Below are 66,920 nucleotides of genomic sequence, written 5' to 3'. Positions count from 1 at the left end.
TGCTATAGTAACAGAGCCACAGACAGGGGTGCCCCCATCCCTTGCCACCACCAGTGCCGCTGTGAGCAAGAGGGGTGCTACGCACACCGTGGGGGACCTACACCCTCCCCCAAGCAGCAGGGAGATGACCACGTACCCGTTGCACGTGTGAGTAATCTAGGATCTGATAAGGGGAGGGACTGTTTCTTGAGCCTCTCTTGTCCGGATGACAAGGTCGCAGCAGGAAGGAGCACACCCAGGTGAGGGCAGTTTGGAAGGAACTGTTTACAAAGATGAGGGAAACCTCACAAGACAGGTCAGCCTGAGGGCAGAGAGGTGACTGGAAGGCATCCAGCTCGGCCACCGCATATATAGCCCTTGGCACAGAGCCTGGCACAGTGTAGACGCTCCACAACTACAGCTAAAGGAACGTTTCTGGGAGGTAGAGTCTGGGGGGCGCCTGCCAGGTTCGTGAGCCCACCCTGTGCCCGCTGCATCGCTCAGGCCCAGCCCGAGCCGCGCTGTGCGTGCACCCTTGGGGCGCCTCTCTGCTGCCTGAGCCCTGTCGCTGGATGCACGTCCGTCCAGCGGTCCTCTTCCCCGGCCGTCGGGAGGATGGAATGACCACCAGGTGAAACCGTATCCACGCCCCTAGCTTCCCTGTACTTGGGATTTTACTGAGTAACAAACTGAAGGGAGGTAAGCGGTTTGCTTGGGATGCACCCAGGCAGCCCCACTTGCCAGGGCACCCCTGGGAGTCCCAGCCTGGACGCCTACCGCCAGGACCTTGGCCCACCCCGTCCCAGTCCTGTGAGAGCGGAGGAGGCCGCCACGGGCAGAGGCGCACCCCCCCACACCGCCTGCGGGGAAATGATGTGGTTTTTCCCCCACATCTGGATTGGGGCAGCAAGAGCTTGGGCTCAGAGCTCACGGTGCTAGAATGCAGCCTCTGGTCCAGCGGGCTGGTGAGAGGCCTGGGCCTCTGCATTCCTAACAAGCTCCCAGCTGATGCCCAACGGAGCACGAGTGTTTGAGAAGCAAGATAGTGAATGACTTATTTGGGGGTTTCCTCACCTTTCCCCAGGGCTGGTTATAGTTCCCCGGGTAAGGCGCCCTGGGGGCCCTGCTGCTGAACCAGGGCACATGCTCAGGCCTTGCTCGCCGTGCCCAGATCAAGGACAGCAAAGTGGTCCAAGGACCCCTGAACCCCTGAGGGCAAATAAAACGCACATGTTCCAAAATCCGTCACTAACCTGGACTGCGCTGCCCTTCTGGGAGGCGTTTGGGGGGGGGGGCGGCAGCTGGCCGGCTCACGGGCATTTCTCCTTTGGGGCTTATGTTGGTTTTGTGCAGTAGCTTCTTTGGAAACTACTTTGATTTATTGCACTGAGGAAGTTTTCACCTTGGGGATGGCACGCCGTGAAAGATCAATGAGTTCAGGCGAAGAAACACACTTTTGGGGAGAGAAGGAGAAATCAGGCACTTGGAGATCGTTCATTTTCCGAATGTCTTCCTAGAGAGCTTCTTTGTTTGCAGCCTTCGCTAAGAAGATGGTGTGTGTGTGCCTGTGTGTGTGTGTGTGTGTGTGTGTGTGTGTGATTCTTAGCTTATTCTGGGGAGCTTAAGTTTTAGGAGCAAATGGTTCTCAACAGCTGGAAGTGGCATTTGCTTGGAAGCAAACTGGGCTGAAATGTTCTGCAGCAACTTGTGAACACCACACCTCTTGACACCGCTGGATCCCGGTTACACGTGCGATGGAGCGTCTGTAAAATCCCCCAAGTCTCTCATAATTCAGCCGGACGCCCGCCTGCAAATTTGCCCCCAGCGTCCGGCGTGCTGGCTTCGTGGGGCTTCCTGGTGTGGCTGAGACAAGGGGGCTAGTAGAGGCAGAGGCATCCCGTTGAACAGAGAAGCTGGGGAGACGACGAGGGGTGGGTCCCTCCCAGGCATGGTCCAGGCGCGGGCCGGGCGGGGAGCTGGGAGGGACCCCAGGATCGAACTGTCTGTCCAGACCCCAGCCTTTCCCCTGTGACCCCCACCCCTGCCCCGGCTCTGCTTCCCTCCTGGCTCCAGTGTCCCCTGTCGCCCCTCTCCTGACCCTGCCCGGGGCCCACATCTCGCTCCTTCTTCCCCCCCTTCGCCGGGGAGACTGTGGTTTCCTTGGCAGGAGGCGAGCAGAGCCTGCAGTGCCCGTTGTGGGGGTCCCGGACCGGCCCGCCCCGGCGTCTCCTCCCCAAGGAACAACGCCCGTGCCTGCTGGCAGCTGTGGGCTCTGCTAGCAGCTCACCAAGGCTGATTTCCACATTTCCAAGCATTTTGGGAATCAGTTGTTAAAACGTCGGCGGCGGAGAATCAGCCCTGGAAAGCAGCACACCCCACAAACGCGCTCACTGCTCGCTGCTTGGGCCACAACCCTTCCTCGGCTGTCGCCAGGCCCGCAGAGGTCCTGCCTAAGGTCACGGCGGGCAAGAGAAAGAAAGGGGCCACACTCGGGGCTCCCGAGGCCCGACGCAGCTCCTTCGAACACTTCTCTTGTCGGAGTTCATATACGTTGACCGATGAATGTCTCCTTCGTTAGTGGAAACTACTTGTCGCGAGTCCACCACCCGCGTGCGTGCACCATGTGTGGGCCCGTGGGGCGCGTAGGGAGGCGCAGGATGGGGGCGCCTCTGCGTAGTGTTCAGCTGTGCTGGGATCAGGCCTCCGTCCGAGGACTCTGCAGCCTTCTGATGTTGGAGGCACACTTTCCAGATCTAGAAGCTGGGAGGTGGAGGTATGTGTGTGTGTGGGGGGGTGGGGGGTGGGTTGGTCACACGGACAAAAATGCCACCAATAAGGCTCGTCTGTCATTGGATGCCGCAGAATGGCAGGCCCCGCAGACTCTCGCTGGGCTTGGCACCCCAGCCCCCGTGCGTCCCCACCCAGGCTCGTGTCTGCACCAGCAGCTTCCGAAGGCCGGGTTTGTGTGCCTGGATGACCCGTGTCCTCATTTCACAGAGCCGTGCCCTTTGGAGCATCACGCGCTCAAGATCGGCATACAGCGCGCACACTCAGCAAGGGTGTGAAGGAGTTAGGCCAGCTCCCCCCGCACCCCTGTGCTGTCACGTGCGCCCAAGGGCTGGGACCAGGGCCCAGGGAACTCGTCAGGGGTTTTCGATGGGCACGATTTTGCTCCCCAGGGCGTGTTTGGCAAGATCTGGAGACATTTCTGGTTATTAGCGTTAACTGTCAAAGGGGCATCTTCCTGGGTCAAGGCCAGGGGTGCTGCTGAACACCCCACAGGGCACCCCCCTCCCCCCGCAGCACAGAATTACTGTCCCCAGACGTCCGCATTGCTGAGGTCTTGAGCCCCGGGACACACAGCTGTGCAACGAGTCACGGGCACCCAGGAGGCCTCGGTGAGCATTTTGTGGATTAATGTGGGGCCGTGTCCCCCTTACTGTGCTTGTCCAACCAGACCGGTCTCCCTCTGTGCCCCACGATGGCACGTTTCCGTTCTCAGGCGTCTTCCGTTCAAATGTCCTGGGCATTTCATGTCCTGATGTCGCTGCCGTGTACATGGGATGTCATCTGTCACCATGTCTCCTGATGATGTTGGTGTACATGAAACCCATCGACGTCTGAGCTTCATCTTGGAGCTCAGGCGCTTACTGGATGCTCTTCTTGTGGTCCTAGGATTTCGGTTGATTTTCTTGGGGCTCCAGGTCTGTGCTCCCGGCATCCGCGGGTACTGATGGCTTGCTGTCAGTGTCCAAGCTGCAGGGAGGGGGCTTTGCTCTCTGTACTCCCCACCTCTACCCTCTGTGGCTCCTTGGACTGAGCTGGGGGCCTGTAGGATGGAGGTGCCAGCTAGGGCCGTCTGTAGGGTTTTGTGAGCCCCTGAAACCAGGTGACAGAGTGGCTCAGGGTGGAGAAGAACCCCTGCCCCCGCTCCACCCAGCTTGGCCCTGCAGAGGAGACACAGCAGCTCTGGGAACACCGGGTGGTGACCCCAGGTGGGTACCTGGTCTTGCTCCCAATGGGCAGGTTGACAAAGCCCCTGTATTCAAGGGCTGAGAAGGGCAGTGGGCTCTCTTCCATGAGGAAGCTTGGGGACTGTGTGACCCCTGAGCACCTGCAAGCCCCTGAGGCTCCCAGGACACCCAGTGGGGGGGGCAGAGGAGCCCACAGAGTCCAGCAGTAAGGCTCCTCCCCAACGCCGGGAGCAGGAGGGCGCCCGGGGGACCCGCGTTCCTGCCTTTACTCCTCACACCGACCTAACTTGCCCACGGGAGGTCAGACCTTTATGTTTAATGCTTAAAAATAAGTCCAAAAAGGAAGAAAAAAAAAAAGGTCAGGAGAGGAAGCGCATGGAGGTGGGTATCTAACCTGTTGGGTGATGGAGCCGTTTGCCGCACACCTTAGAGGCTTGTATTTTGTGCTGTTTATACCAAGTGTTTAATGCACTGTGTTGTCCTAGGGCTGCTGTGACGAAGGAGCACGACAGGAACGCGTCATCTCACAGTCCGGAGGCTGGAGGTCCGAGACCCAGGCGTGGGCTCCACCCGAGGCCTCTCTCCCGGGCATGTGACGCCGTCTTCCCTGTGTCCTCACTGGTTGTCCCATGCGTGTGTCCTGATCTCTTCTCATAGGGACACCGGTCAGATTGCATCTGGCCACCCCCGCTTCCCCTTACTCACCTCTTAAGAGACCCAGCCTCCAAATAAGGCTACATTCTGAGGAGCTGGGGGTCTGGACTTCAACTTCGGGATTCTGGGGACACACAATTTAACCCATGAAAGTCACCAACGTGACCAGACCCCCCCCCCCCCGCCCTGAAAAAAACCCAAATCTCAAATTTGGTTCTAAAGACTTGCTTCAGTGGGAAATTACGATGGCTGTTTCTCAGCGCAGAGAGAGGGTGTTTCCAGGCGACGGTGGCCCCAGACCTGCGACCACAGACGTGTCCCCTGGAGGCTCCAGATTCCCCATCAGCCCCGGGGGGAAGGCTCCTGAATCCTTGGCTGCCTGGCCCCAAGGGCATCCCCCATCCCTTCCATCTTCTGAAAGAGCAGGTGGGGAGTCCGGGAGAGGCTTCCCTCCCTGTGCCACAGGCTCGGGGACACAAATGAGGGGAGGCAAGCAGGCGCCAACCATGGACAGGTGCTTTCCAGGCCTGGTTTTCAGCCCCAGGGGAGGGAAGCAGAGATGCTGCGCGGCGGGGCGGCCCCAGGCGTGTCCAGGCCCGTCAGCAGGGGGCAGGGCAGCCTCACCAGTCACGGGCCCTGCACGCCAGAGCCGCCGACCTTTCTTTCCGGGCTTCCCACTTGCTGGAAAAATTGAAAACTTGCACCAACCAGAGATGAACCCCAACCCTCCCTTTCCCCAGCGCAGCTCTGATGCTCTGATCGCAGGGCCCCGTCCTTACAGGGAGGCCCATCCTGGGAGCTAAAAGGGACAGGACCGGGCTTTCCCGCCCTTGCGTCAGAATGGAGGGGCCGGTCAGACCCAGAATCATAGAATATAAAGAAAATGGAGCTTCTTGCTCTCCTGACCTTGGCATCTGAGATTCGAACCCATCTCGTTGACTCTTGCAAGACCCCATCAGCAGCCCAGCAAGGAGGGTGGGCCCCTTTCATTCCCCGGGGGGCATGTGACCTCTGCAGCCTCACCCCCCACGGGGTGAACCAGGCACCTGGGGACCACCCCCCACGAAGGGGCCACTATCTAAACTCCACTTGCTTGAAAAAGTGAAGTTTTTATTCATCGTTCTGATTAGTAATGTAGCCTTGCTCCAGACCTTGCACCTGCTGCAGAAAAGGGGCAGCTGTCCAGGTGCTTGGAGGCAGGTGTGGCCTCCGTGGGAGGGGTTGTCCTCCCCAGCCCCAGGGCCCGTTTGCTTCCTGGCAGCACCTGCTGGGAGGCAGGCAGGGTTATTTCCCTAAGCCTGCGACATGATGGGGACAAGATGTGGGAGCCTGTGAGTGGGCTGTCCCCTGCTCTCATTCTGTGTCACCTGCAGACTCCTTTACATTCAGAGCCAGAAACATGACATCACGAGTGAAATGAAATAAGGGACGGACACTCTGTCTTTCTCCCAGGGCGTGGGACTCCAAAGCCAAGAGCCCTTTGCGTGGCCTGTGTGTTCTTTGTAACGGGGCTGCTTCCCCGTCTGGATTCCGGGGTCCACCCTCTCCACTCCTCATGAGCTCCGTGGACCCCATGCCCCCAGCCTTGCCTGGGAGACTGCAGGGGGCAAGGCCCGCACTTCCCACCAGCCTCCATCCTTGCTCTGTGAGCGGCCAGGCACAGGTCAACCACGGTCCCAAACCACGAGAATGCAGCCATAGGCCTAGAGCACGGCGGGAGGGGAAGAAGGCCAGTCGGGGGTTCACTGGGCCGTGGTGGGATTTTGTCTGGGACGCATTGGTGGTCAGGACAGGTGTGACCAGTGGGGGGCCGTGGGGGAGGATGCCATGGGAGAGACTCCCCCATCACCCACCTGGACCAACTGTCTGAGAGTCAGAGGCACCACTGGATTGACGGTATCCAGGCAGATGTCCCCGTGCTGGTGGGTCTCTCCTGTGAGTCAGGGCAGGACATGCTCCCCTCGTTTGCAAAGCCACCTCCCCCTCCACTGTATCAAAATGGGGAAAGGGAGAAGCTGGGCAGGCCTGCACTGAGGGTGCGGGGGTGTCTCACATCCTTATACTGGGGCCCCGATATCCCAATGTGTGGGGCAAGGGGGATGGAGTTGGCCCCAAAGCCATATCCATCCTTATCCCAGACCTGTGATCGTGTCCCTTACAGGGCAAAGGGGGGGACCGTGCCAATGGGATTCAGCTGTGGATCTGGAGATGGAAGACTGGCCTCCTGTAATCCCAAGAGACCTTATAAAAGGGGGACGGGGTCAGAGGCAGAAGGTCATGTGGTGGTGGAAGCGAAGGGGGTTGGTGCTTGCAGGTGCTGCTGCTTTCGGAAGGAGGCAGGAGGGCAAGGGGTAAGGGGCCAGACGCCCCCACCTGCCAGGGCCTCTGGGAGGAAGGCAGCCCCCTGACCTATCTTTTCCTGCCCCCCCCCCCCCCGAGCTGTAAACTAAGCTGTGCACTTGTTTTTAAAACTGCATGTCGTCCCTAATGGCTGCTCCGTGGTGATTTGTCCCCGCAGCAGTGAGAACACTAGTACCAAGGAGCAGACACCGAGCAGCGGTTCCCCGATTTCCAGCAGGGGGGTGGTTTCCTGTTGCATTTTATTGACTTCTATACCCCCTTGGGCCCGTGTGGAGGGAGCCAGAAGGTGATGGGAACAGAACAAGGACATCGACAGGGAACTCGGCTCATCAGAACACGTGAAATAAAGTGGGCACCTCCATCCGGTCCCCCGTGGTGGGTCACGGTGGCTCCTTCCCTCCGGGCCACGCGGCAGGTCCCCAGGATACGAGGGCTGCGCTCACGGGGTGACAGTCCACCAGTGGCAGCTGCAACGGTGACCGCCGATGGCAAACATCCGGGGATCTAAAAGTGCATTTCGTGCATCAACAAATCACATCGAGGGAGCGTCGGACACCGTCGGATGCCGGCACCGCCTGGGCTCCGCCAAGAGCTTGGTGCGCTCACGGCGGCACCGAGCGGAGCGTGGACGCGGCGCCTAGCGGCCCACCAGCCAGTTCCGCCAGTTAAACGCCGAGTTCGAGCCGTGGGTCAGCGTCTTCACGGGAGGGTTCACCAATTCCCATTTGCCTTCCTCTTTATTTTCTTCACAGAAGCACATGCCCAGAGAAGGAATCTAGGACGGAGTTTTTAATCACTTGTTAATATTTCATGGCAGGTCAATCGATTTTACGGTCACTCTGAAGCCAAGCGGCAGGTCCTGCTGGGCCAGGAGGTGGGCGTGATGGGTCCACGCTGGCAGTGCTGCCTTAGCCACATGCCCGCGGCTCACGCAGCCGTCCTGGGGCGCCCCCCACCACGGACGGGGAAACGCCTGCGGACGTTATTGTTGGTCACACTGGGGTGCTGCTGGCAGGGGCAGAGGCCAGGGATCCCGCTAACAGCCTGCAGTGCTCAGGAAGGCCGTGCCGCCCCCCACCCCCCTACACGGAAGCACCTGCCGGAAGCTCAGCAGGGCCCAGGCTGAGAAGCCCAGGCCTGAGGACTGACTTGCTTTCTCAAATTTAGCATCACAGCAAGGTACCGGCATTATGTTCAGAGCCCGGAAAAAAACCAGTAAATGAAACTTCAGACCTCAACCTCTTCATCTGCAAAATGAAAGTGTTCGTGTAGATTTTTTTTCTAAGGCTTTTTGTTTGCAGTTTGCATGTTTTGCTTTCTTTTTTGTCTTCTCTCTTTTGATGCCTGGAAATTCCTTGGTGAGAGAAAGTTTGCAGAAATTCCAGCAAGCAGGGCCGTCCGTGGAGGCTGGTAGTGACCCAGGACGCTCTCTCCTGCTTAGAGAGACTGTGTGTGTGTGTGTGCACATGTGTATACGTGTATGTGTGTATGCACGCACATGTATGTGCGATTATGTGTGCATATGTGTATGTGCAAACACGGGACACCAAACCATCAGGACAAGAAAGTCGTGGGAATTTGGAAGTTCAAGGCTGGCATCTTGAGAAGCAGAGGCCAAGGATTGGGGGAGAAGGTGGAAATCTGGCCGCAAAGACAAATGGGGTTTTGCAATAGCACCAGATTTGCCATTCCGTCAGCAACTGGCACATGCAGGGTGGCCATCATGCGGGTGACCTGAAGTCCCAGGGGACCCTGGGGAGGGGTGCAGGATCAGAAGCGTGCAGCATGGGAACACACAGAGGGAGACAGGTAGCTCTGCAGGGGTGAGAGCAGCACTTGGGGAGCAGATGGTGCAGGGGCCACCAGGAGAACCCCCAGAAAAATCCATCGTCACCCAGCATGGCCTGGAGGCTCGAGCCCTATATTCAGTTGGTGGCCCAGGACCCCGAAGGGCTTGGGAATATCTGGGTCACAGTTGGGAAGGCCCACCTTGGAGATACTTTGGAGGGGACTCATGCTTCCACTCGGGGCCAGAGGAAGCTGAATGAGAAGAGGGAAGGTGCATGCAGGTAGGGTGCTCTGACTCACCCCCCACGTGAGGGGGGACCAGGCTTTCACCGGCAGGGAGAGCCGGACACCGAGAGCCAAGGACTTTGCACAGGCACAGAGCCGGTGTTGGCTGGCGGGGCCTGGGGTCTGTCCCTCTGCAAACAAGCGGTGGCCAGTCATGATCCTGTGACAATGTTGCCCAAGGAACCAGCTCAGGGACCCATGTCCCATCACAGCTGTTGTCTGTACCGCTGCACTCCCAGCCTCAAGATCATCAGTCAATTGATTTAAAAAGGACAAGGACAGTAGGCTCCGTCTGGCCCTGAGTAGATGCTCAGGGCAGGAGCAGGGGGTGAGGCTGAGCCACTCGTGTGTCTGCCTTAATTCATCTCACTGACCTCTGGGTGATGGTCATCCAGCTGGTGCAAAGTTCCCACTGTCCTCTACATGCGGGTCACCCGTAAGTATCTGCGTAGCCCTGCCCGGCCCGGGGAACGTGGGCTCCTGCAAGGCCTGTGTGTTCCATGGTGGCCTGACTCCGAAGGCAAGAGGCTATGGCTTCCTCTCTGTCCTCCAGCCCCCCGCCCTCGAGTCCCCAGAACAAGCCAGGCCAGCAGCTGTCCTTTCTCTTGGCGTCCACATGGCTTACTCCTCCCTGGACCATTTGTACAACTACTTCCAGGGATCACCAGGTCTATTTTATATATATATATATATATATATATATTTTTTTTTTTTTTTAGATTTTTTATATTATGTGGGCAGCAAATGGCCAAAGTTGCCATAATGATGTTAAAGATGATAAACTGCTCCCGTCAGCCCCCCCCCGCTCAGGGCTGCCCTTTGCAGAAGAGCAGGTGTGCACATTCTCAGGAGACGGGGTGGGTGGGGTGGTCCCTGCTGCCCTGGGTGGGCCCGACTCCTGTTTTCACTATGAGTAGGAAGCACGATGACCCTGTGTGCTCGGGGTGCCGGACTTCCTGGCCCAAAGAGGAAGGGGGCAGGCACGTACCTTTCTCACTAGCTGGGCGAAGTCTCCACTGTCCCGGGGCGGCAGCCCAAGGAGTGGGCGCGTGCAGGAGTCCAGTGCCGAGCCGTGGCTCACAATCAGGATGACGCCCACTGGAGAGAGAGAACACCTTGGGGTCACACGAGGCACGTGGAGTGCCTTTTTCTTTTTCTTTTTTCTTTCTTTAAAAAAAAAACGAGGGTCCCCAGAGTTGTTGGGGGAAACACCTTGTGACGCACAAAGCCTTGAGAGGCCCCGGGTAGGAGGCAGTGTAACTGCGTGTGCGTAGTCTGGGGCGCATCACATCCTCGGGCACGGTCTGGGGGTGTCGGCGCCTGCCGTGAGCTTCGGGGGTGGGACTGCACTGTGATCTAGGCCTCCGCCTCTTGCAGGACGCAGTGGTGGCTGCCGGCCGGGCCGGGTCCCTTAGCTAGAGAGTGGGCAGCCAGGTGGCCACCATGAGCCTGCTGATGCCTCGCGCTTGAGTCCACGGGTGGAGCGAGTCTCCGGCCGGGGGGACCCACTGGATCCACCTGGGGGACGGGGTCGGGGGCGGGCCTCCGCGGCAGGCTAGGGCGGATGCAGAACAATCCGTTCACGCTGCCTGCCTCCCAACTCGACTCCAAGTTCTCCAACGTGGCCGAAGCCCTGATGTGTTTTCCTGTTCATTCCTGTAGCCTCGGCCTCCGAAGTCACGGTGCGGCGGCCAGGATGCCGTCTGGGGCGGGGACGCGCAGCTTGGACCAGCTTGGACTCTCGGTGACTTGGGCAGGCGGGCTTCAGCCCTCCCGGCTTCCGAGTCACGAGGGTCACTGTCTGCTCAGGGCGGTGGGCAGTTAGCAGGTGACGCCTGGGAAGGGCCCCCTGCGCGGGGACCCGTAGGTGTTGGCTTTCACCCTCCAGCCCACCTGAGTTTTCCATTCCCCCTTCGCCACCTGCCACACCGGTCACCCTCCCACCTTGCTCACGCGCTCCCCTCTGGGTCGCCGTTTGCTTCCAAATCCTGCTCGTCCTCCGTGTCGGGCACGGGGGCCAGAAGGGCCGTGTTCCCCGTGCAGGTGAGGAGCACCCACATGGGGCCCCGCGGGCGCCGGAGCTGCTAGAGCAGATCCCAGGGCGTGTTCCGGAAGGCTCGCCCCTCTAGAGGGTCCTCAGGGGGGCAGAGCATCCCGGGGACACCAAATCTCAGCTCAGGACAGGCTTGGAGTCATCAGCTGGAGGGTGTTGGGCGGAGGCAGGGCCCCAGCCCGGTAGGGATGGCTCTGATGTCATCTTCGTCCTATGGTGCCTCGATGTGGTCTCGGGGACGAATGGGACTTCGGTAATCAACCAAATGCCACTGAGATGTGGTTTCCAATAGTAGGCTTCCCAGGGTGCCAGCCAGGCAAAATTGGGGGCACCGGCTACGGCGAGGTTCAGGTGCCTCCCCGCAGGGAGCCTGGGTGCGCGTCCCCCAGGGGCGCCAGCGGCTCTCCGGGGAGGCCACGTGCTCTGCTGTCCCTGAGAGCCCAGACGGTCGCCCCTTGCCAAAGACACCTACGCCCGCATCTTGGGGTGAGGGGTGGGCAGGACCCAGGGCAGGGGAGGCGGGCCTGGTGGCCTCTCACCGCCTACCAGACGCTTCTTCACGTTCTTCAAAATTCCTAATATTCCAGATGTTGTGCTCCTCCTTTCCACAACAATAAATATTCGGACTCCCCGAGGGGAGCGTGTGCGCCTCCTCCACGTAGGTTTGCCCCGCGGCATTGCATCTGCCGTCCGACTCAGCGCTGACCAACCAGACACGCTTGCCAACTTAACATTTTTTTAAGGGTTAGTTTTCAACTTTTTTTTTTTTTTTACTACGGACACTTTCGAAGATCCCCAGAGAGGCCCGAAGGTGGGCCCGAGGCATCCTGGAGCCGCATGTTGTGACATTCGCGCGTTGCCCACCGTCGGAGCGCGCCCCTGCCCTGGCCCTGCCATGTGAGGACTCTCCCCACCCACCTCCGTCACACCTAACAGGATCCACTCGGTTTCTTAGGTATTCCCACACTCAGATTCCACATTGCAATTTTTCTGATGGTCCCAACCATCTGCGCGTACGGACGCCCCGTGCCAAGCGGCATTCAAACGCGACCTGACACCTGGCTCTTCCATCCTTAGGCTCTCGTTCCCTAGGAAGCAGATGTGCGTGGTTTGTGCTGACCCGCTGTCCCGGGTCCCGTTGGCTCTCAGCCTTGGAATTGGGTCCCCGGGGTGGCAGGGGACATGTGTCTACGCGCCCCGCTCCTGCAGAGGCCGCCACGCAACACGGTTGGGGCCCCGCAACACGGTTGGGGCGGGGGGCGAGGAGGAGGTGGGGGGCATTCCTAGGTGCGTAAAATGGGCCAGTGCCTGGGGGGGGGTTGTTGGCCCTGCCGGGGACGGGGAGGCACTTACCGTCCTGTGGGCAGGTGCTGATGATGTGCTGTACGCTCACCGCACACCTGTCCACATACTCGTCGTAGCTCTCGGCTGGCAGGAGGGAGGCGAGAGGAAACGCAGGCCTGAGGAGGAGAGAGAGGAGCCTGCCACGCCGTGGCCCGCGAGCCGGCGGCCCCTGGAGAAGGAGAAGCCCAGCCCGGGGGCCCCTCCTCGAGCCAGGGCACGCAGCCGGGTGGCGTGCCCCCAAACCGCAAAGCGCCGGCGTCCGATCTCCAGCAGCGCCCTCCCCGAGTACCAGGAGGGTTTTGTGATGGCAAAGAGTTGGCCACGGGCAGAGGATGAGGGAAATTGGCTCCCCAACCGCACCCCAGCCAGGCTCCTGGAGCCCGAGTCTCCCAGGCCTGTGGCTGGGCTTCCGTGTCCAACCGTGTAGACTCAGTAGCAAGACTCCGGCGAATACCGTGAAACCGGAGCCCCCCTCCCCATGGTATGGGCTCCCCCTCCATACCTGAGCAACCTCCCCCATGCCCCGCCACCCCCAGGTGATGTCCTGGCACCCCTGGCACTCTGGCCTGCCTTCCGCAAGCTGCTGCTGGAGCAGTTTATGGAGCGTTCCCCCCACAATACCTTTGCACCCCCCACCCCGCTCTACTGCTAACACCCCCACTCGTCCTCGTTATGCTGCAGCCGGTCCCATTCTGCTCCCCCGTGCAGCGCCCTCCCCTCCCTTCCTTACCATCTTTAACAAGTGGTGTGAATATGCCTTCTTGAACGAGACCCAGAGAAGCACCCCCGCCCCGGGCAGAAAGCGAGGGGACGGCATACCTATAATCCGTGCTCACGTTGAAATCCGCCTCTTTCAGCTCATCCAGGGTCATGAGGGTCGGGGTTGTTTTGCCGGACTCCCACTTTGTCCACTCAAAGATTCCGGGTTCCACTCTTATCTTAATTTTCTTCTCCAGTTTGAGCTCTGTAGCCAACAGAATACGAGTGTTTGTCACCTTCCAAGTTCAGTTTGCTTTTCATGTAAGTGAGTCTCTTCTTATACCCATTTAAAAAAAAAAGTGGGGTTTTTTTTGGGGTGGGAGGCACCTGGGTGGGTCAGTCAGTTAAGCACCTGACTCTTTTTTTTAAAAAAAATTATTTATTTATTCATGACAGACACAGAGAGAGGCAGAGACACAGGCAGAGGGAGAAGCAGGCTCCATGCGGGGAGCCCGATGCGGGACTCGATCCCGGGTCTCCAGGATCACGCCCTGAACCAAAGGGAGATGCTCAACCATGGAGCCACCCAGGCATCCCAAGCCTCTCACTCTTGATTTTGGCTCAGGTCATGGTCTCAGGGTCATGAGACTGAGCCCCACATTGTGCTCCACACTCGGGGGTGGGGGTCCGCTTGAGATTCTCTCTCTCTGCCCCTCCCTCTCCCCAAATAAATAAATAAATAAATAAATAAATCTTTTTAAAAAAGTGGCATTGTTTTTTCTTTCTTGGCAAGTATTGTTCTGTGATTACTCACAGCCATGCTATTTATTTTTTTAAAATTTTTAAATTTTATTTATTTATTTATTTTTAGCCATGCTAGTTCTGAGTCAAAACCCACCGGGCTGTTGGAAGGTATCCGAGGAGCGGTGATCCCTGTCCGTCAGGAAGGGACCAGGACTGCGAGCCACCACCAGAGCTGGGCTCACCCTGGTGCTCACCTTGATGGTCCAATACAACTCTACAGCCAGACCAGCACCGGGTCCGGTCCTCGGCCAAGAGTGAGAGCACACCACATTGGCCAACCCAATAATCCATGGAAAAGATTGGGGAGCACATTAGTCACATCGAGGCACCACTTTGACAAACAGCCCAGACTGCGCAGAAGGCGAAGGTCCCTCGGGACACCTGACTTCTCCCAGCTACCCCTCCCGAGCATTTCATACCTTGACTAGAAGACCTGTGATGTAAGGCCAGCTCTGTGAGCAGGGCCTATGAGGAATGTTTTCATTTGAAGTGGAGCAAATGTCATTAAGCTCAACTGTTGGGAATAAAATCTGTTCCCAAATTGCATCCCAGGTCCGTGGAGCAGGTTCCTTTGCCAGACAGAGCACACTTAGGTAGGGAGCTCCATGGTCTAACCAGACTCCTGAGCTCTCTCTAGCCTGTGGAGCACCCGTGTCCACCGTGAATAGGTCACGTGAAGGAACAGTGGGAGAAGTTCCCAGACGGATGTGGCCACCCCTTCTGGGGAGCCACCTTGCAGCCAGAGTGGGTCACGCTTTGGGAAACAGTCCATCCAGACGGCCACTGACACAGCGTTGAAATTAAGGGTAGCAGGTTAGCATCTCACACGTCCTTCTGGAAACAGATGCTTCCAGGACCCGGGAAGAAGGCTGAGCGCCCTCCTCTTTCTGCTCGTGACTCTCTCAGGCATCATGATAACAACAAGGACTCAAAGTCCATCGGGGATCCTACTAGAGGCGTTGACGTCATCCCCACCAGGAAATATTTCTGGGAGCTTTTCATCGCACTTCTCAAGCCCACCCGTCGTGAGATCCAGCTGTCCACCTGCCCCCCACATCTGTGCTCGCAGGAAAGCCCCAGGCCCAGCTGGTGGGCGGGTCTGCATGTAAAGTCGTGCTCGCTGACCTCGGTGGGCCCTTCGTCGGGCCGCCCAGTCGCCATCCTCCATCTCCCCACCGTGACCTGATAGGTATGTCATAGCACCTCGGCGCCCCAAACCTCCAGAAGGCCTTCCCGTCCTCACTTCCGGCTGCTGGCCCGACTCCCTCTGTCTCTGAGGAAGTGGAGGCAAGCCCCCTCCCCACGTTTGCACACCTGCTACGTCTGTGTCCACCTGCTTTGCCTTCCATCCCATCGTTGTGGAGCAGCGGCCTGTGCTACTGCCCTGTGAACTACACCATGCCCCCCCTTCCCCACACAAGAGGGCAGGGCAGGGGTCCAGCGGGAGGTGCAGAACCAAGGCCCCCAGAACAGGCTGCCCTTCTCTGGCAAGAAATTTCTTTTTTCCTGCAGGCCGAAGCTGCAGGAGGCCTGCTGGTGGCTTCCCAATGGACACCAGCCTTTGATGGTGCTGGGCAGCTCCCAGTAGCCAATCCCCTTGCCCTGGCAAGAGCCACGGGCTTTGGGCTCAAAAGGCACCATAGCCATTCCCAGAACTCTGGGTTCTGACTGCCCCTCCTCAGATTTTTTTTTTTAACACATATGGCAGATGCAGGCCCAAGGTGGACAGCGTGACGACAGGCTCCTGGCACTCAGTTACAATCCTGGCATTCCAGAAAGGTTGACAGGCTCAGTGCCTGCCAACAGCTCCTGGAGGGCTGCTCCGTGACCCTCTTGCTCCCTACATGGCCACACGTCACCACTCGTCCAAATCTTACCCCATTCACTCCCCTCTGCCCGTGGAGTATAACCACAAGGTCAAGGCTACGTGAGAGCTCACTGCAGTTCTCACCGACCTTCCAGGATGTGCTTGGCTGTCTGCACACAGCGGAGGGCTGGGGAGGTGAAGACGGAGGTGACTCTGATGCCACTGTCCAGTAGTGCTTCCCCTGGAAAACAGCAGGTGGGGAAACACCTCTTTGTAACTGTAGCCTCCCATGGGTGGCTCATACCTGCGGTAGGCAGGACCTTAAGTGGCCCCAGGAGTCCCGCCCCCTGGTGTGCACAACCCTGTCAGCCCCTTGAGTGTGGCTGGAAGCTGTGAATGAGATGAAGTGGCACTGCTGGGTCTGCATTGTGTCATTTGGCAGGAGGGGGTTGTCACCATTCAGGTGAGCTCACTAAAAGCAGAGATTTTCCTCAGGCTGTCACAGAAGAGAAGCCAGAGAGATTCAGAAGTACAGCGATTTGAGGGGTGCCTGGGTGGCTCAGTCAGTTAGGAATCTGACTCTTGATTTCGGCTCAAGTCATGATGTCAGGGTCATGAGATCGAGCCCCGTGTCAGGGGCTCCATACTCAGCAGGGAGTCTGCTTAAGATTCTATCTCTCCCTCTCCTTCTCCAGAGGAAAAAAATACGGGTATCCGACATGCAAGAGATTCCCTATTGCTGGCCTCAGAGATGGAGGGGGCCACGCGGCAGGGAACTTGGAGGGTGCTGGGCGCTGAGTGCTGCCCTTTGCTGACAGTCGGCAGGGGAATGAGGCCTTTAGTACTACAGCCCCACAGAATAGGATCCCCCCGACAACCTTTTGGGAGAAACTGGAAGTGCTTCCAGGAGCCTCCAGATGGGAGCTCAGCCCAGCTGACAGCTGGCTCTCAGGCTGGGAGATCCCGAGTGGACAACCCAGCCACGCCGTGCCCAGGCTCCCACCCTACGGAGCTGTGAGCCGACAGGTGGGTGCTGTTTTAAGGTTTGGTAATCGGTGCTGCAGCAACGGGGAACTCAGACTACTCAAGGCTCATGGAAGGACAAGCTTGGAGGCCACATTCCATGTCACAAAATTAGAGGGCCCTATTCTTGGGAAAGAAGGGGATCTTCTCAGTAGGATATATGCACGGAGCCAAGGGCAGTGTGGCTGTAGAGGAAGCTGTCACGGGCTGGCCTGTGTTGCCACAAATTCACATGCTGGGGTCCTCCCCGTGTGACCTTCTTCGGTGTCTTCCTAATGGTGGTCAAGCTTCAGTGAGGTCGGTCCCTAGGGGGACTCTAATCCACTCTGTCCTTGTAAAAGAGGGGGTTTGGACATAGAGACAGCAAGTGCCCAGGGAGGTGTCCACACACCAAGGTGAGGGGCCTGGAGCGGACGCCTTCACGGCCTTGGGAGAACTTGGACTTCCAGAACCTCGAGAGAATAAATCTCTGCTGGTGACGCCGCTCCCCTTTGGCACTTTGTTATGGAACCAAGGAGAGGCCGACCACCGCCCACAGGGACACGGGAGCGCAGGTCCTGGGCTCCGTCAGCAGGCCCGCGCAGGCCCACACACCTTCCTCTCTTCCTCATTCATTAAAGGAAGCCGGATGAATTCATTGGCTTCTTTGGCCCAAAAAGCCACTCATGTGGAACCAGAACCCCAGACATAAAGCACAAGCCCAAACAGACAGATTTTGAAATAAAATCAAAGAGAGGATGTGCTTTTTAAATTTTTAAACTGACATCGTAGTGTACGCAGTGGTCGTTGGTTTTTCTCCCCACTCTCGTTCCTTCCGTGCCTGTCCTTTGCTCCTCCTGACTTCCCTTGGGTCCAATCCCTGCACTTCCACTCGCTGGCTACGTGACCTTGGGCAACTGACTTAACCTCTCTGTGCCTCAGCGTCCTCATCAGCAGAGTGGGGATGAAGCTAACACTGGCTCCGTGGGCCTGTCGCCAGGGCCCGGTAGGCATTGGTGATGATCGTCGCTGTGATCACTGTTACCACCTCCCCGCTAGCATGACCCCCACACATACCCGCCATCCTGGACTGGAAAATCCCACACGATGATAACGGAGGGTCATTTTCAAAATCTTTGATACCGTTGCTCCTTCTGGGCAGACTGTAGGGGAAGTTCAGGTCTGGTCGGTAGTATTTCCCTGCAGCATAAATAAACACCGGGTGTTCAGATCCGCGCATCAACCTAGGGCACATTTAAACCCCCATAAGATCCAGACCCATATCGGAAGCAGGACTATCGCTTTCACTTAAATTGTTGTCAACTGTGTGTGTGTGTGTGTGTGTTTTAAAGGTTTTATTTATTTATTCATGAGACACACGGAGAGAGAGGCAGAGACACAGGCAGAGGGAGAAGCAGGCTCCATGCAGGGAGCCCGACGTGGGACTCGATCCCAGGACCCTGGGATCACACCCTGAGCCACTCAGATGCTCAACCACTGAGCCACTCAGGCGTCCCTCAACTGTGTTTTTTCTCGCATATGCTCTGTGAGGTGGATTCAACTGGTGAGATATTGGTGCTTTCCTGAGCACACGTTTCTTAAAACACAGACACGGTTTTAGCCTCCGGAAACACGACGCCCTCTTTGTCCCCTGGTGACGCCTCCCAAAGACTCACTCAATACAATTTTTCCTGATTAAGAATGGAGTGTCTCCATTACTGATTTAGCTTAACTTGACAGGAATCCCAAGTTGCCATTAATTGCGGAGGCGAAATTCTAACGACCCCCAGAGCTGACAGTGTGTCATATTGTCTCCGGGGACCGAGTACACAGGGCCGGGATGCTCCTGCGTTGTGCGTTATTGAGCCGATTGCTGAGGCACACCTGGAAATCAGGAGCCTCCGCGGGGACTCCCCCCACCCTCCATCTAGAGGCTGCGGAGGTTCACTCTGAGTTTGACCTTGAGCTCCACGACCTGACAGGCTGGTGCAAATCCTGGCACCATCAGTTACTAGTTGTGTGATTAGAGGCAACTGACTGAATCTCCCTTATCAGTGAAGAGGGGAAATGATAAGGCTGTTACAATGAATCACTGTGATAATGCCCAGACCCCAGGGCCTGGCTCAGGGGAAGTGGTCAACAAGTGGTAAGCCTGAGCTCACCGTAATTATCCATCACCCCTGCAGAGGACGCTATACTATGTCCAGCTCTCACGTCCTCCCAAGCAATCCCAAGCCTCCTGGCGGCCAGCAGATTCTAGCAACCGAGTCATCTTTTTCTGAGACCTGCTGTATATCCGGGGAAGGCCCTGTCACATGCCCTGCCTGGAGCATGCCAGCCCAGCCCTTCACGAACACAGGGAGGCAGCCTGCTACTTTGAACGCCTTGGTTTTTCTAGTTCATGCACGATTTTCCTGAAAGCTCCCTCCCTGGAACTTCCATTGGCAGAGACGTTGTTCGAAGAAAGGTCTTCATTAAATGCCAAAATATACATCGTGTTTGCTGGGAAAAGTGAATTTTTTTTTTCCCAAGAGAAGGTCAGTCAACTGTGTTATATTCTCAAAGGCATCTATGATCCACAAAAGGTGAACCAGCGCCATGTGGGTATCTTGTTCTCATTGACTCTATCCATGAGAGGCAGAGAAAGCCCAGAAGAAAACAAGGACCTGGAGCCACGTTAGATTCTGATGGTGTAGAGCTTACAGGTGCGGGGGGTGACCTGGCCATGCAAGGTGTGGATGCGTGGCCCAGAAGTGAGCAGAAATGAGGAGGCTCAGGGGAGAGGCTGGAAGCACCCCCATACATCCCATTGTAATGGATTAAACATGTGATATGTAGGATTAGGACAAATTAGGCTGTCAGTGTTCACTGCATCAAGGGCGGCTTTGACTGGTACAAAGAGCCACCAGGAGCCTCTTTCAAGCTGGGATTCTCTGTTACCTTAAAATATCTCCCCTGGAGGTGACTCAGTCTTTTGTCTGGAGGACCAATATTCTTCCTCTTTCCATGACGTCCCATAACTGCTTCGGGGGCTGGTTGTTTCATGTGGGTTCTCACCCCACCACCACACGCACGCTGACGTGGGGTGCCATTTCAGTCTGCGGTTCCAACCATTGTCCTACAAGAAAGTTTCTTCTAACTGCATGTGTGAATGCCAGTTCACCTCATATCCACCTCTTGTCCTATTGTTTCTATCCTGAGCCTTTGTGTCTCTGATTGATCTTTTTTTTTTTTTTTTTTTTTTTCTGATTGATCTTGTTTTACAGAGACAACCTGAGCATCACTTCATGGGTCCTTGCAGATACGTTTGGTCATGATGTAATCTTTTTAAAAAAATATTCTTATTTATTTATTTATTTATTTATTTATTTATTTATTTGTCTCCAACAACTATGCTTTATATTTTATTATATTTATTTCTATTTTATTATTGAGGTATTGACATACAATGTTATATTACTTTCAGGTGAACAACATAATGATCTAACAATTAGCTACATTACTCAGTGCTCACTAAGATAAGTAGTCACCATTAGTCATTCTACAACATTATTATAATATTGTTGGCTATATTTTCTATGCTGCAGCATTTATCTCCATGACTTATTTGTTTCATACCTGGAAGTTTATGCCTCTTAATCCCCTTCCTATGGTATTTGTCTTTGTCTGACTGAGTTATTTCATTTAGCATTATACTTTCTAGCTCCATCCATGTTGCTGTGAATGGCAAGAATTCATTCCTTTTTATGGCTGAATTCATAGGTATTCGTGCACCCCAATGTTGATAGCTGTGTTATCTACAATAGCCAAATTATGCAAGGAGACAAGGGTTCATTGGTAAATGGATAAGGAAGTGGGATATATATAAAACATGGAATATACATATTACTCAGCCCTCAAAAAGAATGAAATCTTGCCATTTGCAGTGACATGGATGGAGCTAAAGAGTATTGTGTTGTGTGAACTAAGTTAGAGAAAGATACACCGTATGACTTCACTCTCACATTTAATTTAAGAAACAAAACAATGGAGCAAAGGGAAGAAAACAGAGAGATCCAAACCAACCAACAGACTCTTTACTATAGAGAACAATCTGTTTGTTACACAACCTGCTTCCACAGGGAAACACCACCAAAAGTAAACTATTAGGTTTACTACATCATGGTGAAAAGTTTCTGCACAGCAAAGGAAACAACCAACAGAATTAAAAGCATCCTACTGAGTGAGAGAAAAGATTTGCAAATGATATATCCGATAGAGTAGGGATCCAAATATCTAAGAGCTTATAGAACTCAACACAAAAAGACCCAAGTTAAAAAATGGGCAAAAGACATGAACAGACATTTATCCAAAGAAGACATCCGGATGGCCAACAGACACATGACAAGATGCTCCACATTACTCATCATCAGGGACATGCAAAGTAAAATCACAATGAGATACCACCTCACACCTGTCAGAATGGCTAACGTCAAAAACTCAACAAACAATCGTTGGCAAGGATGCATAGAAATAGGAACCCTCACGCACTCTTGTGGGGAACGCAAACTGGTGAAAGTTTCACTGCTACTGTGAAAGACAGTATGGATGTTCCTCACGAAATTAAAAATAGAACTACCTATGATCCAGTAATTGCTCTATTGAGTATTTATCTCCAAAACATAAAAACACTAAGTTGAGGGGATACATGCACCCTACTGTTTATTGCAGCATTATTTACAACAACCAAATTATGGCAGCAGCCTAACTATCCATTGATAGGTGAATGGATAAAGATGAAGTGGTATCATACATATTTTTATTTATTTATTTATTCATGAGAGACACAGCAAGAGAGAGAGGCAGAGACATAGGCTGAGGGAGAAGCAGGCTCCATGCAGGGAGCCCGACGTGGGACTCGATCCCGGGTCTCCAGGATCACTCCCTGGGCCAAAGGTAGACACTCAACCTCTGAGCCACCCAGGCATCCCGGTCATGATGTAATCTGCTCAGAATTTTCCTGCTGTGGGCTGAGCACCTGCCCATGGTTTTCCCTAAGCATTTCCCCTTCTTCTCGGCCTGCTGGGCTCTGGGAGGAATTCAAAAAGAGCTTAGCTAGCCCAGCTACTGCGAATCTCACTATGCTCATTCAGTATCTTCATTTATACAGTTAGCTATGGCTTAGAAATAGTGGCGTGCTGGGCTTTCCATTAAGGGACGTGCATTGGCACAGACGTGGCTCATTGGTAGAGACGGCTTGTGGGTTTGCTGTATTCACAAGCACGGTCCCTACTTAGATCTCGGAATCCGGGGGGTGAAGTTGCATGTTCAGAATATGTCCGTGAGTTGAGTGGGACAGTTAAATATTGTAGACAAGTGGCCACAGCAGTGCAGCAATGAGCCTGGGAGATAGGGTCGTGCCAGCAGGTGAGTTCAGAGACTGCAGGGCACAGTGACACGCTCTCAATGCTACTCTCATGAACCACTACCACTATGTGTGCGTCCAGAATAAAGGTGACCATCCGTGCGTCACACCAGCAGGCTGCTGCCTATTGGTAACCATTCCTCCATCTTCCACAAAGCATTTGCAGTAAGGTGCTTACAGACGGCGTACACCCTCAGCGCACATGGACAATGCCCGTGGCGAAAGATGGAGCATGTACCCCTCCCACATACATTAGCTCTGCGGAGTCGCTCTCAAGAATGGTGCCATGGGAGATCTGGCTCAGGAAGCCGAGCAGGGTGCCGTTTGTTAGATACATCTACTTCCTGGGTTTAGACTCTTCCGGGACGTTACCTACCGTCAGGAGTGGAGCACTGCTGTAGCCACGACTTCCCGAAGATTTGATCCACTCTCTCCCCATGGCGCACCACCAGAACGCTCCTCCTCGCTATCGTGGCCTGAGGTGGTGGAAGGAAAGACATGTGCAATTTTACATCTGCATTCTTCGACTTAATTCAGTGGGCACCTCCCCCTCACCATACGACAGGTGGCCTAGAAACGGGATCTCTTCCTTCCTTGCTCAGTGGCTACAGCCCAATTCACCAAAGGAATTGCAATGAAAGAAGATTAGGAATTGCAGGTGGAACTCTCTTTCATTTCTAGCAACTTTGTATTTCCTGGGCATCATGACACTACTACAAGGAAATGACAGGCAATAGGAACATCCCATAGCATACAGAGTCCATCAACTTTTCTACCTTTCTGTTTCTTCCAAGTCCTTACCGCTGTCCTAGTCCCTCCATGCTGCTGTAACAGAACACCACAGACTGGGTCTCGTAAACGACAGACGTTATTTCTTACTGTTCTGAAGACTGGAAATCTGAGATTAGGGTGTTGACATGATTGGGCAAGGGCCCTCTTCTGGGCCAACTTCTTGCTGGGTCCTTACAGGGTGGAAGGGGCAAGGGACCTCTGTGGGTTCCCTGTATAAGGGCACTAACCCCATCATAGGGGCTCTACCCTCCTGACCTAACCACCTCCCAGGGTCCTCACTTCCTAATGCTAGTACACTGCTGGTTAGGATCTCAAAATATGAATTTTGGGGGGACACAAACATTCATCCCTCCATGGTGATGTCTTGGAACATTTTCCATTTCTATACACATTATTATCGTATAATAGATATTACATATTTTCTCTCTCTATAGATACTGCTGGTCGTATCCTGGGGCCCAGAATACTGGGAGCAAGCATATCAGAGGCTGGGGCACAAGCTTCAGCTCACAGACTCCCCACTTAGGGAGCTTCTGAGCTCACTGGGACCAAAGGACAAACATGGAAAGATGAGTCATAGAGGAGGATGAGAGACAGCTGACGGTACCTCTCACAGGAGGTGGGCTGGGAGGACTTCAGGTGGGACGTGGAACTTGGTCATGCCTAGAGCCAAGGTCACCAGGGAAGGACAGACCAAAATCACCAAGATGGACAGGCCAAGGTCAGCGGGATGGATGGGTTACAGTAAGCAGGGGTGGGCTGGCCGAGCTCACCAAGGAGGGCCAGAATGGGAAGGGTGTCTGGGCAGGGGGGAGCTCTAGCTGGTGCTCTGCTTGTCCTTGCCCAGCTCCTTTTCCTCAGGTGGACGCTTTTCTCCCGCTCCCCACCCCTGGCCTCACAGCTCTTTGAGGCTGGGCTTAGGGTGAAAATGAAGGAGCTGATACTTTGTCTGTCTTTGCTGCTGAGCGAGGTAAGAAAGGGAGGTGGCAAGACATGGCCCTCCTCAGCATGGAGGCCCATCTGCCTGCTTTCTCCTGCACTTCCCCGAGTTTGTTGGCAGGATAAGGTAGGACATCACCTGCCTCACGGTGTTCGTGGGGCCAGCATCCCCCGTAGCTCCACGGCCATCTGGGCGAGTCAGTCTCCAGCGGCTTTACCCACTCGTCGTTCTTGGTGGGTCTGACCGCATGCCGACGTGTGCCTGAAATGTGCTTCTGAGGCTGTGGGACCTTCCAAGTCCCCATGCACAGTTTCTCGGGGCCTTGGGGCCGATTCTCCAAAATGGACATATGGTCAAGGCAAAGCAAATCTTCTGATGGTCCCTTAATACGGTGTGCAGATGCTTGGTTCCGGAGGCAAACGCACACCTTCTAGGGCAGAGCTCCAAAGGGAAGCTTGTCTTGTTGTCTTCTAATAGCGAAGTATGGTCGATGCTTATGGGCACCAGGATGCCTTTCCCCAGGAGAACGAACATTAAAATATCTCATCCCCTGCCCCTGTCAAGGGCAGCTCTGCAAGCAGATTGCAGGGCATGCATGGGCTCCCAGGCCTAGTCTGCTTACTGACGGTCTCCACGTACCGTTGATGCTTTGGGCTGAGGTTTTGAATTTAGAGCATTTTCTTCCCTGGAGGAGCTGAGAGCATTTGAATTTTGAAATGCAAAGCCCTCTTTGCAATAGGAATATTCAGATAAAGTGCAAGGTCCACGGGGGAGTGGAATGGCCTAGCTCCTGGGGTCTATGGGACACCAGGACTGCATTGCCTCTTAGCACATGAGGTGCCCGGGGCTGCTGTAGCAAAGCAGAAGACATGGGTTCCTTCGCAGATTGGAGGCCAGTATTCCAAAATCACGGTGTCAGCAGGGCCGTCCCCCCTAAGGTTCTAGGGAGCGATCCCTCCTGGCTTCCTCAGCTCCTGGAGCCTCAGCAGTCCTTGGCCTTGGGGGAGACACTGCAGTCTGTGCCCCGACGCTCACAAGGCCTCCTCCTCTGTGTATCTGTGTGCTCGCTTCTTCCGTCTGGATCAGACACCCTGTTTGTCTCTCCAAGCGGCAGCTGTGTTTGGATTTAGGGCCCGTGGGATGCTCCCCATCAGGACCCTTAGCTCAGCCCCACAGGCAAAGACACTTCTTCCTGCTAAGAGAACACGCGCAGGTTCCAGGGACTGGGTAGGACTTCATGTTTGGGGCCATTCTTCAGCCTGCTAGCGCCCGCGTCTCAAAGCGGATGCCAGCTTTATTTTCCTAGCACATGGAGGAGGGGGGCTCACACCAGGCGAGGAGGGTCCGGCTCGCGGGGAGATGTCTGCTAGGCTTTCACCCACTTAAAGCTGCAGCAAGTTCAGACTCTGGCTGAGCTATGACCCTTCCCTTCCAGCTTCCTGTCCTCCATCTGGAAAGGGGCGGGGGGGGGGGCACAGCCTCAGGGAGCCCCACCCCAGTCTATGCCTGCTCTCCTGAACCTCACTACGGGGGGCGAGTCCAGGCTCCGTCATGCCTTCCAGAGTCTGGGCAGTCTGCGTAGGGGAGCCCCGTTTTTGTCTGTCTTGGGCTCCCGGCCAGCAGCTGCTGTGCCCAGGCTGTTCCCTCCAGCTGAAGGCCTGTCTAAGGGGATGCTCCGTGGCCTTCCCAGCACCCAGTATCCAATGCTTAGTGCTCTTCTGGACCAAGCCCCCCCCCCCCAGGAGGGACTGGTGGCTTCTTGGGGAAGAGGGGTGAGCTCTGGATTTAGGGCGATTCACTCATAAGCCCCCGTCAGGGCCTTCATTAGGTCATTCCGTGATTCGTCCAATGAGATTTACCAACCAGGCCCGGAGCCAGGTGCTGGGGACACAGGGGGGAGTCAGACATCACAGCCCTGCCCTCTGCGCAGGAACAGACCCTCAGCACCGGGGGCCAGGCCTGCTGTGGGCGCCTTGTCCCATGGAATCCTCCAACAGCCAAGTTCAGGGGTGCTTAGGTGTCTGAGCGCCCCGCACAAGCTTCTCGTCTCCTCCATAAGTCTCAGTCTCCAGATCTGTAAAATGGGGAGTGACATCTCCCAGGCAGCTGGGGGTGGCAAGGATGAAGTCCTAACTCGATGTGGGGGCAGAGGAGGCAGGATGTGGAGGTGCCGCTGGGGAAACTACGCAGGTCTGAGAGGCATCTCCCCTGAAGTGGGGGGTGGCCAGGGGCTAGTTGCAGGAGCTGCCCTGCCCCCCGGGGTTCCTGGGTAAGCGGCCTGAGGGCCAGCCTGCCCACCACCCTGACAGCGCCAGGATTCCGTGTCACCTGTTCGCCTCTGGGGAGGGACAGTCTTCTCCGTGGAGGCCCTGCGGGGAGGCTTCACTCCTGGACGTGCCCCTCGCAGGTGGCAGGGCTCACGTGTCCCCGCTGGGCCCCTGAGCCTGGCCCTGTGGCGGCTGGCCCTCCGGGTTACCAAGTACCAGTCCCTTCCTCTCTCCTAGCACTGACTTGAGAGACCCCCATCTTTCGGGGCCCTGGGGGAGGCGACCCCCACAGGGTCACACAGCTGGCCCATGAGAGAATTGGTGCAGGAGTCTGGGATTCTGGGCAGGGCTGTGTCCCTGCATCTTCCCTGCCCCTGTCCTGGTGCCGTGATCCCCCGAGTTAAAAGCACATGCTGCATGTTCTTGCAATGCCCAGGAGGCTGCCTGCAGAGGCTCACAGCGTGGGGCGACCACCCCTCTGCCCAGGGTGGACATAGCAGTGCGGCCAGGCCCTCAGCACTGCAGGGCACGGCTCTTGCCGAGCCACCCGGGGCTGGGGCTGTACCCGAGGGGCCGAGTCTACCACGGAGTTAATATAAAGTGTGATTTCCCTTCGTTCATCTTGCAAAACAGAGAATTCCATCACCTGTAAGGCCTGGATGCTGCTAATGCCCCTTGGCATCTGTGAAGCGTGGAGTTCCCCGTTTCGCCGGCCGCTGGCCTCACCGTCCTTTCTGGAGATCAGGTCCATGGCCAGGCTGAAGGTGTATGTCCTGTGGGAGAAGAAACGAGTGTGCTGTTGTCTTCAAGACATTGGGAAGCAACCGTCTGCATCTGGTCATGCGTGTGCGTGGGAACGCACATGACGAGATGGGCAAGGAAGGTCACTGTTGGGGACAAAACGCAGCAGTGTGTTCGAAGAGCCCAGTGCTCAGCACATAACAACTCCTGAGTAAATCTTGTTATGGGCTGAATCATGGCCCCTCGACATCTAGAGTCTTGGCCCCAGGACCTCAGAGTATGACTATTGGAAACAGGGTCTTTAAAGAGGTAATTAAGGTAAGATGAGGCCGGCAGGGTGGCCCAATTCAATCTTATAAGAAGAGAGTAGGAGGCGCAGAGGAAACACCAAGGATGCTGGCCCCGAGGAAAGACCATGAAAAGGCACCAGGAAGGTGGCCGACTACACACCAAGGAGAGGCCTCTGGAGAAACTAGCCCTGCCCACACCCCGATCTTGGACTTGCAGCCTGCGACCTTGAGAGAAGAGATGTCTGTTGTTTAAGCCCCCGGCTGGGGTACATGGTCCAGTAACCCAGGCAAACTAGTGCACCATCCTTGTAGGTTCACCTTCTAAGACAGCAAAGGCGTGAAGATGGATGTGGCTGGGATACAAGAATGAAGCAGCCATGAAGAGAGATTAAGATGCAGGGAAACACACAGGAAGGGGGGTGCCTTTCGTGCATGCTGGGGAAAACAGTACCCAAGGAGTTGCAGGTGGTGAGGAAACTGCCACCTGTCCAATGAACCAAGAATGATGCCACGAGGTGGGCACAGAATCAGGGGACCTGAAGAGGATGGAGGGGAAAGATCATAGCTAACTAGAGTAGTATGAACTCCAGGACAGGAGGGCGGTCATGGCAGGTGCTCCAAGTCAGTGTGTCTGGAAGGAACAGGGAGAGGGGCCAGAGGAGGAGAGGGAACAGTCACTTACATCCTCCAAGAATAAGCAAATGGCTAAGTATCCCAGGGGAAATTCATTTCATGAAAGGGGAGATCATCTTTATAAGTTCTACTTTAAAATGATCTGTAACCAACACCCAAAAAACAAATAATCCAGTTAAAAATGGGCAGAAGACGTGAACGGACGTTTCTCCAAAGAAGACATCCAGATGGCCAACAGACACATGAAGAGTTGCTCAGCATCACTCATCATCTGGGAAATGCAAATCAAAACCACCGTGAGATCCCACCTCCCACCGGTCAGACTGGCTAAAATCAACATCACAAGAAACAAGTGTTGATGAGGGTGTAGAGAAAGGGGAGCCCTCGTGCGCTGTGGATGGGGACGCAAGCTGATGCAGCCGCTCTGGAAAACAGTAGGGAGGTTCTTCAGAAGCTTAAAAATAGAACTACCCAACGACCCAACAATTGCATTGCTAGGTATTTACCCAAAGGATACAAAAATTCGGATTCAAAGGGGCCCGTGCACCCCAAAGGTTATAACAGCATTATTTACAACAGCCAAGACATGGAAGTGGCCCAAGTGTCCATCGACGGATGAGTAGATAAAGAAGATGTGGTCTATATATACAAGGGACTATTATCCAGGCATAAAAAAGAACAAAATATTGCCAACGACATGGATGGAGCTACAGAGTATTATTCTGAACGAAATAAGTCAGAGAAAGATAAATACTGTGTGGCCTCACTCATGTGGGGAATTTTAGAGAACAAACAAGCAAAGAGAAAAAGAGAGAAACAAATCAAGAAACAGACTCTTAACGGCAGAAAACAAACTGCTGGTCACCAGAGGGAAGGTGGGTGAGGGATGGGTTAAATGGGGGGTTTTTGTTGTTTCTAATGGCTGAGGAATGTTCCACCGTATACATAGACCACACCTTCTTTATCCATCATCTGTCGATGGACACCGAGGCTTCTTGCACAGTTGGCTATTGTGGACATGGCTGCTAGAAACATCGGGTGCAGGTGTCCCGGCGTTTCATTGCATCTGAATCTTTGGGGTAAATCCCCAGCAGTGCAATTGCTGGGTCGTAGGGCAGGTCTATTTTTAACTCTTTGAGGAACCTCCACACAGTTTTCCAGAGTGGCTGCACCAGTTCACATTCCCCCCAACAATGCAGGAGGGTTCCCCTTCCTCCAAATCCTCTCCAACATTTGTGGTTTCCTGCCTTGTTAATTTTCCCCATTCTCACTGGTGTGAGGTGGGATCTCATTGTGGTTCTGATTTGTATTTCCCTGATGGCAAGTGATGCGGAGCATTTTCTCATGTGCTTGTTGGCCATGTCTGTGTCTTCCTCTGTGAGATTTCTCTTCATGTCTTTTGCCCATTTCATGATTGGATTGTTTGTTTCTTTGCTGTTGAGTTTAAGAAGTTCTTTATAGATCTTGGAAACTAGCCCTTTATCTGCTACGTCATTTGCAAATGTCTTCTCCCCTTCTGTAGGTTGTCTTTGAGTTTTGTTGACTGTATCCTTTGCTGTGCAAAAGCTTCTTATCTTGATGAAGTCCCAGTAGTTCATTTTTGCTTTTGTTTCTCGTGGATGTATCTTGCAAGAAATTACCGTGGCCAAGTTCAAAAAGGGTGTTGCCTGTGTTCTCCTCCAGGATTTTGATGGAATCTTGTCTCACATTTAGATTTTTCACCCATTTTGAGTTTATCTTTGTGTATGGTGCAAGAGAGTGGTCTAGTTTCATTCTTCTGCATGTGGATGTCCAATTTTCCCAGCACCATTTACTGAAGAGACTGTCTTTCTTCCAGTAGATCGTCTTTCCTCCTTTATCGAATATTAGTTGACCATAAAGTTGAGGGTCCACTTCTGGGTTCTCTATTCTGTTCCATTGATCTATGTGTCTGTTTTTGTGCCAGGACCACACTGTCTTGGTGATCACAGCTTTGTAGTACAACCTGAAATCTAGCATTGTGATGCCCCCAGTATGGTTTTCTTTTTTAATATCCCCCTGGCTATTCGGGGTCTTTTCTGATTCCACACAAATCTTAAGATGATTTGTTCCAACTCTCTGAAGAAAGTCCATGGTATTTTGATAGGGATCGCATTAAACGTGTAAATTGCCCTGGGTAACATTGACATTTTCCCAATCCATGAGCATGGAACTGGAGGGTATTATGCTGAGTGAAATAAGTCAATCGGAGAAGGACAAACATTATATGGTCTCATTCATTTGGGGAATATAAAAAATAGTGAAAGGGAATAAAGGGGGAAGGAGAGAAAATGAGTGGGAAATATCAGAAAGGGAGACAGAACATGAGAGACTCCTAACTCTGGGAAACGAACAAGGGGTGGTGGAAAGGGAGGTGGGCAGGGGGTGGGGGTGACTGGGTGACGGGCACTGAGGGGGGCACTTGATGGGATGAGCACTGGGAGTTATGCTATATGTTGGCAAATTGAACTCCAATTAAAAAAAAAAGGAAAAATATATATATATTTTTACTTATGATGAAAAAAATTTTAAAGACATAAAAATCTTTAAAAATCTACCATCGGAGCAGAGAAAAGGAGCAGTAGCTAGACAGGGAAATAAAGGGTTTGTGATTGAGTCTTTTTTTAAGATCACTGTGTGTTGCCAGTGGGAATGATGGGGGAAAGTCTCAGGAATGGCAGATGGTGCTGGCACGGAGCCCTTGGAGGGCATGGGATGCCCCGGGGCTGGGCTGTGAGGCACTGTGGGCCGGTGGCCCTGGGCGGGAGCTCAGACCACACAGCACAGTCTGATGGGGGAGAGGGGCACGTGGCCCGAGGCTGCAGGTGGGTGGCCTGGTGGCCGGAGCTGGTTGGACAAGCTTCTGACTTCACCTGCCACAGTGGACGGGACTCATGAATCCGGTAGGTGGCGTCTTGGTGAAGTGCAAACATCTCACACAAATCCGCTGGAGGACGGAAGCTCCCAGGCCGTAGCTGGTGGGAGGATCGGAAGGGGAGGTGATGTGCTCACACTCACCGGGGTGACTGGTAAGGGCACACTGCCCTCACTCCTGCGTTTTGTTTTGTTTTTAAAGATTTTATTTATTTATTCATGAGAGACACATAGAGAGAGAGGCAGAGACACAGGCAGAGGGAGAAGCAGGCTCCCTGCGGGGAGCCCGATGTGGGACTTGATCCCAGGACCCCAGGATCACGACCTGAGCCAAAGGCTGAGCCACCCAGGCGTCCCTCACTCTGTGTTCTGAAGAGCATTATTCTCCTCTTGCTCTTCCAATAGTAGGCTACTTTATGGTTTTCAACACCCAGAAACCTTAAATTCTAAGCTTTTGATAGTCACTATTAAAGACCGATCTGTCAAGTGTCTGAAGAAGACTCCTTCTGTCACTTCTATGCTTCAAAGCTCTGCTCAGTCCAGAAATCAGAAATAAATTCATTTCAAGTGCCTTCCACTTTATATGATTTTCTGTTTCCATTTAATTCCTGGGTTGAGTTCCATATATGAGGTGAGGCCACCCCCAGTACCCCTCATTGATACCCTTTCCTCTCCCTCTGATGCGTCGGCAGGTGTGAAGAGGCCAGGCCTCCCGCGCTGGTATCCGATCTGCTTTCCCTCCTTCTCCCAAGCCAGGACCGTATCATCGGTTTATAACAGCTTTTTAATATGTGTAGGGTAACCAGCTCCTCTCGTTACTTTTTTTACTTTTCAAGGTTTCTTGAGTTTCTCTCCCATTCATTCTTCCAGATACACTTTTCAATCATCCAGTGAAGTTTCAGCAAATGATCCTATTGATATTTTTCTGGAATTTCATTAAACCTGAATGCTCATGAGGAATTGATAGCATTCATGATTCGTCTTCCTCTATCATAAATGCGGTGTGTTCCTGCGCCCTCGGCCCGTGTGTGAATGTTTGCATTTCCCCCCAGGGACCTCATGTCCTCCATTCCCCCACAACTACCGCTAGCCCCCACGTGTCCACGCTGAGACCTGACCAGAGCCAGAGCTGGGGGGGGGCTCCTTGGGAGCATTTCCCCTGCACCCCAGCTCCAGCCACCAGCCTTCCACCATCACCGCCCTGGACCGTTTGTGCCCATGTGGTGTTTCAACTGGCGAACGCACTTCTCAAAATTGTGCAGTTCTGCAAGTTGTACCTTCTATTTTCAGGTTGTTGCCCTCCTGTTTTGTTCTGGAAACTCCCATTGGCGGGATCTAGCTCATGTAGAGCTAGATCCTTTGCTCGCATACTCTCAGGGTCAGAGGCGAGCTCCCAAGAGGTGAGGGCTGAAGTTGGCCGTAAGTGGACGGAGAGCACAGGTATCCACGCCCAAACCATTGACAGCTCCCTCCTCCCATCGCTGAGGCCCCATTTACGGTCTCCAATTGACAAAGGAAACCTCGGTGGGTTTCCTCTTCCTGAGGATGAGGCGGGGCCTGCACCCTGCTCCTGCCTCCCCACGTGTGCACAGCAGAGCCTCCTTATCTATAAATAACATCTGTGAAGACTGCAGTTGGAGAGAAAACCAAATTGTTTTTTCGCTTGTCTTTCAAATGAAATATAATCAAGATTACAATGAGAGGTGAAAGGAAAGAACTTGGCATTTAAATATTTCTGATTTTCTCTTGGGAGAACTACTTAATGGTCAACCCAGACCACAGAAGTAGATGGGTTTACATTCTCCCTGGCTTTTAAAAGGGGCGTAGCTGTAGCCTGTGGGGCTGTATGGACCACATTCCCTATTAGATTCCTGGGGAAGCCGTAACAAGGCACCGCATACTGGGCGGCTGAAACGACAGACATTTATTGTCCCCGTCCTGGGGTCCAAGTTCTGGGATCCAGGCGTGGGCAGGGTTGGTTCTTCCCGAGGTCCTGCTGGGCCCGTGGATGCCGTCCTCTCCCCCTGTCCTCATGCCGTCCCCCTCTGTGCATCTGTGTCTTGATCTCATAGAGACACGGGTCAGATTGCATCAGGTCCACCCTGGTGACCTCCTCCTCCCTTAATCACCTCTGTAAAGACCCCATCTCTACTGTCCCATTCTGGGGCGCTGGGAGCCAGGACTTCAACACAGGAATCTGAGGCAGAATTCAGCCCACAATAGCACCTTTATTACATCCGAGGTACTTGCCACCAACGCGCTCTGTGGTTTTGGAAATTACTGGGTGGATATGGCTTCAGTGCTGAAAATCCTCTCATCTTGGCCAGAAGACAAACTGTTCTCCAAGCTCTAATACTCCCGGCCTCTCCACTCTTTGTTCTGGATTATGTGACATACATTTTCTATGTGGAGCGTTGAGAGCCACTTTGATTCCTGAAGACACTCCCCCATCGTATCAAGCTGGTCACCGCTCGTCTCCTTCAAGGTCACCAACAGGTTTCGGGTGTGATTTTGTCGTGCAGTGATTCCAAAGACTCCCAGGACCATAGCAAGAAGGCTGAAGTTGAATTGGTGACGGGCGGTGGATGTTTCAGTGGCCAAGCAGAACCGCATGGCTGCAAACTCATACCTAGAAAGGTGTGCCCTCTGGCAGGTAGGGGCTGCTCCAGGGTAAGTGCACATCTGTTCTTGGGCACATCCGTAAGGCCAGCAGGTGACACATGCCAAGTACCAGTCCTGCAGCCCACGCAGGGGGAGGTTCTGGAAACCTCCACGCAGGGGGAGGTTGTGTCCACAAGCTAGCCTTTGGACGGTGCCACCAGACCACATTTCCCTCTACTCAACAGATTAGTGATGTGTCCAATCATTCAAGGATCATCTTCTAATTTAAATAGACTTCGGTGTTTAATAAGGTACACTTTTGGCAGTTCTAAGCGACTTTGCCAGGATGACGGAGTCTGACAGCAGTGCTGGGGATCTGCCATCGGGCCTGTAATCACACGTCACAGTGTGTCAGCATGTCTTGTCCTCCTCCAGAGAGGATGGGGGTGCTTTCAAAACATGGCCAGTCAGACACCCCACGGGGGAGCCCACTACTTAGTTTTCTCTCTTTTTTGTTGCAATTTTTCTTGGTGTTTATTAATTCATAAGGAAAACTTGTCTTTAGGAAGACTAGTCCCAGAAATGTCAGGCTTAATTGGTTACGTTGGTCGCAGGTGGTTGACTGATTGCGAAGCAAAACATATAATGGCCACACACTTGTCTTCTACAGAGTCTTCACTGTGTAGTTCTAGAAACATCTGGGTTTGCCAATTGGCCCACGGCAGTGAGGTTCTCCCATCCTGAGCGGGGAGTGGAAGACCTGTCCCGCTCCTCCTGGAACTCAGACAGCGGTGGGGGCGTGACCAGAATTTCCCAATTTACTTAAAGCATTGATGAGACCTGGTGATGGACAGAGTTGGTTCTCAAGGAAAGCAGGTGCTTCCTTAGTTGTGTGACACCATCCGGCCTCCCCCACTTTCCCGGGCCGGAGCGTTCTCCGCTTTCCAGGACAGGGGGCTGTATTGGATTAGCTCTGCAGTCCCGCGGGGCTCCAGTGTGACTTCGAGGTAGCCCACAGGACCCATGGCCATGTCCACCCTGGCAAAAAGGTGCTTCTCCCAAATGACTGGTCTACTGCATCTGGAATGGCTGAGATGATTTGGTGGAAACCGTATCCCTTTCTGCATCGGGTGTGGGAAGGCGGGGATCTCCCGGCATGCATGGCGTGTGCAACCCCAGCCCTGGATTTGTCTGACTTCTCCCATTTATTCTCTCTCTGACCCGATGTGTTTCTATTCTTTTATTTAAATTTAAAATGGGGTGAATTTTTATTTTCAATAAGTAATGCACACATATGGTTCAAATATTTACAAATCACGGGAGGTAGAGAACAGTCTCCTTCCCAAGTCTTCTTCCTTCTCCCAGCCCTTCCCCCAACCCCCAGGCGACCTCTGTTAGAAGTTTCTAGAGATGCTCCTTTCCAGGGAACTTTTAGGCACAGGCATGCATAGAAATACATATCACACACATACATGTGCAGACAGTTGTGTTCCGCTTCACCCTTCCCCGCAAATAGTTCTGTGCTACACACAGTTCAGCAACCCGTCTCGGATTTTTTCATATCAGCACATAAAAAACTTCCTCTTGACCATTTTTAAGCACTGCGAGTATTCTATATGGATGTATCACAACTTATTTCACTAATACCTTATTTCATAATTTCATGATCTCTTTTACAGACAGTTTAGGTCACGGTGGAAAGCACACGCGCACCTTTTCCCAGTTATCCCATCAAACGCTAAGCTGTGTGCTGCTTAGAGATTTCGCAGATGCTCTTAAAGACCCTGGTCAGGGGATCCCTGGGTGGCGCAGCGGTTTAGCGCCTGCCTTTGGCCCAGGGCGCGATCCTGGAGACCCAGGATCGAATCCCACGTCGGGCTCCCGGTGCATGGAGCCTGCTTCTCCCTCTGCCTGTGTCTCTGCCTCTCTCTCTCTCTCTCTGTGTGTGTGTGTGTGACTATCATAAATAAATAAAAATTAAAAAAAAATTAAAAAACAGACCCTGGTCAGCTGGCTTTAAGTTAATCAAAAGGGAGATTATCTTGTGTGGGCCTGACTTATTCAGTTGGAAGGTCTTTAAAAAAAGGCTTAGGGCTTCTCTGACCCTAAGAGGTTCCAAGTAGCAGCTGTGTCTGCAACTGCTCCCTGTCTGCCTGGGGAGTCTGTCCTGATTGTCACACCGAGACAAGCACTTCGATCACCATGGTTTCCAGAGGTTATGTGGTTTCCATGGTTTCCTTCACTCCCTCCCTTCTTGCCTGCCTACCCCTGTGGAGCTAACTCCAAGACTCACACACGGCACTGCCTTGTAATAAATCCTTAAATGGATGTGTATATACGTGGTGCGTAACATATACATGTATCATAACATAAATAATATGACATAAATAGAAACTATTATATTATCAATTCATAATTTTCATGTATTAACAATAAAATATATATGTATAAATATATTTATATTACATATGTACAAGACATATACGATAATATATGTACATTTATACATATATAATATATACATAAATTACTATTCTGTTCTACTTCTCTGGCTACACCTTAACTGAATTTGGGGGACCTTTTAGCATGTAGTGGTGAAAAGTTGAGTGAAATTGTTGGTGGAAAGCAGAAGCTAGAAGCAGTGAAGTTGGTCGTGTAGCACAGAGTATCTCCAAGCACAGTGTTAAAAGCGTGGCCCGTTTTCTTCTTGTTGCTCATAGTGACGCATGTCAGGAGAGAGATTGAGGGAAGAGAATTGGACAAAAGGAACCAATACCTGATGATTCCAATCAACCTCAGCCTCTCCAGATGATGCTAAAAATGCTCAAGTGAAGAGATTCTCCAGTTGAACGTGAAGAAGCAAGCCACCAAGAGGCCTATAGCTTCCAGGAAATGAGTTTTGCCAACACCATGTGAGCTCAGGAGAGGACCCCGAGCTTCAGATGAGACCCTAGCCCTGGCCCAAATCTGGGAGACCCCAAGCTGAGGCATGCTCAGACTCCCGATGCATGAAAATTAGGAGATATTGAATGTGCGTTGCTTTAGCTGATAAGTTCATGGTCATCTGCGTAAAGCAATAGATTTCACAGTTGACACACTGAGCAGGAGGAAAATAAAGCCAAGTTTAGGATCTCTGAGTATGATCTCTTATGTCCATAATAAGGAAGTTGTTTTTGTAGTCATTTTGGGATTATGATGTCAAAAGACAAAGAGAGTAATTCATGTTTTCTGAACACCATCCTCAGAAAACCATGAATTGACCAGAATATGTACTGTATACCTGCAGGGATAATGTCGCCAGCATGGAGAAAGCAATTTTTACCAACGAAGGAATGATCTAGAAGCATACAAATATGGCAACCACTGTTTTCAGAAGGACATTCTTGGGCATTAACTCAGGGAATGATGTCTGGGGTGTCGCTGGAGGCAGCACTCACCTGTGCTTAACCCAGGTGTCAGACTCGCTGGCTTGCTCTGTGTAGTTCTCGGGTAGGAAGCCCCGGCAGCCCGTCCGCTGGGAGATCCCAATCACCCAGCCCTTGCTGGCTTCCTCCTGCTGAGTGGGGTCCACGAAGATGTAGTCACCGGGACTTAGTGTCAGCTCGTCCACGTTCTGAGGTTTGTACTGGAAGAGGGCCCTGAGGGTCTGGAAAAGAGGCAAGTGTTTTCCTGTCTCAATCAAGGACTTGTGCGGAGAAAGATGGTATCAGGAGAAGGATGACAGGGGCCTCTTGCTTCTAGGCTCCCGTGATGAGTTCTAAGACTCCAAGGCACTGTCCCGGCCTTTGGTGATAAATGGTGACAGAGGGTACCAGAACGTGGCTCAGGATTCTTGGGATGGGTTTGGAAATGAATTCTGGTGTCTACCTATCTGTTATCTATCTCTTATCACTATTTACTTATCTCTAATATGAAAGATCTTAGAGCGTGATTAGACTTTCACATCCACCTTCCTTGGCATGAGTTTATTCATGATTTCTCATACAACATGGAACACGGTGGATTCATTCATGCTAATTCCATGGGCCTGAAAGGAGCCCGGCACACTTTCTATTTAAGCCAATCAATGTAGGAAGCCCTGCAATAAGGCTTCATTGAAATCATCATTTAAACGAATTAATCAGCGATACGATACATTCGTAGATTTTTGCAGTAGTCCGTTTTTTATCGCCAGAATTGCTACCATTCTTTTTTCAATTTTTTTGTGTGTGTGTCTGCACTCATATGTAAAAGAACGAGAGTTCCAAATTGCACAGAAGAGAAAATGATTTAAAAAACCCAACCAAAAAAAAAAAATAAAAACAAAACCCAACCATAAATGGTCTTCGTTTTCCTGAAATGCCTCCAGGGGAGGGCTCCTGGGGGTAAGCTCTCCGTCGGGTGGGCAACCATTGGTTCCCATGGGGAGGCGGCTCTGGCTGAGGCTCCCAGGCCCGGGTTTGCTCACCTGGTAGTGCACGAAGCGCATGTCTCGGGAGTAAAGTGCGGCAGTCCACTGGCAGCTGTGGCTCGGGTGAATGGCTCTGGCCAGCTGCTCCAGGGTCCTCTGGTGGTGGGGGTAGAACTTGTGGGCCAGGGTCAGGTGCAGCTGCTTGGTGCAAGGCTTCACGGTGCAGTCTGTGAAGTCCGGGGAACACAGGGTTGAAGAGGGCTCTTACCCACACCACTAGCACTGCTCCTAGGACAGCCCCACAGCCCGGAGTGGAGGGGCAAGGCCTTTCTGCATGGTGCCTCCTGCCTCTGCCCTCTCCTTCCCCCTGGGCACCGGGGCTTTGTTGGTAAGGCCAGGACGCCCTCCAGACTGCACCATCTCCTGAGTTCAGCTTATAGGAGAGATGGTGGGGTACTGCAGATTTTACAAGGAGTAGGGAAGAGGAGGGGTAGAGATATGGGTTGGGGTGTTTGGAGCCTATCGATTGGCAAGCTAGTTGCCCAGACAGTTGGTTAAAGTGGACGCAGTGGACAGCTTCTCCTTCATTCCCTGGGGTGTGCACATCTCTCAGCCCTCAGAGTCAGCCACGCAGAGTCAGGCCCTCTCCATCAGTCTCAGGAAGAAAGCACCACAGGCCGCTCAACTGTGTCAAACATGACAGGATCGCTAGTATTTTGCTCACTTTGGTGAAGCAGGAAGCCCTCGGAGTGGCCAACTGCCCTGGTGTCTTTTTGGGTGGCCTCTGCCCTGGTGGCCCCGGCCCTCCCGGTCCTCATTCCAGGGCCCTGGCGTCAGCCAGGATCTGCTTTCAACTGGGCCACAAAGGAGTTTATGTTCTGGGGAGGCGGCGATGGACAGGAGCACCCAGACTGTGGTATCACATAGGCCTCCTCTGCTCCTTCTGGAACGGTGACCTTGGGAGCATCTCGATCTGACTCAGCTTTCGTTTTGACAGTAACAGCTTGGAGACAGTGACAGCCACCTGCTGGGGCTGCATCGAAACCATTCCCTTAATTCGCGTCCCTGGGGAGTCGTTTAGTCAATACTAGCTACCCGCCACCTCTCCCGGGGGCAGCACACACCAGCAGGTAGGATGTGTTCTCCCCTGGAAAACATCACGATGTTGCCTTTGCTTCCTGGACCCACCTGGTGTCTCCCCTACACGAGCCTTTTAGCAGCAACTAAGAAACTGTCGAGGGGAGAAGCCGAAGTTGCGATGGTGTGTGGGTGGTGCGGAAATTCCTTTCTTAGGTGTTTCAGCACCGCGGTGGGGAGGACGGCCTTGCCACCACGTGAGTCAGCGTGGCCTGGGAAAGACCCATGCTAATTGTCATCGGCGTGATCAGTGAACCACACACCACTTCTGAATGGGCCCTCGTCTGCTCTCCACAGCCCCTGCCTACGGGGGCGTTCCACTGGGTGGGGACAGAGGGGGACACACTTTGTCCTGAGAGGGGCCCAGGACACGCTGAAGCCCATGGGCTCCTCCCCATCCCTAGGGGTGGGGCCCAGGGCAAGGCAAGGCACTCCACATCTCAGCTGCTCTGTTGGAGCGCAGGGCTGGTCGGCGTGGACCCCAGGGGGACCGGATGAGACAGGACTGGACCCCTGTTCCAGCTCCGACCACTGCTTAGGGGACACTGTCTCTTTTCTGGGTCTCTTTTCACAAATGGCCACGGACAAGGGGGACTTGAACCCAGCAGAAATACATTCTCTCAGCCTGGAGGCCAGACCTCTGAAATCCAGGGGTGGGCTGGGCCGGCCTCCCTCTGAAGCCTCTGGGCAGGGTCCTTCCTGCCGTGTCGGGCTCCCAGGGCTCCTGGTGCTCTTTGCCTCATGGCCACGTCCCCACATCTCTGCTGCCCTCCTCCCATGGCCTCCTCCACGTGCCTCTGGGTGTCCTCTCCTCTCTCAGAGGGACCCCAGTCACTGAATGTAGCGCCCGCCCAACTCCCATCTGGTCACATTTTAACTAATCATGTCTGCAGAGACTCTTTTCCCAAATAAAGTCTTTTTCTAAGGTTCTGGGTGGACAGGAATTTTAGGGGACTCTTCCACCCCATGATAGTGACCTCTGGCCGGCATGCTACTTCCTCTTCACAGGCCTCAGTGTCTTCATTTTAAGAATAGGGCATGTGAGACCCATTTTTATTTTGGGGGGGGTTGCAAAGCATAAGAGAGGTGCCGTGCCTGTTCTGGGGCCACAGGGCAGGGCTGGATCAGACCGTGCTGTCCTCTGGAGGCAAGGAGGTCAAAGAACCATCACTTGACTCTTGTTTCTATAAAGGACGCCAATCTGCAAAGGCACAGGGTAAGCTGATAATCATGCAGCAAATAGGACCCCAGAGTCCAGAGGCCAGGCTCCAAGTGGAAATCCAGGATGCGGACACCTCATCACGTGGCCAGATCTGCGTCCAGGCACATCTGAAACCAGGGGTCACGACACTGAGCACCTCCGTGTGCCAGGACCGACGGGGAGCTCCACAGAAACAGGCGGTGTTGTTTGAAGGCCCAGAGCCCTCGCCACCGTGCAGAGAGACGGGAGCGACTCCAGGGGCTGATGCGGCCCAAGGAAGCCCTAACGCTGACCAGAGACTCGGGAGGAGCTCTCGTCCTCTGAGGTCCCTCCTGTGAGCCTCGCCGGAGCCCGACTACCCACCAGCGCAGGTCCAGGGGGGGATGGGAGGGATGCAGATGCTCCCAGTGAATCTAGACCGTCCTTCCCCAGGAGGTGAAGGAGAAAAGACTCGCTCCTCCCTAAACATTAGCAACAACCACCTAGGACTTGCGTTTTCCACACAGCGCTGGCCCCGGGAGGGGATCTGCCCAAGGTGGGCGTGGGGCTGGGGGCGGCCCCGATCCCCCAACATGGGCACCAGCCTGCAATCCACCGTCTTCACGTGGCTACTCGAAGCCCCTGGTGGGACAGTTGCCCAGGCTGCTGGAACGTGCCAAATGTTTGCAAAAACCACACTGATGGAGACAAAGGTATTCCCACTTAGGGAAAAGGTGTCCACGGGGTCTCAGAGTCTGCGTTCCTTTTGAGGGCCGTCCCGGCTCATTAGGTTTAGCTCCGGCTGAACTGTTCAGCCTCAGACAAAGCCCACATCCGAGGAGCTGGCTGCAAAGGGAGCAGTGGGGGTGGAATCGTCCCCGACCGGGGTGCGTGTGTGCAAGCGAGGAGCAGCTTGCACCCCTTCCCTGCAGCTGGCCTTCTGCCCCAGGAGCAAGCACGGCCCCGGGCACAGAGTGATCGGTCCCTATTAACCGTGCTCCTCGTGTGCACCTGGCCAGGGCCGCCACCCACCTGCTAAGACAGATGCTTCCGTGGCGAACATCATGGCGAATTCCCGGATGACGTCTGCAGGGCTGTCGCTCACGAAGAAGCCTAGATAGCTGATGGAAGAGTAGAGGACCAGAGGGACCGTCGGGGGGAAGGAACCCAGGATCCTGTCCCCAGCTTTCTTTAGAGCCTCATACAGACATTCCACCTTGTGGTCTTCACACTGAGGGAGAAGAGAGACAGAGGACGTGCGACGGTTAGCGTAGTTGATAAGAAACCAGGCAGCCAACTGGGCCTGTTTTGGGTCACGATGCTGGAATATGACTTATCTTATCCAACTGTTTGGGGTCATGGAGATTTGTTCCACACCTGGTGCTCAGTTTCTTTCCTTCTTTTCTTTTCTTTTTTTTTTTTTAAAGATTTTATTTATTTATTCATGATAGACACAGAGAGAGAGAGAGAGAGAGAGAGAGGCAGAGACACAGACAGAGGGAGAAGCAGGCTCCATGCAGGGAGCCCGATGCGGGACTCGATCCCGGGACCCCAGGATCACTCCCTGGGCCAAAGGCAGGCGCCAAACCGCTGAGCCACCCAGGGATCACGCGGTGCTCAGTTTCTTAGACTTTCACGTCAGATTCCTTTTGGAATGGAATATCCTTTAAGTGTCTAGGCTGGAAGTCTCTTGTCACCCTCGCTAGCTCCCGTTCCTCTGTGTCATGTCGAGTCAACCCACAGCTGTGGTCAACCCACATGCAGCATCATGTGGCCTCTGGAGGTTTCCCTGAACCATGGGCATGCAGTGCTCTGAGCTCACGGCGAGGGGGGCAGTGGCCGAAGCCCCCGGCATCCGGCCACACTCCCGCAGTGGCCGAGACCGTCACGGCCCCTGACGCTGGTTTCCATGGAGGTGACTCGGGGCCCCCAGGCTCCCTGTCAGCCCTCTGTCCTTCTCCATCCTTCACAAGTGCTTCTCCCCAAATAAATCTCTTGCAATCGCACTTGGGGTCGCACGTCTAACTCCACCTCGGGGTCTGCTCCTTGGGAGAGCGTGAACCAATGCAGGCTCCCACCTGGTCTCCCCGCTGCCCCCCAATTCACTGCACACATTCCAGCCTGACCGCTCTATCTAACACTGTGTCCCTGCCATGCCACCCCCTCACCCCAAAGCGGCAGGTGCGACCCCGGTCACCTGCAGAGTTCTGTCTACACCCGCTCAGCCTGAGTGTCAGCTCTGTCCAAGCCACTTCCTGGGCTTGGAGACCTTCCTCCATGTGGAAGACTCATATGAAGCCACAGCGAACCCCAGCCCTGTGCCCTCCCACTCCCCACCCCCATCCCGGCAGGAAATCAGCGCCAGCCCTGCTCTTCCCGGACGTTGGCTCCCTCTGAATTTCCCACGGCTCCTTTCATCCTCTGAGGAGTCAACCGTCTTCTAGTTTTCATACGCATTTCTACATCCCTTCGTCCGCCTATTGCATCTCTGCGGCCCTCGCGGGGCCTGGGAAAGCGCGTGATGCGTGGAGGGTATAACCTTGAACCTGAGTGTCCACACTGTGATCTCGCGGCCACAGGTATGTGGTCTGGAAGCACAGAGTCGGACTGAAGCAGAGCTGCGGTGGGACCTCCACCCATGGAGGCTGAACGTTTTCCTTCTGCAGCATCAAGGGCAGAGACCCAGTCCCTCTGGCACCCATCTGCCAGGAAGGGCGCCCGGCCAGCCGAGGTGGCGTTGGACGTGGGCCGGGGGTTAGTGGGACGGCTGACGTGGGAAGGGGAGGGTGTGTGCGCGCGTATCTTAGTCGTGTCTGTGTGGACGTGTGGGTGCTGGGTGCTGGGTGCAGCCCCAGGGGCTTGGGAAAAGGAGCTGGAGGCCCGGGTGCCCCCCCGCCCCTGCCCGGCTGCCGCGATGAAGCACTCCTGTTTCTGAGGCTGTTTTCATCGCGGCCTTTGGCTGCCTTCTTCCCCTGATGAGCTCCCAGGACAAGCCGGAAAGGAGTCTCTGACCAGCTAAGTGCTTTGCTGGAGGGTGACCAGCTCACCCCAGTTTGCCCGGGATTTTCCTGGTTTTGGCACCGAAAAGCTCTGTGCCTTGGGACCACGTCCCCCCAGCTCCCGGCGGGGGGGTGTCTGCTGGGAACAGCCCGTGCAGAGGCTTGTGGCCCCTTCCCATGCACGCTGTGGAGCCTGGGACGGACTGGTCCTTGGGCCCCGTGGGATTCCTGAATTGGGTGGAACCCTAAGAGCCTGGGGACAGCAGAGGGGGGCCGGCCAGGGTGTGTCCTCCCCTGGTTCCTCTGGTGGGGAGCCACAGAGGAAGAGGCAGCCTGTCCCTCCCCGCCTTCCTCCCTCTCGTGCCTGCATCTTCTCCTCTGAGCCGGCCCAGGTCCCTCTTGCCCTCCCGGGACCCCCGTGAGGCTGCCTGTTGGACCGTTTTCTGAGTCAGGGCCGGTTCCTGAAGCAGGGAAAGTCCTGCATCCGTGACGGGCCAGCAGTGAAAGTTCTCCAGCTCATCCATCCCATGGTTCCGAAACACCTGCTCCGAGGCCTTGTGCTAGTCTGAGGGCACGGAAGCGAGGGAAGCATCTACCTTCTCGGGAGGGATTCAGTCTCGTGAGGGGCGCAGGGTGGCACCAGACACACGGGCGGAGCCGTGGACAGTGCCACCAGAGATACTAGCAAACAGGTGGGTGGTGGGAGTGCAGAGGGCGGCGGGGGAGACAATGGGGGGAGGGGGATAAGTGAGTGGGGCTCTGAGGGATGCATAGGAGTCGCCCAGCTGAGGCCGGGGAAAAACGTGAAGGGTGTCCCACACCAGGAGGCCCGCTGGTGCGACAACTGCAGCCCCCACCTCCCACCCCGGTGACAACCGATCACGTGGCTCCCCTGGGTCACATCCAGCGTCGCTGGACATCACGGGGAAGTGCCTCTGGCGGCGTGTCGGTGAGCACTAGGGGCTCGCGGGCCTGACTCACCGTGAAGAAGTCACAGAGCGTGATGTGCGGGAAGACCTCATGAGCCCGGTTCTTGGCGCACTGGCGCTTGCTGTCTCTCCAGAACTCTTCGAGTTTCTCCAGCAGGGGCCCCGTGGGGCAGAGGAAAAGAGCGTACTCCTGGGGGATGGGATCGTCCAGAGAAGGGTCATTGCGATGACAGCGCAGCCTGCAAGAGAACAGGCCGCTTTCAGCCGGTGCCCCGACGGCAGGGCCGTCCCCGCGTGGAGAGGGCAGCGAGCAGAAGAGGCCGCGCTGTGCACGGGCGGGGTCCACGCTGCACAAAGTCACTGCCGGCCCCTCTCGGCAACGCTCAGCGGGCCCGGGGCCGGTGTGGCCGCGGAGCAGCACTGGGTCCCCCTCCACCCCGTCCCCCCGAGGCTCTGCCCCACGTTAGTGTGATTCCCGGGTCAAAGACAAAGACTGTGAGAGAAGGTGACCTGGTCTTCAGACCATCTCTGGGGAGCCAGCTATCTCAGTAGTGGTGAAAAAATTTTTTTTTAAGATTTTATTTATTCATTTGAAAGAGAGAGACAGAAAGAGCCCAAGCAGGGGGAGAAGCAGACAGAAGGAGCAGCAGACTCCCCGCCGAGCTGGGAGCCCAACGTGGGGCTCGAGCCCAGGACCCTGAGATCACAACCTGAACCGAAGGCAGACGCTTACCCATCTGGGCCACCCAGGCGCCCCAGAGTTGAAAAAAATCTGTAGAAAACACTCATACTTCATTTTATCTCACTTCAAACTGAGTGTAAAAGTCAAAACTCCAAAAAAAAAAAAAAAAAACAAAACCCTAAAAACCCAAAACGTAGACAAAACATAGGTAGCTATCATACATTTTCCTCTGTATTCAGAAGGTTATTCTAAGGACAAGGAGAAATGTCATACGACCTCAAATTCAAGCTCATTCTCACTGATGGAAGAAACAAGAATGAAGACAACCACAAGGCGTCATTTTCTCGCCCGTCAGATGAAAATGACGTGTTTGAAACGAAGAAAAAAAAAAAAGGTTATGCTCAACTGTGTCAAAGGTGCAGCGGGTTCGTGCAACGTCTGCATAAAAGCAAATTGCCAGGAGGCGCCAAGAGCTTTCGGATACCCTTCCCATCGGAACCGACAATTCCGCTTCCAGAAATTTCTCCAAAGGCGAAAACAAGTAACGCGGCACATCTGACGTGCTTTATGGGAGGGTTATTTGTAACGGGTGAAAGACGCAGAGACGAGATAAGTGACAGGAGGTTTATTTATCATCTGTTCACTGGGAGTCATGGTTTATTTATTTATTTATTTTTTAAATTTTTTTGGGGGGAGTCATGGTTTTGAAGAATTTCTGGGATTGCAGAGAAGTGTCCGAGTTATGTTTTGTTTGTTTTTTTTTGTTTGTTTGATTTTTAACAGATTTAATAGATGCCAGTAAACCGTAATGACCAATGGCATTGTACACATTCTTTTTTTATGTATTTTTTTAAATTGGAGTTTGATTTGCCGGCGCAGATGGAACTGGAGGGTACCCACCCACCTGAGTTGTAATCCTGGGTTAAGCGAGTTCTGCAGCCCCTGAGGTAGGAGCTGTGCTGGAGGCAGTCGCCCTAAGAGCGAAACACCATCAGAGGGCGCTCTGACCCTTCATCCCGAGCACTCCCTCCCACATAGATGCATCCTTCCCCATCCTTCCCCAACCTTCCCCATCCTTCCCCATCCTTCCCCATCCTTCCCCATCCTTCCCCATCCTTCCCCATCCTTCCCCAACCTTCCCCAACCTTCCCCAACCTTCCCCAACCTTCCCCATCCTTCCCCATCCTTCCCCATCCTTCCCCATCCTTCCCCAACCTTCCCCAACCTTTCCCAACCTTCCCCATCCTTCCCCATCCTTCCCCAACCTTCCCCAACCTTCCCCATCCTTCCCCATCCTTCCCCATCCTTCCCCATCCTTCCCCATCCTTCCCCAACCTTCCCCAACCTTCCCCATCCTTCCCCATCCTTCCCCATCCTTCCCCATCCTTCCCCATCCTTCCCCATCCTTCTCCAACCTTCCCCGATGAGCCCCGACAAGCCAGAAAGGAATCTCTGACTGTCACAAATGCTGTTGCTGGAGGGTGACCGGTTTCTCCCAGAAACTTAAGCAACGAACCCATAGATGACACTTGGTGCGTGTTTTATATAAACCATTAGCCATTGCTTAAATCATGCTGCAGATTGTTGGGGCCACGCCAGGGTCCTGCAGATTTATCCATGCTGATGGGTGGGTACCCGGCTAAGGGAGTCCGAGCGACCCTTCCAAGGGCCCTCCGAGCTCCTCCCCCCGTGTGCGAGGTATCTTACTCATCCATTCCACTGTCAGACACCTAAATTGGTTTCTTTTTGCCCGATTTCATACCACGGGAATCGCGATCTTTGTCTAGGTCCCCAAGGCATGGACCTGGCCGTGGAAGTGCCGGCTGGGCGGCCGCATGGATCACACTGGGACTGCAGCCAGGGCAGGGAGAGACCGCCCCTTGTCTTCACCCACGTGGACGCTTGAAGTTGCCTTTGGGTTCTACTGGCATCTTACTTGGCACTTCCCCTGAATGGCTAGGGTCGGTCTACTCCAGGTGGAGCCTAGGGGACCCCACTGTCTCCCCGGTGCCTCGGTGGGACTTGTGGTCTGTGCAGCTGAGTTGGAACTAGAAGGAAGCCACCATGGCCCTCGAGGCTGTGGGTTTCGTTTGAAATTCAGATTTGGCAACTGACTTTAGACTTAGCCCAGCCCGGAGGATTCTGGGCATTTCCCTTTGTCTGGTAGAGGGATTGCCTATCCTGCCATTGGCCTAGCGTTTTGGGGTGAAGAAGGGGATTCCCAGGGAGGACACGCCGGCCACTCAGAGCCCCACCATCAGTGGTTGCCATCCTGCTCCGGGAGGGCGCCCCAGCGGGTCGAGGCCTGGGTTTTATTGTTTGATTTTTACTGCAGTTTTCTAGAGCAGAGCGTGAGGGGACTTCCCACCTAGGGACAGAGTGACGGCAGCATGGCACTTTCAGGCGGGCCCGGGGGGTTGGGAGTGGGGTGATCGCAGAGCACAAAGCCGAGGCCTGCAGGAGCGGGCGGCTTGCAGGGTGCCTGACTGACGGATAGCAGAGCCCCCTGGAACCCCGAGTTCCACCCCTGGCCCTCCCCCCACCTGGCGCCTGAGGCCTCACCTTATCCAGGACCAACCAGTAAACTCTCTCCCCATCAGAGGTAGCCTGAGACAGTGGCAACCTCTATTTTCTATCTTTCCTATTTACTCAGCAGATCGCGTGGATTGGATTTCTTTCTTCTTTGATAGTCACGTTTGGATAAACTCAGATTTTTGAGTGAAGAAACGCTTGTTCACAGTTCGATCTCTCTCCTCTGTCTCCCATTTTAAATGCGGGTTCTTTTTCTTCCTTCCCTTTGGTGCCTGGCTGCCCGGCGTGTGTGGGGTGCTGCCCGTGGCCACCCCGCCGAGCTCTCAGAGCCAAGCATTCAGCACCCTTGCGGAGACGGCCCTACTCACCAATCTGATGCCTCTTCCGTTGTCTTTCTTCCAGTGGCTGCCAACGCCTTCAGCCTGCAGGAGAGCAGAACGAGAGGAGCGTTCAGGGGTGCCCGGGGGGCTCAGCGATGGAGCGGCTGCCTTTGGCCCAGGGCATGATCCCTGGAGTCCAGGATCGGGTCCCACATCGGGCTCCCTGTGTGGAGCCTGCTTCTCCCTCTGCCTGTGTTTCTGCTTCTCTCTCTCTCTCTCATTAATAAATAAATTAAAAATCTTAAAAAAAAAAAAAGAAAAAGAGAGAGAGGAGCATTCAAGAGCCCTGGCTTCCATTCTCTGGGGAAGCAGAGGAGAGGCAGGGGCAGCCCTGCAGCACAGGACACCTGTGTGTGTGTGTGTGTGTGTGTGTGTGTGTGTATAGGGGGTGCCCATGAGGGCCTGGACTGCTACACTTTGCAGCTGGGTGCACTGCCCAGGCCTCAGTCTCCATGTGGCATCACTGTGATTTCTGAAAATGCCAACCTGCTCACACCTCCTCTGCTCATTCTCCTGCAGGGGCTCCCACTCCTGTCCTGGCACTGGCTCCCACCACACCTGCCATCTTGCCAGCCCCTCCACCCTGCGCTAAAGCCAGGGGACCCCACTCTTGCATCCTCAGGTTGGCTGTGAAGGGCCAAATCCCTGGCTTGTACACGCGCCCTCCTACCAAAATGCAGCCCCGTGCCAACACGCCCTCGGAGAAATGACCCCGATCCTTCAAAGCATGGCTCACATGCCCTTCCTCCAGGGAAATGTCCCCAACCACAGGTTCAGTCACCGGGCTTCATCTCTATAAACCTGCGTCTGTTTGCCTCCTCTACCAGCCTGCAAGGTCCCTGTGGTCCAACGGTGTCGTACTCGGCATTATAACCCAGGATGTATAGACACTGAATTAAATTTAGCTGAATGGGACCAAATTGGATGGGATGGAATAGGGCTAAGGTAACTCGCTCAGGAATTCAGCCTGGAAGTAGCTGGAGTTAAAGAGCAAACCAACAGGGCGCTGCCCCGTGCTGCCTGAGTCCCCATCCAACGTCAATAGCGTAATAAGGGATGGGGTTTAGTGGGGCCAAGAGTAGGGTCCTGCCCCACCACTGCCTGTGGCTTCCGTGTCCCTGGCTGGAGTCTGGCACATGGTTCCACTGCTGATTTCAACCAGTGTCTTATCAACATAAAGGTAACAACGTTCTGAGTTGGGTTAGAAAAGAAAAGAGTGCAGCTTCCAAGTGATTTCAGCCAATTTCAGGGTTTTGTTATAATGTTTAGGGAAACTTTGGTCCCCTCTCTAATCCAAAGTTACTTAAAGGGACTTCTGATGCATTTTCCCACATGAATCAGCCTGAGAAAAATTAGGACCACATGTCCCTATCATACCTTGTTTTTGGGGGAGACTTCTCTCTCTGACACAGTGGCTCCTAAGGTTAACATTTTCTATATGGGAACCTTTGCCTTGGGTAAGCAGGACTGGGTCAACGCAGTTCTGGCACCTTCTTAACCATCTCTTTCAATGATCAGAAAATGAAGAGATTTCCCCTACAGATAAATGGTTTCTCGGCATCATTTAGAAATACATTCCTGTTGGTAGTTCTTTCAACAGCTCCCCTCCACTTAGAGTTTGATGTACCCCGGGTATCATCTCAGTCACTGAACTGCAGAGAGGATACAACCCAGGCCCAAGCTCCTCCAAATCCTAAATTTGGGGGTGCCCCAGTAGCACACGGCTCCCAAGTTTTACAAATTTCAGGATCCCTCTACCAACCAGCCAGCCAGCCAGCCAGCCCAGTTTGTCTTTAAAGAGCAAAGAACATGTCATTTATAAAAAGTAGAGAAGGGCCTTATTTTGCGACAGTATCTAACACTGCAAGATGCCCCTCTCCGGCAGGAAGTAAGTGCTCTGAGCTGCCTGTAGTTCTGCAGCACAGGCCAGAAGGGTTGAGACACACACCCAGGGGCCAGCGGCGGGACAGTACTTACGCGGTGTGTGCAGGGAAGCCCATTCCCAGCAGGGGGTCCAGGAGTGAGGGGGTGCTGCGGCCCTTGTGCTTGTTGGAGACCTTTGCGTAGAGCTGAGTCTCCCCCGCTGCCATCTCTTCCTGCCTCTGTGGACAGAAATGAATAGATAAAACCAGAGAGAGAGAAAGAGACAGGCGAGGCTGTCTGAGGGTGTCAAGAAAAACCTCAAGCCCTTTTGATCTTTCTGACAAAAGCTAATATCCTGTTTGCATGAGATGTTGGTTTTCAGAATTCTTTTTTTGCGGGGTGCTGGGGGTATAGCATCCACTAGCCCTGTTTCCACATGGGGTTTAGGGTCCACAGGTCCAACACACTTACCAGAAGAGCAAAGATTGGAAAGACCGACAATACTAAATTTTGACAAGGCTGTGGGATAATTGGAACTCTTATTCGTTGCTCAGCCATTTTGGATAACATTTGGACAGTTTCTTATATAGTTCAGCATAAATTTGCTATATGACTTATTTATTCTTAGCTGTCTCCCAAGGAGAAACGAAAATGTGTGACCATGATTTGTATATGAATGTTCGTAATAGCTTTATTCACAGGAGACCAAAACCAGAAAGAATCCAAATAAATGTCCATCCACTGGTGAATGCATACATAAATTATGGTGTATTTGATCAATGATTTAGCCCTCATTGATGACAAAAACACACTACTGTTTCATGAGACAGCATGGATGAATTCAAGCAGCATTATTTTGATTAAAATAAGCCAGAATCAAGATCATACACACTGTATGATTCTATTTCAATGAAATTCTATTTTTAAAAAGATTTTACTTATTTACTCATGAGAGAGAAGGCAGAGGGAGAAGCAGGCTCCAGGCAGGGATCCTAATGTGGGACTTGATCCCAGGACCCCAGGATCATGCCTTGAGCTGAAGGCAGACGCTCAACCTCTGAGCCATCCAGAGGTCCCTTACAAGAAATTCTAAAATGAGGTAAAACTAAACTATAGAGATAGAAAACAGATAAGTTGCTGCCTGAGGCCAAGTTCTGAGGGAGTTTTGGGGGTGGTGGAAATGTTCTATATCCTGATATGGGTGTACAGTTCTTCAAAATTGACTAAATCAAACACTCATATTGGGTGCATTTTAAAGTGTGTAAACTAAGCTTCAATAAAATTTATTTTTAGAAAGGAAAGGGAAGGAATACTTAGAACAATCATAACAGTGTGCTAATTTTCAACAAAAACAGGCCTGCTGGGATTTTGTTGGGGATTATATTGAATCTATAGGTCAGTTTTAATAATATCAAGTCTTCGGAGCACCTGGGTGGCTCAGTGGTTGAGCGTCTGCTTCTGCCTTCAGATCAGGTCCTAATCCCAGGGTCCTGGGATCCTGTCCCGCATCAGACTCCCTATGTGAAGCCTGCTTCTCCCTCTGCCTGTGTCTCTGCCTCTCTCTCTGTGTCTTTTATGAATAAATAAATACAATCTAAAAACAAAACCCAAAAAACAATATCGAGTCTTCCATTCCATGAACATGGTATATCTCTCTATTTACTTTCTCTCAATAGTGTTTTGTAGTTTCACAGTCTTGTATTTCTGTCATTAAGTTTATTTCTATGTGTTGCTATAGCTTAAAAATAATTTCTATTTCCATTTGTTGCCGATATATAGAAATGCAATTGATTCTTATATATTGACATCATGGCCCTCTTGGCGCAGTGGGCAGCGCGTCAGTCTCATATATATTGACATCACATCCAATAATCTGGCCGAGATCACTTATTAACTCTATTATTTTGTAGATTCTTTTTGATTTTCTATGTACATCATGATGTGCTCTTCAAATAATGTCAGGTTCTCCTTTCCTTTCCAGTATTTGTGAGCTTTATTTCCTCTCCTTGCTGTATCGTTGTGACAAAGGCCTCCAGTGCCATGTTGGATAAAAGTTTATGATAGGTACCCTTTATCAGATTGAATAATTTTTTTCACTACTAATTCACTGAAGTGTTTTAAAAAAATTAATGGATATTGAATTTTATCAAAAGCTTTTTCTGCATCTATTGAGATGATCATAGTGTTTTCCTTGTTATTCAGTGAATGAGGTAGCTTATGCCAGTGGGCTTTTGAATGTTAAATCAATCTTGTGTTTCTAAGATAAAACCTTGGTAATTATAGGTTATGTTTTATATATATTAATGTGTTAATACTTTGTTTAGAATTTTTTGCTCTGTGTTTGTGAATTAGCTTGGCCTGTTGTTTTCCTTTCTTATAATTTCCTTCTCAGGTTTGTTTTATATATATTATAGGTTATGTTTTATATATATTAATGCGTTAATACTTTGTTTAGAATTTTTTGCTCTGTGTCTGTGAATTAGCTTGGCCTGTTGTTTTCCTTTCTTATAATTTCCTTCTCAGGTTTTGGTGTCAGTAGAATGATCAGTTCATTTTGGTATTCCTGAGACTTCCTGGTCACAGCATGGTAAGATCCCCTTCCAGGACACCCCTCAGCCTTTGGCAAATGAGGATAGTTGGTCTCCCTAAGAGTAAAGTGTTATTCTGGCCTCAGAAATGAATTGGGAAATATTTCCTCTTCCCTGATTCTCTGAGTTTTTGTAAGATTGGTATAACTTTTTGCTTTAATGTTCAAAAAAGATTTGTCAGTAAAGTCTCCTGGGCCTAGAATTCTCTTGGAAAGTTTTAAACTATGGATTTAATTAATTTAACAGCTACAGGAGTATTCTTCTTGTGTCGGTTTCATAAAGTTGTTTTTCAAGGAACTTGATCATTTTATCTAAGTTGTTAAATTTCCTGGCATAGAGTTGCCAGATTTTCCTTCAATTCTGTTGCATAATTTTCTGCGTAGAAGTCTTGCATATTAGTTATTCTTAGGTATTTGATAATTTTTGATGCCACTGTAAGTTATCTTTTTAAAATTTCATATTCATACTCTCTGTTGCTGGTAATTCAAATGCTATTGATTCACATTATTTTACATTTGAACTTATATCTAAATGTCTTGTTTGACTTGCTTATTAATTCTAATAATTAATCTCTAGAATTTAAAAAATAATTCTAGGTACAAAAAGAATTGTGTCTATAAGGAATATTTTTATTTCTTTTTTACCAGTACATATTCTTTACTTTAAAATTTTTTCTTTCTCCTTTTTCTTTCTTTCTTCTTTTTTCTTTCTCTTCATTTTTCTACTCCTCCTCTTCTTTCTTCTTCCTTTTTTCTCCTTCTTCTTCCTCTTCCTTTTCCTCTTCTTCTTTTATTGCACTGGCTTGGACTCCAAATGTTGAACAGAAATGGTATATATCTGTATAGTGCATGTCCTTGTGGTGTTCTCCATTTCAGAGTAAAATGTTTCAGTATTTCATCTTTAAATGTAAGTTTATTGTGAAAAATATCTTTTTCTTTGAGGAATTAAAAAAAATGAAATAATTTCATAACCAAATGAATTAAATATCTTAAATTTGAAAGCTTCAAAATATAAAACGCTTGTTACCTAGAAGAAAAAAAGGTAGATTTTGGGTCTGAGATACAGCCTCTACTCAAATACATCTTTCTTTTCTCAATAGTAAACCACTTTTGGAGCAATTGTGCTTATAAGATATTAAAATATAAATTTTTAAAAAAATCTTATTTAGTAAACCAGAAAATGCCAAATCATCTCTTTTCCTTAGTTTGAAAAGTTATCTCCCAAGACCATCAGTGACAGATGAAAGTTTCTTAAGTTGCACGTTTTCCTGTGGGTGATGCCCAAAGCTTCCTGCTCTCACTAATGGGATCAAGGTGGAGACTGAGACCATGCTTGGAACTCAATCTGTGTGAAAATAGTTATGAAAACTTCACAGCTCCTAGAGGACCCATCAGGGTAAGGTGCCCCACAGATCTCCAAGCCAAGACCATGCAAGACATTGCCTTGGTGAATATCAGATGCCAGCCCTAGATATGCTGATTTCTATTTCTTTAAAGTTTTATTTTGAGATTGATGGAATTGATTTGTAGGTAAATTTTCTGAGAGGCTACTATATGGTGGTGGAAGTTTAACCACCATGATCGGTCATCTGCTACAACCTGGCAAATTGACCTCATTTGACACACAAGCCAAGATACTAACATGGTAATATATTAATATGACATATGTGAATTCATGATTGCTTCTGGTATTCTTCATGTCTACTCAGTATTGTTCCACCACCTTAGTTTATGATCAGCTCATCTATATACCTAGAGCCTCATCACACACTCATCACAGTGCCAGGTGCTTTGAGAATACATTCTAGACAGCCCTCTGAGATTGGTAATCCACCAGAGCACCACCTACAGCACTCTGGTGCAAACAAAGAAAGAATTAAGTTCTAAGTTTCCTATCCCTGTCTTTGAGGGCAAATGTTTGTTCCAGAACTACAGAGAGTAGTTAGGAAAGATGTAAAGGAAGGGTGTGGGAGCTTGAAGGATTCCTGGTCCTAAATCCAAAAACATTGAGAGGTGTGTGGACAGGTGCTGGGAGGCAGGAAAACGAGACTGAGTTAAATCACAATTGGCTGAATATATCTCTCTGGCTGAATATATCTCATTGGCAAATCCTGCCAACTCTATCTTTAAAATCATTCTCAAATCCAGCTTTTGCTCTCTATTTTTACCACCAGCATCTTGGTCTAAGTCACCGCCATTATGGCCCAGGTTTTCAGTAGCGTCCTCCTGCCTTTCTGTGAATTCACCTCTGGCCCTACACTGTACACATGCATAGATCCAACTTTGCCCTACTCAGCTCTTTGGTGGTTTTCCATCACATAGAAACCAAACCAGCGTCCTTCCAGTGGTGCAGGTCTTCCATGATCTGCCGATCTCCAAGCACATAGGCTTTCTGGGGCTCCCCAAACATCCTCAGCTCATGTTCTCCAGGCCTTTGGAGTCTATGGTCTTGTGCTTGGAACAATCTCTCCTCTTAGCTCATAAGACCTACTTTATCCCACCACTGAGGTCTCCACTAAAATACCACTCTTTCCTAGAAGTCTTCCTCCATCACCCTGTCTGATCACTTGCTGATCCCTCTCCTTCATCTCTTCCCTGCATTTGTCATCAGCTGAGACCACAGGTGAATGCTTTGTCCCCTCTGCCATTCGCTCTGAGTCTAGATGCCTGGCTTATGGCAGATGGCCCATAAATATTTGGTGAATAAATGAATGCATGATTCACATCTAGCTCTACTCCACTAGACTTCCAAAGGGGCTCAGTCCCCTGCCCACGGCAGCAGGGCTATGTTCTCTCCTGATAAAACATCTTAAAGCTGTATTGTGTGCAGAAACCCCTTGGGACGTAGAGGCCCCTTACCGAATGGAGTGTGAAGTGTCTCTATAGAGTGCTCACTGTGAGAACACCTTCAGGTTCCCTCCCTTTTGTCTGCAGAGCAGCTGTGAGTCTAAACTCAGACTCAGTCACATGGAAGGATAGAAACCCCTGCCAAAGCGTTTTGCCTGCCCCTCTTGATGTGCTTGCTCAGCACCGGGCAGGACCTACCTGTTCTTTTATAAAAGGAGCGTCTGTGTTCCGAAAACTCTCTTACGCGAAGTTTCTGAAAAGGTTTGCTTACCTTACTTACTAATTAAAGGCAAGTCACATTTTTCCCCTCCCTGGTCTCTGCAGTCATACAACCGATGGCCACTTGATAGCCACATGCAGATCGAGTTACAAAGATAACCTGCGATAATGCCATTTGCTGTGATGATTGAGTCGACAAGGCTGAGTGACTTGGTGCAAGTATTTCCCGATTGGACGAACCTGTTGGCAGCCTGCTTACCATCACGTTTGCTTTTATAATGAAAAAGGAAATTATTTCTGCTTTTAATGATGGCGGCCCCAGAAATGGTGAGTAAAGTGGGTGGGGGAGACACAACGCTTCTGAAAGAGAATTTCTCAACGTTGCTCAGTGTTGTGAAACCGGTCAACGATGGCTTGTTTGGGAAGGGACTTCCGTGTCTAGGTTCAAGGTTTCAGAAAGCATTTTACCACTTGTTCTTATTCTGATCATAAAGTTAAGCTGTGTAATTTGCCACCTGCTGATAGTACGAGGCAGGTATCAGCAAGAATCAAAAGCAAAAATGCCTAATGTGAATTTATTAGTTTTCTAAGATGCTCTCCAAAGCCACTCCTGAGATGGAAACGAAATAAATATTTTTAGTGTAGAGTTCTGCTTCGATTTTCCTAAGGCCACATGAAACAGCATGAAGACAGAGTTTGCGTTAAATGGCTCAATAGTTTCTTTTTGAATCTCAAACACCACAGCCAGTGAGCAGAAATCTAAAATGGTTGATTTAAGTATCTATGCTTATGTGGCTGTTGGAACCACCTCTGAGACTGATGCCTGGGAAGGTGAGCCGGGATTGAGTTGGGAACATTCCGCCATTTCCTCGCTCACTCCGCCCCTCATAGAGTTGCAGGAATGACTTCCAGAGGCTTCTGACCTCTCTGGCTTTGTGATAGGTGGAATTCTCTTGGAGGAAACAGAGCCCTAGTGTAGCTGCTGCAAGCCAGCGGTCCCCAGCCGCTCCTCCCTTTGCCATGTGGGGGACCGGGCACCCAGAGGGCAGGGATACTTTCATCCTTAACTAGGTCATGCCCGGCCGAGCCAGGGAAGCACGGTGTTTACGGGAAACTACAAATACTGTGGGTGAGTGTCCCCTCCCTGGTGCCATCTACATTTTGGGGGCATGGACATTATGTGAGTATAAAAAACTTCTTATGGTTATGATAGGTGTCCCACGGGTGTAGGCAAAGGATTGAGTTTACATAGGACACAGAACAATGACAAAAAAGAGAAGGAAAGTGCTTTGAAAGGGATTTATCTTCTGAAAAACAATGATGTAGTAATTTCTAATCATAAAAGGGCACGTCTCTAAAGACAGCTAGTCAATTGATTTTAAGATTGATAGAATACAGAGTGAAGAAGTCATTATTTTAAGCAGAATTAAGTTCGTAGTTTTTCATTAACTCTGAAAGTTTCTCTGTTACTGGCTGCGGCTCACAAAAAAATTGTGTTCTCATTGGATGAATAGTTTTACTGAATGTGGTTGATGTGGATGGTCAGATGTCAAAGATTTAACACGACAAAGATGCATTTGACGCTAAAATTGTAAGTAGAGAAGCAAGTGCTTCTTTCTGTTCTTCCTGGCGAAGGAGGTGGAGGTGGAGGTGGAGCCGAATCTCAGAGGTCCTGAAATAGTCACCATGGGGGAAAATGACCCGCCTGCGGCTGAGGCCCCTTTCTCCTTCAGATCGCTTTTTGGACTTGATGATTTGAAAATAAGTCCTGTCGTACCAGGTAGGTGGAACCAGGTGTGATTTCTGGGGAAGTACCTCGCCAGGATTTCTCACACCCAAAAGCTGGATGCTTGCACTTCCTTGGGCTTATAGAACCCTGGAGAGGAGGGGACACTAGAGAGAGCATCACCTCGGTCAGGCCCTTGCCAACACCCGGAGACAGAAGTCTGCATTCTCTGGATGGATGTTTTCAGAAATTGAGGCTCCAGTTGTTCCGCCAGAAAAATCTCTGAGCCCCCCAGCAAATCCTGAGAACCAGTGCCCATCAGCTCTTCCAGGAAACTAAAAGTGTTCGGGCATTGCTGGGCATTGCTGGGTGTTGCCGAAGGTATTTGCTGCCTAGATTAAAACCCAACAGCAGGAGACAGGAACTGCTCTGAGCGACAAGGAGAGTTGGTTTTGTAAATAGGTCTCAAATACAGAACTTGCCACGGTGAGCTGTGGCTCGCTGGTCCCGGGTGCAGTCAGGAATGCTGACCTCTGGGGCTGGGAAGGGAGACACCTGGGGGCTCTGGCTGAGGTTCCAGAAAGCATGGAGTGGGGGCTGTCCTGTGATTCCTTTTAAACCCTCTGGACAATTGAGGTTGGATGGTAGTGGAGAAGATAGGAGGTGGGGGAACAGGTTTCAAGTAAGGGTAAGGATACATAATTCAAAAATACAGCTCAAAAAATGAGCATAAATGTTAATTTTAAAAGCACCTTGCTATCAGCTGACCCCCAAGATTTACCTGGCTTTTATGTTGGCCTTCATTCTCTTCCTGTTGTTGCCCGCAAGTGCGCATTCACGTACAGTGTAGGTATAGACAGGTGTTTCCCCATGTGCTACTTCGTTTTTATAAATGCTCTTTGTTTATAACATCGTGACATCCTATCAAGTAGATGTTCGATTTACATAGTTCTTTAAATCATCGTTTGACCAATAATTATTTCTAATATTTCTATAGTACAAATAAGATGAGCTTGAGTAATGCTATGCATATTTGCCTCTGCTAATTTTGCTTATTTTTTCATAATTGATTTCTAGTAGTGAGAATTTAGTAGTGCTTTAAATAAATAAGCAATTGTATTGTTCATCATAAAAATTTAGAAAATGCAGTTAATCGAAAAGATTTTTTAAAGCCACCCACGATTTCACCATTATTCAGAGGTAGCCCTGTTTGTGCTTTAGTATTGGATTTCTTCCCTTTTTCTTTTCTTTTTTTTTAAATTTTTTTAAAAAAATTTATTTATTTATGATAGTCACAGAGAGAGAGAGAGAGAGAGAGAGAGAGAGAGAGGCAGAGACACAGGCAGAGGGAGAAGCAGGCTCCATGCACCAGGAGCCCGATATGGGATTCGATCCCAGGTCTCCAGGATCGTGCCCTGGGCCAAAGGCAGGCGCCAAACCACTGCGCCACCCAGGGATCCCATCTTGTCTTTTTCTGATATACATACCTGCATTTCCCTTTGGAAGTGGCATATACTATGTTGAAGCTTTTTTGTTTTCAAGTGAAATAATATCATGTTCTTCTTTCCATGGTGTTAAATGATTAAATATTCTTTAAGGATTGGCAAACTATGGCCATGGACCAAATATGGCCCACAAGTTGGTTTTATAAATAAAGTTTTATTGGGACGCATACACATTCATTTATTCACCTATTGTCTACAGCTGCCTTCATGGCATAGTAAAGTTGAGCAGTTGCAACAGAGACCATAAGGCCCATAAAACTTAAAATATTTACTATCTGGTCCTTTACAGAGGAGGTTTGCCCACCCCCTTTCCCTATCATGGAACCAACTCTATTCATTTGTTCTGTTACCTCTTCCTTCTGATGCACATTCGGGCTGTTTCCCATGCATCAGTATTATACATGCCACCTCTCCAAGTGTCCATGTAGGTAGAAATGCATGTGCATCAATGAAGACATCTTAAGATAAATTCCTGGGAAGTGCTCTTACTAGGTCAAAAGAAAAATTCCACCCATGTTTAAGGCTTTTGGTTTGTATTTCCAATCTGACTCTCAAAAAGCTTACACAATGTATATATTGACTGCAGGTGGAAATCCATTTCCCTTCGCTCTGGACTGCAGTGAGGGTGCTATAATAGCAATCATAATAAATATTGCGGGTCGGTATGTAGTTACATTTGATTTGCAGTTTTTCAAATTTCCAGAGAGGTTGAAGCTTTTTCTTCATGCTTGTTGATCATTTGCATTTCTTTTTGGGGGAGGCACTATGCATTTTGCTTTGTACTCCAGGCACGCCCTCAAAGACAGGACAAGGAGGTGGAGTGGGGCCACAGTAGCGTCCACAGGGCACCGTGGTGGAGGAGCTGTAAAGGGGCAACTGTGAACAGATACAAAGCTTCTAACTGAGCAGTAATCTTTGAGTCTATAATTAGGATGAATTTTCTAAATCTAACTCTTAGACCCAGAGCAACTAGAATGATAAGAGGTCATTCTTGGGGTTCCTGCTGATTTTTAAAGGGTAAGTGGAGAGTGGGCTCTCATAAGGGGAAGTTATTAATTTGGTGCAGGTTTCTGGGGGTGGGGAAGGCTGAGGAGAAGTCTGCTCTGCTAACTCAAGACCACGAACTGGTTGTCCTAAAAGGAATTGGTCTCCTATGCTGAGATAATACAACCTCCATTATCGTGATGTCATTCATCCATCCATTCATCCATCCATTCACCCACTCAATCTACTGATACAGTGGGCCCTTGAATAACACAGAGGTAGAATTGAGTTGATGACTCCCCACCCAGCCAAAAATCCACTTATAACCTTTGGCTCCCCCAAAACTTAACTACTAATAGTCTACCATTGACCAGAAGCCTTGATGATCACAGCAACTCACCTAAGAAGCATGTAGTACGGTACATGTATTATATACACTGTGTTAGTGCAATAAAGTAAACTAGAGAAAAGAAAATGTTATTGAGAAAATCCTAAGGAAGAGATAATACATTTGAGGTACCATGCTATAAAAAAATCCACCTGTAAGTGGACCCGCACAGTTCAAACTTGTGTTGTTCAAGGGTCAGCTAGATTCATCAAGGAACCCTGCACGCCAGGTGTTGGTCTAGGCCCTGAGAACACAGCTTGCAGAGCAAACCACCTGCTCATCAAGACAGCGACCTTGCCCTCTGCCTCCCCTCCTTGTTCTGCATCCTTCAGGCCATGGAGGGTGTGCCTCTCCTTGTTCCCCTTAACCGCTCGCTTCCTTCTCCCTCTTCCCCATTCCTTCTCTTACTCTTCTCCTCCTATCCCATCTCTTCCACTCCCATTTTTGTCTTCAAATTCCCTCTCTTTTTTTTTTAATTTTTAAGATTTTATTTGTTCATGAGAGACACACAGAGAGAGGCAGAGACATAGGCAGAAGGAGAAGCAGGCTCCCTGAGGGGAGCTCAATGTGGGACTCGATCCCAGGACCCCAAGATCACACCCTGAGCTGAAGGCAGATGCTCAACCACGGAGCCACCCGGGTGCCCACATTCTCTCTCTTTTTAAAGGATGCTTGAATGATATTGACCATTTTATAAGCACACTCTGTAGTGCCAGAGGGTGAAGCTCTGGGTTTCCAAAGACATGCAGGAGAGATCTTTGTGGCCTTTCCATGGGAAACTTCTCAGCTCAACATCTCTTGGACTGGGGTGAGAGGACCGGACAGTCTTGTCTTGAGTAACCGTGCGCCATGCAGAAGGTTGTCTCCCCTTCCCGCATTCCCACCCTCCTCAGTGTGAGTGGGGACAACTTCGGCTCAGATGTGTTTTCAGGATCACTGAGGTAATGTGCATGGAGTGGCCTGTTCTCCTCGGAATCAAGGTGCCGATGGAGATTCTCCTGGTTGCGCAGAGAGGCTTGTCCTTCTGGGCATCATACCACTGGGGTAGCACATCCTCTTTTCCATCCAATCTACCTGGTTCTTTAGGCAAGAACTGGGACAGGTCTGGGGTTTACCCTACTTGCAAACTAACAAGTCAGTCTGCCCAGTGTGCTGGATGCTCCTAGAAGACAGGAGACTCTCAGGTCGGACACGGAGGACGTTGTTACCCATGGCACAAGGGGCGCATATATCCTGCTCCAGTCAGTCACCCATGCCCGCCAAGCCCCACAATGGCGATGTCAACAGCCCAGGGATACGCCGCGTGCCCAGAGCATCTGTATCACAGTAAGGAACCCAGGACCACGGCAACTCGAATCCTTTATAATGCACTGCGAGCAGATCTGCACACGCTTTGTCCCCTAGGAAGACGTAGTATTTGTTAAGCCAGACAGTGAGTAAACCTGCTCCTTGGTCTGGAGAGAGACCTCGTCTCTATCTTCTCAGGCTGCTCGCCCTGCCAGCCTCCTCAGAGAGACGGTCTGGGACAAGGCTGGAGGTGTCGCCGTGCACGAGGCTCTGGAAGAAGGGGCTGCTACATCATCTGGTGACCCTCTCAGAGGTCCCAGCTCTCCCTCTCCTCAGAGCGTCCTGTGTGGCTTTTACACGTCACCGTCCTCCGTGGGGGAAGCATTTCTGGGGACCTGGGCTCCACCTGCCTTCTGTCCTAAGTTTCTTAGGGCTGCGGAGACAAAGTGCGACAAACTAGGTGGCTTAGAACGACCCAGGTCTATTGTCTCATGGTTTTGGAAGTCTGAAGCCCAGGGGCCAGCAGGCCCATGTTCTCTCTGAAACCCACGAGGAAGCTTTCCTTGCCTCTTCCCAGCTTCTGGTGTTTGAGGATAACCTTTGGGGTTCCTTGGCCGATTTCGAGGTTCATCACCCAAATCTCTGGCTGCATCTTCGCCTGCTGTCCTGCCTATGTCCCTTGGCACCATTCCCTTCTATGCACGTCTGTTTCTGTGTTCACGTGCCCCCTTTTCAAAGGACACCAGTCAGATTAGATTAGACCCACATCATTACTTTATTATTTTTTTTAAGATTTTATTTATTTATTCCTGAGAGACACACAGAGAGAGGTAGAGACACAGGCAGAGGGAGAAGCAGGCTCCATGCAGGGAGCCCAATGCGGGACTCGATCCCAGGACCCCGGGGTCACAACCAGAGCCAAAGGTAGAGACACTCAACCCCTGAGCCACCCGGCTGCCCCGATGACTTTTTTTAATTTGATGGCCTCTGTAAAAACTCTATTTCCAGATATGACAATAGTCTGGGGTGCTAGGGTCCAAATGCCCGCATACTGCAGGGGGGGTGGGGACACAGTTCGGTCAGTAACACCATCCCTTAACCCGGGATGGACACAACGGGGTCAGGAGTGGAGACCATGGGGCCGAGGCTCTGGAGAATGTGTCCCCATATCAGTGGCCTTTGTTCTAAGCTAAGGTGACTTTCTCTGGGCCAGAACATTCTCTGCTTTGAGGGGAGGGGGAACGGATAGCTGCATTTTAAGTTTTATTTTCATTCGGATCAGCTGCTCTGTGGCTTTTTGCTCTTTCCCCCACCTTTGGGTTTTCAGACGCGGACGCGGTTGCGGCACAGATACTGTCTCTGCTGCCTCTGAAGTTCTTCGCCATCATCGTCATTGGGATCATCGCCTTGATATTAGCGCTGGCCATTGGTCTGGGCAGTGAGTATGATGCATTATTTAACGGGCTCTCGGATGCCTATTCGGGCCTTGAAACTTTGATGAGCCCCCGGCTCGCGCAGGTGGGGCGCTGCCACCCAGCCTTAAAGACTGGGGGCGACGGCCTTGGGGGCTTGCTGGCTCCGAGTGCTTGGCCTGCACGAGCCCGAGCCAGCCCGGGGCCCAGGAGGGGCTGCTGGCCACGCTCGGGGCTTTGTCACCAAGGAACCTGCCCAGTTAGAAGTGTCGAGAGGCAGCTGATGAAATAGGATTCCGCGGGCAGGAGGGGGCGAGGGGCCCGGAGGAGAAGACAAGGAGGCCATTCATGCCAGGCCAGGCGAACCTGCTATTTTTAAAAATGAGGCTCATGCGGCTTTTGAGAAAGTGAGTCATTTGGACGCGCTCTGATAGGGAACAGTATCTCAGCCTCTCTTTCAAATACGCGCCCCACCTGCTCGGCTGTGCGGTCCGCGGTCCCCTCTCTTCTCGCCCAGAGTCGGAGACAACAGGGGGGACGTGGAGGCCCCCGAGTCGTCCTCACGGAGCTCCTTGCTCAGCTGGCTCAGCCAGTCGGCCTGCAGCCATGCGCTTTCTCTCTTGACCTCGAGTCCTGTGGTTCAAGGCCGCAGGGCGAGACAAAGTGGGGGTGCCGCAGCCCCCACGCTCTGGAATTCGGAACAGAAGCTAGGCTGACAGACGGGCTGCAATTTCGAAGCAGGTTTCATTACTGATGGCCAAGCTCAGGGCCACGTGGCCAGCGGATGGCTGTTGGTGCTGTGCCCTGAAGAAGCCAGCCCTTCCTTGACACGCGTGTCCTCCCCTCTCCTCAGTCCACTTCGATTGCTCCGGAAAGTACAGGTGTCGCACGTCTTTTAAGTGCATTGAACTGACGGCTCGATGTGACGGGGTCTCAGACTGCAGGGACGGGGAGGACGAGTACCGGTGCGGTAAGGCCACGCTCCTCGCCGCAGAGGGACGGCCCAACCCTGACCTTGCCCATCTGCAGAGTGGGTCCAGATCCACTGGGTGCCAGCGTCAGGTCATGTCCTTAACTGGGATCCACGTGACATGCGTCCCCGGGGGTTGTGGAGCCGGGAGCAAAGGGAGGGCTATCTCTTGGGGCCCAGATGCGGTTCGGGGAGATCACAAGAGCCGTAAGAAGAGGGTGCGGGGGGCACGGGGTGGGGGGTCCAGGCAGGAAGAGCTGCCTCCAGGTGGGGGTGCTGGGGGCGAGGTCTCGGGGTCCCCTGGCCGCTAACAGGCTGCTCTTCCCATGCACCGGCCAGTCCGCGTGAGCGGCCAAAACGCGGTGCTCCAGGTGTTCACAGCTGCCGCCTGGAGGACCGTGTGCTCTGACGACTGGAGGGGCCACCACGCCAACGTGGCCTGTGCCCAGCTGGGGTTTCCGAGGTAATTTACAGAACATTGAGGCTGATGGGTGAAGTGTTCGGTGGGGGCGACCACGGGGATGGGGAACTGCCTATCAGCTGCCTCACTCCACAGGGGCACGCACCAGGCCCCCAGGCCCCGCCGACGCTGAGTGGTTTGACCCAGGCCACACGGGACGGGGCACGTTTGGGGGCAGGGCCCCAGATGCACACATGAAGCACAGAACTTCTGAGCCGAGACCAGGCCCCCAGCTCCTCAGGCACCTGCCCCCCGCCCCCCGCCTGGTGTTGGGGCCACGCGGACGTGCCCGCACACTCCCTAGGAGCCTGAAGAGCCACGTCTGGAAAGTCAGCCGTTTAGTGAAAACACAGTCACTTCCACCGGCTGTTTGGTGACATGCAGAGGGCCAGCTCCTGTGGCGGGCGCCTCGCTTTTCCACGTTTGGTTTTGTCTGCATGACGTTTGCGCTGAGGGGACGCGTTTCTCTCCTTGTCTCTCCGAGCCCTCCTCCAACCCCGGCACCGCCGTCCTCCGTGGCCGCCCCACAGGGCACCCCAACCCCCTCTGCCCTTGCCCCCGGGGTTGGAAGCAGGCTGGCCGTCTGAGTTCCCACGCTCCTGCGTGCTGGCCCCCGAGACCCCCCATCCTGGGCCCACTTCCCCGACTCGGGCATTGCAGCCTAAAGCCCTGGAGCCCAGGGAGCCTGGTCCATGTGTGGTGCTCCTCAGCTGCCGCCTCCAGCAACAGTGACACCCCAGTGTCCCAGCCTGTGTCCCCCAGACCGCGTCCTTCTTGCCTTGTGATGACCCGGGTGCCAGAGCCAGCTGCAGCTCAGCTCTGTGACAACAGCCACGCCACCCCACAAGTGCCTCCCAGGACGATGCAGCCTTCACCCCTCACGGACAGGGGGGCGGTCACACTGCTCACGTGTGAGCACACATACCACAGTGCACACATACCGCATGTGCACACACACCACACGTGTCCACTGATACCACATACATACCACACGCACACACACCATAAATGTGCATAGGTACCACGCCCACACCGCAGTACACACACATACTGCACACTTAGCACACATGCACACCAAATTTGCACACATACAACACACATTCCCACACACCACATGCACACACACCTCACACACATGCCATAAGCACATGCACATACACACCATGTGTGCCACACAGCACACCCACACCATACACACTCCACCCCCCATGCACATACACACACACACATACACCGTGCATGCCACACACCACGTACAAACACACACAGACATGCACATACACTACATCACCCATACACCCCATCACACAGTGCACACACATTCACACAGTGCACACACGTGCACACGCTCATGCACACACCACCACCACTGCAGACAGAGGAAAGCTTCCCAAGGCAGGTCTGTTTCCTATGGAGGCGCTTCCGTGGCCTCCCAGGGGCATCCCTCCCGCCTCCTAGCCCCCCTCCCTCCCCTCCTGGAGTGCCTCCGCCGGCCCCCGAACCCCAAGGCCCCCCTCTACTGTGCAGAAGGGTCCAGAGACCCCTTTCCCTCAGCTCTCTGGCCAGCCAGCCATGGTGAGATGGTCCTTCCTACCCATAGCAAGAGCCGTCGGGGGAAGGGAGCCCAGCCAATGCTACTTTCCCAGACTGCCCCTCGGCACGGCCCGTCTCCTTCGCTGTGCACCTGTTCTGCCCTCAGTTCCCAGATTTGCTTCCGTATCTTTCTGCCTTTCCTTCCTGCTTCGGTCCCTAGAGCCCGTCTTTGTTCTTCTCTGCTCAGCCACATCCCACGTCAGCCATCTGTGATGACAGAGAGAGGGGAGGCTGTCAAGCCGGACGGCCTGGGTTCGAATCTCCGTGTAGGCACCCCAGTTCCTTGACTCAGGCCTCAGAAACTGAGATAATAAGTCGTGCCCACTTTTAGGGGTGGCATGAAGTTCCCGTGAACATAGGCACACCCTGGGAGAGCTGGCGGCCGTGCTGGGTCCCGCCACCTGGACGCTGGGTGCTTGACGGGGATCCTGGGGTGGCTCTTGGGGGCTCCTTGCATCTCACAGACCGGCTGCAGCCAGCCTGCCTGCATCAGCCTCTCTGTGTCATGTTGGGAGCTTGCCGCCCGGTGCCCACCCCGTGGGCCACGGGACCTCCTCGGGAGGCCTGGGAGCTCATTGCCCTCCAAACTCAAACCCGACTCACCTTCGCATTCCACACATAGTCCTGGCAGCCCGCAGCGCTTGCATCACGGGGTGCAATGCTGTTTGATCAACTGATGAGTGAAGCAGCCCGGCTGCTTCGGGTTTTGTCCGCTCCGTGAGAAAAGTGGTGGATGGCCCTTCATTTACTACCCTCCACCTCACAACCCTGCAAACGTTTGATTTTTTTTTTTTTTAAAGATCACGCCTTCTTTACCATGCTTCTCCAGAAGACCTGCTTCCCGGCACTTTAAACGTTTGCAGGCACCTGGGGCGCCCTGAGCCTCTTCCCTCCATGCTCATCTCTCTCCGATGGGAGCCCGCGTCGGCTCTGGCTTTCGATCTCCCGACCCGTGGCCCTGTTGGGTGCTCCGCATCCCCACTCGGGTCCCACCTGAAAATACTCCGCCTGCTTCCGTGTTCTGCTGTCTCTGGGGCTGGCTGCGTCAAGGGGGGCTACTTGGCTACCCCAGGAAGTGGTCCTCCCCGGCACAAGGCCAGAGCCTGCGGGGGGTGCAGGGGCCGTGGGGCGGGGGTCCCAGACATTGCGAGATTTGGAATGCCTTCCTAAGCTAGAGAAGCTGTGGATGGTTTTGCGGGGGTTGGGGTGGGAAGTGACCCCCCCCCCCAGTATGAACCATGCGGTATCCTGACTGGAGCACTGGTTGATTTGAACCTGGCCTCGTTTCCCATGTGCTTGCAGCTACGTGAGCTCAGACACCCTCAGGGTGGACTTGCTCGAGCAGCAGCTCCAGGAGGACTTTGCCTCCGTCAATCACCTCTTGCCCGATGACAAAGTGACTGCTCTGCACCACTCGGTGTATGTGAGGTACGTGTGGCCAGGTGGCGCTGCCGTCTGCGCTGTGTCAAGTCACCGGCTGGCTCCCCTGAGCTGTGCGCGGCCCCGCGAGGACGCAGGAGACATGAGAGTGTTTCTCCAA

The 66,920-nt window shown here is 52.4% G+C and overlaps 2 protein-coding genes across 3 annotated transcripts in view; one reads left to right on the top strand and one right to left on the bottom strand.

Annotated features, from left to right (window-relative positions):
* Nucleotides 1–7,679: 7,679 nt before the first annotated feature.
* Nucleotides 7,680–49,629, bottom strand: UBASH3A (ubiquitin associated and SH3 domain containing A). The gene is made up of 12 exons (XM_055313689.1): nucleotides 49,517–49,629; nucleotides 47,528–47,581; nucleotides 43,998–44,184; nucleotides 41,050–41,248; nucleotides 37,758–37,927; nucleotides 36,748–36,956; nucleotides 26,800–26,926; nucleotides 22,531–22,630; nucleotides 17,828–17,950; nucleotides 15,897–15,989; nucleotides 13,258–13,402; nucleotides 7,680–7,743 (listed from the first exon to the last, which is right to left on the bottom strand). Exons 1-12 carry the CDS (start codon nucleotides 49,627–49,629, stop codon nucleotides 7,680–7,682), a joined length of 1,584 nt encoding a protein of 527 aa, XP_055169664.1.
* Nucleotides 49,630–55,364: 5,735 nt separating this feature from the next.
* TMPRSS3 (transmembrane serine protease 3) overlaps nucleotides 55,365–66,920 on the top strand; it is a 21,870-nt gene continuing 10,314 nt past the window's right edge. The window contains exons 1-6 of one of the 2 annotated variants that reach the window (XM_055313682.1): nucleotides 55,365–55,382; nucleotides 56,694–56,835; nucleotides 62,273–62,383; nucleotides 63,211–63,327; nucleotides 63,667–63,790; nucleotides 66,683–66,808. In XM_055313682.1, the coding sequence (XP_055169657.1) occupies nucleotides 55,365–55,382; nucleotides 56,694–56,835; nucleotides 62,273–62,383; nucleotides 63,211–63,327; nucleotides 63,667–63,790; nucleotides 66,683–66,808 (638 nt within the window). Of the gene's footprint in view, nucleotides 55,383–56,043; nucleotides 56,236–56,690; nucleotides 56,836–62,272; nucleotides 62,384–63,210; nucleotides 63,328–63,666; nucleotides 63,791–66,682; nucleotides 66,809–66,920 lie in introns of those variants that run through there. The other variant, XM_055313684.1, reaches the window with a different exon arrangement.

This window comes from Nyctereutes procyonoides, unplaced genomic scaffold (genome assembly GCF_905146905.1).
Source record: "Nyctereutes procyonoides isolate TBG_1078 unplaced genomic scaffold, NYPRO_anot_genome, whole genome shotgun sequence".
Classification (NCBI taxonomy): Eukaryota; Metazoa; Chordata; class Mammalia; order Carnivora; family Canidae; genus Nyctereutes; species Nyctereutes procyonoides.
The sequence above is the reverse complement of the archived record's forward strand: the minus strand, read 5'-3'. Positions and strand labels throughout refer to the sequence as shown.

Coding starts and splice junctions, on each gene's coding strand:
- UBASH3A (XM_055313689.1), bottom strand. CDS start 49,629: ATGGCAGCGGGGGAGACTCAGCTCTACGCAAAGGTCTCCAACAAGCAC. Junction 41,249..43,997: donor CGCTCTGTGACTTCTTCACG/GTGAGTCAGGCC, acceptor CTTCTCCCTCAG/TGTGAAGACCACAAGGTGGA. Junction 17,951..22,530: donor GCAGTGCTCCACTCCTGACG/GTAGGTAACGTC, acceptor TTTATGCTGCAG/GGAAATACTACCGACCAGAC.